The following is a 70899-nucleotide window of genomic DNA, read 5'->3' as shown; positions in this document are numbered from 1 at the left end:
GACTTGTCTATGCCCAACCCCACAGGTAAGGCCTGTGACCGGGCAGCAAGGTGCTTAGCCATCTGCTGAGCCTCTGGAAAGGGAGGGAAGGTCCCCATCCCCAGGGTCTGAGGCCCCATCCAGGGCCCCCCCTCCCCCTGAGGACCCGTGCAAACCACACAGACGATGACCTCTGCACGCCCCACCCTCAGCAAACTTGGGGATGCCCAAGCCTCACTCAGGCAACACCTCCGGCCTCTGAGTGGTGCTCTGGGGGGTTGTTAGTGGGGCTGGGGCGGCCAGGCCATCATGGGGGCTGGGCTGGACTCCAGTGAGGCTGAGTCCTTGGCCCTCAGGGTCCCCAGGGGCAGGGCAGGTCAGCCACCCACCCTCCTCCCAAATGTCTCTCCTTCCTGGGGGAAGAGTCTAAAGTCGCCCGACCGGTGGGGACTTAGAACCCACGACTCACGAGTTCTTGGCCCCCGAGAGTCCCTCTGGGACACTCTGCATAAGACGGGCCCATGCGGGAGATTGGGGGGGGCATCCGTGTAGACCAGTGGAAGAGAGCCACCAGGAGATGACCCTGGGGATACCCCAGAGAGGAGGAGTGTGAAGTCACTATGAGTAACCAAGGCCATCTACAGGCTGCTGAGTTCTTGCTAATTCACCTGCCGCTGCTCACCCTCTTCAGCTAAAACAATATCATTCATGCAAAAATTTCCAAAGTGTGGTGACACTGAGCAACCCCCATGGGAAGGTGAGTGGTTCCCTGTGCTCCCACAAAGTCATGGGCACAGCAGCCCCCCATCCATCATCTGTGCTTGGACTGCAGCCTTCTCTCGAGGGTTAATGAGGCCCCCTCCTGAGAGAGGATGAGAGGGTCCAGTTGTCCCGGAACAGAGGGTCCTATAGAATACAACCCCAGCCCGACTGGGACTCCTGGGGGCCCTGGTCTGGGCTGTCAGGCTGAGACCCCACACTCCCCCTCACTTTGTCAGTGAACTTTCAGAGTCAGAGGCTTGGTCTTTGTGGCCCAGTCTCAGGTAGGCAGAGGGAGGGGCCCACGTCCTCTGGAGACTTGAGGTGAGGACCAGAGGAGGCTGAGGGTCCCCAGGGCATGCATGTGCGGCCCTCCCGACAGCCCTGGGGGACCATGGGGCATGGCATCCAGATGTAATGTCACTGATCCCGATGGGAGTGAAGGGAGGGCCTGGGTCAGGTGTCCGGGTTCAGGTCAGCACAGTGAAAGAACCCAGCTGTTCTAGGAGTCAAGGTAGTGGGGCTCTAGGGCCCCAAGACATCCAGGTCATCACTGCTCTCAGCCCTGGGAGACCCTGGCAGGGTTGTAGGAATGAGCCCCCTACTCCCGCTTGCCTCTCAGGGATCCTAGCTGGGGATGGCCTGGTTCTAAGGGGAGCAAGGTCAGGGACAGAGGGTGGTGCTCAGACCTGCTCAGAGTCAAAGTGAAGAGCAGAAGGAGGGTTGAGGAACACCCAGGGCATCATCTCAGCTCTGGGAAGCCCTGGGCTTGGAGCCCTGGTGTTATGTCCACAGACTTCCCTTTGGGGTCTCAGTGAAGTGATGGCCTTGGTGTGAGGGCCCTGCTTCCGGTCAACACAAGGGGCATCACTGGACCTGCCAGGGCTCAAGATGAGAACCTTGAGTGAGGTAACAGGGAATCCCACCGGTCTTGGCATCTGTTGTCAGCCAGGGGAGACTCTCATGGGGACATGAGCATCGGGTCTCAGAAACACTGGAGACTTGATATAAGGGACAGGGCCTCAGAGATTGGAGGGGAGATTCCTAGATTTTGAAGGAGTTTAGGTGAGGGCCCTGAGGGAGGACTGAGAGGACCCTGGATCCCAAACAGAGGAGACTTAAGAGAAGTCGGTCCCTGCTGTTGGTCCCTGGCACCGCTGGCGTAGGATGAGTGCAGCAGACATGGTCAGACTTCCTGAAATACGGGTCTCAGACTAGGGACCCAGTATGGGGGAGGAGTTCCTGATATCTGGGTCTCAGATTGAGACCTCATCTATGGAGTGGGAACTCAGGGGGGCAACTTCCCAGGTCCTGTGGGGCGTCAAGTTGAGGACCCTGAGGAGGGACTAGGGGATCGTGGACCCCAATCAGAGCAGACCTCAGAGGAGCCCGTCTCTGTTGTCAGTCCAGGGCAACAGTGCAGTAGAATGAATGAAACAGGCATGGTCTGACTTCCTGACATCCGCGTCTTTGAGGGACTGGGGCCCTGGTATAAGGGGCGGGGCTTCAGTTGGGGAGAGGCGAGAATCCAGGTCCTGCCCGGGGGCAAGGTGAGGTACCTAAGGAGAACTGAGGTAACCCCAAAGGAGGATTGACAGAACCCTACAGATCCCTGTCCCTGAAGTTGGCCGTGGGAACCCTTGGGGTGAGAAGACCACACTAGGCCTGTGTGCCTTCCTCACGTGCGGGTCTCAGAGAGACTGGGGGCCTCATGAGAGTGGCAGGGCCACAAAATGGAGGACAGGATAATCCTGGGTCCTGCCTGGAGTCCAGGTTCCATGAGAGGAAGGAATGAGGTGGTTAGACCCGGACATGGGGAGGGATCCTTCCCTTTGATGGGGGTCTTGGAGTCCACAGAGTGGGGTGAACAGGGTGAACAGTTTCTTGACCTCTGGCTTAGGGGCCTCGAGACCTGAGGTGATCAGGCGGGGGGTGGGGGGGAGGGTGCTGAGACTTCAGGTCCACAGAGAGTGGACTTCCCGGACCCCGAGGGAGGACTGAGCAGACCCCCGCCCCTGTGGTCAGTGCTGGGAGGCCAGGCAGGATGTGAGGAGGAGCTGAGGACCCGTGGGAGGCCCTGGGCAGGTGCGGCCACATGTGGGGCCCCTTAGCACTTTCTGTTCAGGCTCGCATCTTTTTCTGAGTTTCCATGCAGGCCCCCAGAGGGGAGGGGCCAGGTTGTGCCAGGAGAAAGGTGAACACTACAAGGGAACCCTGAGGGGACCTCCCACTGCACAACTGGGGTGACCTCACAGGGTCCACCCCTCGTACCATCCCAGAAGGCTCAGGGCTGTGCCACAGGATAACCCCGAGGTGCTCCCTCCATTTCTCTCACAGGAACTCCAGGAATCAGGAGGTGAAGGCAGAAGTCTGAGGCCCATGTCCTGAAGTCAGAGAGCAGAGGAGGTCCAGGCAGTGCTAGGAGTCAAGGTGAGGAGGGTGGCCTGAGTGTGCACCAGGGGCTCCCCACCCCAGAACAGAGGGGACCCCACAAGGGCCTAATTCCCACACCTTGTCAGCCCTGGAAATCTCGGACTGTGCTGACTGCACCCTGGGGAGCCACCCTACTTCCTCCTTCAGGTAGCCAGGGGACTGCCCGCCCCAGAGGCATGCCCCTGTGAGGTCTGAGAGCACACCTCAAGGGGAGACCTGTAAGTGGCCTGTGTCAGAAATCCCAGGGTGTGTTGCTCAGCTGAGGCCGCTGACACCCCCTTTCTCCCCCAGAGGCATGGTCCCCATCTGTTCCCCTGCCTCACTCCTGGCTGTGGTTTGACCCCAGGCATTGCACTCATGATCAGGATGACTGAGCTGAGCAAGCCCGAGGAAGACCTTCAGGACCCAGGCAAGGCCCAGGGCCTGGAGGAGGCGCAGCTCTTGGGGGCTGAGGCAGGGGAGGCTGCATCCACCTCGGCCTTCTCCCCCAAGTCTCCTGCTCCACCCTTGCAGAGGCCTTGCCCCAGGAAGCTTTGAATGAGATGGTGGCTAACCTGATGAAGTTCCTGCTGTTCGAGTATCGGGCCAAGGAGATGGCCTCCGAGGCGGAAATGCTGAAGAAGGTCCTCAGGGATAACAAGGAGCACTTTTCGGTGGTCTTCAGCCAAGCCTCGGAGTGCCTGCAGCTGGTCTGTGGTGTGGAGGTGAAGAAGGTAGACCCCAGGGAGCACATCTACATCATGGTCCCCACCCTGGGCCTCACCTGTGATGCGATGCTGAGCAGTGGGAAGAGCATGCCCAAGGCCTGCCTCCTGGTGCTGGTCCTCAGCCTGATCATGCAGAATGGAGACTGCACTCCTAGGGAGGATGTCTGGGGAGCACTCAGCAAGTGGGGATGTTTGTCAGGAGGGAGCACTGTGTCTTAGGGGAGCCCAGGGAGCTGCTGACCCAAGTGTGGGTGCAGGAGGGGTACCTGGAGTACCGGCAGGTGTCTGACAATGACCCTGCTCGCTTCGAGTTCCTGTAGGGTCCCCAGGCCTGTATGGAGACCAGCGAGTCGGAAGTCATGGAGGACCTGCTGAGAGTCAACCAGTGGTTTTCCAGGGCCTTCCCACCCCCATCTGCAGAGGCTGTGAAGGAGGAGGAAGAGGAGTCCTGACACAGAGAAGCAGACAAGCTGATCTTCCCCTCTGTGATTGAAGAGGGAGCAGTCAGCCTTCTCAGTAGTGATGGCCTGGGACACTTGGGGGAACCCGGGGTGTAGCATCTTTGTGTTCCTTTTCTCTGAGATGACATGGAAATTCATCTCTCTTTTTTTTTTTTAGGAATTTTTCAAATGTGTTTTTTCAGCTTAAGCCTTAATAAACTTCAGTATCTAACTTTGTGAATGACATTGTTCACACATGTATTTGTACTTAACCAGTTTAAGGACCAGACTTTTGCTGTTTTGTAAAAGAGATTGGGAACTCTTGCATTTTATTTTGTGACCTGGAGCAAGAATACATGGAATTGGAATTACAAGTATTTTGGATATGTGAACTTACTTAGCAGTATATAGTTGGTGGAAGAATTGGAAAATAAAAAACGATTGTAGTGAATTCTTGCTTCTTATAGGTTTTGACTGTCCTTTTCTACAGCTAATCCACCACATCTGTTTACTTGGATTTTGCCAGGTTATTATTTAAGAAAGTAGGAAAAAATTGATGAGATTAATAAGCCCCCTTCTCACTGGTTCATTTATTCCACAGAACTTCACGGATCCTCTGCTCTGTGGAAGGCCCTGTGTTAGCAGTGGGGACACTAGGAGAAGCAGGACACCCCCACACCTAGAGCTATGGTCTAGGAGCCACAGTCACAGGACGAAGGTGGAGAGATGTACCACTGTCCCACAGAACAGGCAATATGGGGCACAGTGGTGGGGATCCAGGAGGAGCACTCAAGTGTTGGTGTCTGAGCCAGGGCAGTTTGAGGCTTTGGGAAGCTGGACTCCTTCTGTGGGAGATGATGGTAATGAACCTGAGTGGTGTCAACAGCCAGACTTTAGAAGGTGTCTTATGGGTGAGAGGAAAGTCTGAAATCAGGCATGCATGTTAGAAGTTGATCTTCTCTCCAATAAATCTCCTGGGTCTCAAAAACAACGTGCAGTTTGGTCAGAACAGGTAGACACCTGGTTTTTCTGCCTGAGTCTAAATACACTTGAAAGTTTCCAAATGGGAAATGAGTGAATTTGGTTTGGCACACAGTCTACTCAGTCTCAGGGAATACAGTTGAAGACATTTCAATTACCACCCTCAGTCTTCTGGTAAGATTTTAATAGGGTTCTTCTTTGAAACTGGCAATCTGACACTTCAACTGGTGGGTCAGCTTTCCTGAGTGGTCAGACCCCAAAGCCATAGTGAAGGAGGAAACAGAACAGGCTCTGTCTTGAAAGTAGGACTCCATCTTGGGCGGGACCGTGGACTTTGAGCTATAGGCCCAGTATCTATGGAGACGACATACCAACTGGAAAACCAGGACCCTGGAAGGAAGAGCCCCAGGGCTCTCCATCCCCTAAAAGAATACCTTAATTATCTGTGTAGCTGAATAGAATCATACATTCTATTATGCTTACTGGGGTATGGCCACAGGCTTATTGATAATTGTCCACTGTTAACTACCTAGGCTTAAGGCATATGATCACAGGTTAACTTTGTTTGGATCTTACTTTTTCCTTTGTTCAGACTAGTTTCAGGGAAACTTATACACTTAGGGTATATAAGATTTTCACAAAAACTGGTCGGGGTCCTTGGCTAAGAGGAGACTCTGTCTTGGGCCCACCGGTGTAATAAGCTGCACTCCACTATCTGCATTCTCCTTCTGAGGGAGTTTGTTTCCCGGAACGCGTGGTTACAATAATAAAAATTGCACTGAACTTGAATTCACACACCTCAGAATCCTCCCGGAGAAGGCAATGGCACCCCACTCCAGTACTCTTGCCTGGAAAATCCCATGGATGGAGGAGCCTGGTAGGCTGCAGTCCATGGGGTCGCACAGAGTCGGACACAACTGAAGCGACTTAGCAGCAGCAGCAGCAGCAGAATCCTTCTTGAAGTTGAAGAGTGGTGCATTGTGCTTATCCTTGCTGGATTTTGTAAAGAAAACTCCCACTGTCCTTTTTCTCCCACTGTCACTTGTCTGATACCTGCCCCTCATGAAGGTCATGGCTGTTGGGGAGCCTACGGGCACCTGTGCTCAGACATGTTCTATCCTGTGGAGGCAGCCGAGTCTCCCAGGCTACACTCCCTGGCATTAGGAGGTAGGGCCACATATTCACTGCTGAGACTGTGGCTGGGCACTGCTGCAGAGGGTAGGGCAGAAAGAGAACTGGAGGGAGTGGGGGGAGGGGGATCCCCTCCCTGACATTCCCAAGAGCCTTGGAAACTAAATCAGATCTTGCATTGGAAAGTGCCCCCCCCCCAAAAGAAAAGAAAGAAAGAAAGAAAGTGCCAGTAGAGAGTAGTGACTAGAAACAGTTGAAAATTCAAGGCGTCTTTGGCTTCCTCAGAAACTCCTCAACACGTGAAGGGAATTGTCTTCATCACAAGCTTTACCTACCGGCTGCTGTCTGTTGAGCACCAGCACCGAGTACACTGCAGGTCAGGGGAGAGACTCCAGGTCTTTGTTCACATCTCTTCTCCATGTGCTTCCTGGAAGCTGCCTGAAGGGAACAGGGGATCCTTATGTAAACCTACAACAAGTTGGAAATAAATACAAGGTTAATTCACCGATTTTAATACAAAGAAAAAAAACAGTTCATCTAAATAACAATAGAATGTACTTTAGGGAAAAAGCATCCCATGTGTCTTGATGCCTGGGGTGGGATGGAAAGGTATTTTGGATGCAGGTGGTGCCACATCCATGGGGTTGAGATCCCAAGAAGCAGGAAACACTTTTGCCTGCCTGACTGATGGAAGATCTGTCCAGGTGCTGTCCATTCAGGGCCAAGGGTAAGGACCTGGGCTCTTCTCAGTGGCACAGTCAGAAGGTAGGTGTTTTTAGGAGAACTACTCTCTTCCTAGAGCCCTCCAGGACAGTTGTGATGTAGACAGGGTGGAAGAGGAAGGAGCATTTTGGATTCTGGGCACTGCAGATAGTATCCTGGGGGTGGTACAGCCAGAGGGACTGAGGAGGGTGGAGAGCCCTGGGAGCAAGGGGCAGGGATGCAGCCTAGGAGTCTGGAGCTGAGCTTCAAGCCAGAATCACATGAGGACCACACAGCCCTCCTTCTGAGGTCCATCCTTCTCTCCCTTTCCCTTCGTCACATGGCAGAGCTGGGTCAGGAGAAGAGGAGACATGTGGATGGGGAACTGGTGCCTGAACCTCTGCGGAGAGGAGTGCAAAGTACCAGGTGGGAACCATGGCTCATAGGTCAGTAGGACTGTTATGATACCTCCTGGTGGAACCAACTTCCTTTGGGAAGAGCATGTCCTGTCACCCCCATTAATAGAGTGACCAGTAGCCACATGAGGCTGGGTAGTGTGAACTCCAATGTACTTAGTGTGTCCCAGGGCCTGGCCTTCTGCCTTAACATAATGTGAAGTCAAATGTAAATAGCTAGAAGTGGCTAACGGCTAGATAGCCCCGCTGAGGAACTTCAGAACCTACACGGGGGCCAAGAAGCACAACCTCCCCTGTGGGTCACTGGGAGTGGTGGTAGGTGGGGTCACTGTACCCTCTGGTTCCAGGGCCATGTATCTTACTTGGTGGGGGAACTAATGATGACAGATGTGAAATTTGTCCAGTCCCTGGAGGGTGAAACCCCAGTACCACGGACTCTCATATCCCAGTGTGCACCTCACATGTGCTTCGTAGAAGCCATTCTGCTGCTCCAGGAGACCAGCAGCACTGGAAGCTGTGGTCTCAGGGCAATGAGGGCTTTGGTGTGAGGGTCCAGGCTTGGGTCAACTCGGGGACATCCTGTAGCTTGCAGAGCTCAAGATGAGGACCCTGAGGAGGACACAAGGACCCCATGGATCCCACCCCTAATGTCATCCCTAGGCATCCCTTATGGCGGCATGAGCACTTGGCAGCATGTCCCGAAATTTGGCATCCCTGTCTCTGACAGAATGGAGACCTAATATAAGGGGCGGGCCTTAGAAGGAGAAGGGGAGGATCTTAGGTTCTGAAGAAGTCTGGGTAAGGACCCTGAGGAAGGACTGAGGGGATTCTGGACCCCATCACAGAGTGGACTCAGGGAGCACATAGGGTGGAATGAGCACATGCTGCATTTCCTGACATCCGGGTCTCAGAGAGACTGGGGACCTGCTATAGGTGGCAGGGCCTCAGGTGGGAAGAGAGGAGAATTCCAGGACTTGTGGGGTAACAAGTTGAGGTCCCTGACGGAGGACTAAGGGACCCTTGGCCTCAAAGAAAGCTGTCTCTGTTGTCGGTCCTTGGCGACCCTGAGGTAGGATGAGAATCACAGGCATGGTTTGACTTCCTGACATCCGGGTCTCAGAGAGACTGGGAGCCTCGTATAAGGGGCGGGGCCTCAGGTGGGGAGAGGAGAGAATCTGAAGTTCTACCCGAAGACAAGGTAAGGCCCTGAGGGAAGATTGAGGGGACCCCCGGGGAGGACTGATGGAGCCCCACAGATCCCCGCCCCTGTCATCAGCCCTGGGAGACCCTGGGGTGAGAAGAGCACACTACACCTGTCCTCACTTTCTGACATCTGGGTCTCAAGAGAGACTGGGGACCTGTTGTGAGGAACCGGGCCTCAAACTGGGGGAGGACAGAGCCCCGGTCCTACCGGGAGTCAAGGTAAGGACCCTGAGGGAGGAGTGAGGGGATCCGGACCCCAGAACAGAGGGGACCCTGGTATTCCCCAGGCAGGACGACCTCGTGCTGCATTTCCTGACATCGGGTCTCAGAGAGACTGGGGACCTGTTGAGAGCGGCGCGGCCTCAAAATGGAGGACGGGCCAATTCCAGGTCCTGCCTGGAATCTAGGCTCCAGGCGGGGAAGGACTGAGGCAGTTAGACCCCAACACAGAGAGGGATCCTTGCCTTTGATGGGGGTCTTAGAGGTCCCAGAGCAGGTTGAACAGGATGAGCAGTTTGTCGACCTCTGGCTTAGGGGCCTCGGGAGATGAGGTGTTCAGTCGGAGGGTGGAGGCTTCAGATCCACAGAGGGTGGACTCCATGGACAGAGCTGAACCCACTCTTGTGGTCAGTGCTGGGAGTCTAGGCTGGACGTGAGGTGAGGACCGAGCATCTCCCCAGCCTAAGTAGGACTCGCAGGAGGCCCTGGGCAGGTGCGACCACATGTGGGGCACTTTCTCTTCAGACTGGGGTCTTGTTCTGAGTTACTCTGCAGGCCCCCAAAGGGCAGGGTCCAGGCCATGGCAGGGGAAAGGTGGGCACTACAAGGGAGCGACAAGGGGACCACTTCCCCCACAGCAAGGGGGGGGGACCTCAGAGTCCAGGGCTGTGCAGAATCTACCCCCGAGGGGCCCCCTCCATTTTTCTCACTCCAGGAACCAGGAGGCAAGAGCAGAGGTCTGAGGCCTGTGTCCAGAGGTCTGAGAGCAGAGGAGGTCCAGGCAGTACCAGGAGTCAAGGTGAGGAGGGTGCCCTGAATGAGCACCAGAGGTTCCCCATCCCAGAACAGAGGGAACCCCACAAAGCCCTAATTCCCCCACTGTGTCAGCCCCAGAACCTCTGGCTGTGCTGGCTGCATGCAGGGGAGCCACTGCCCTCCTCCTTCAGGTAGCCAGGAGTCAGACTGCCCAGGAGGACAGCCCCTGTGAGGCCGAGAGCACCTCGCAAGAGGAGACCTGTTAGTGGCCTGTGTTGACCACCCAGGGTGTATTTCTTAGCTGAGGCCCATGGTCCACAATGTCCCCTGCCTCACTCCTGTCTGTGGTTTGATCCCAGGCATCGTGCTCGTGGTCGAGATGAGTGAGCTGAGCAAGCCCAAGGAAGACCTTCAGGACCCAGGCGAGGCCCAGGGCCTGGAGGAGGCACAGCTCTTGGGGGCTGAGGGGGGGGAGGCTGCACCCCCCTCGGCCTCCTCCCCACCAGTCTCCTCGTCTGCTGCTGAGGAGGCCTTGCCCCAGGAAGCTCTGAATAAAATGGTGGCTAACATGGTGAAGTTCCTGCTCCGCAAGTATCGAACCAAGGAGCCAACCTCTGATGCCGAATTGCTGAATACGGTCCTCAGGGATAACCAGCAGCACTACCCAGTGGTCTTCCGCCAAGCAGTTGAGTGCGTTCTGCTGGTCTTTGGCGTGGATGTGAAGGAGGTAGATCCCAGGAAGCACGTCTACATCATGGTTCCCTGCCTGGGCCTCACCTGTGATGCAATGCAGAGAGGTGGGCAGGGCCTGCCCAAGGCCGGCCTCCTGGTGGTGGTCCTCAGCCTGATCCTCCAGAATAGGGATCACGGCCCTGAGGAGGAGATCTGGGGAGCACTCACCAAGATGGGGGTGTATGTTGGGAGGGAGCACTCCATCTTTGGGGAGCCCAGGAAGCTGCTGACCCAAGTGTGGGTGCGGGAGGGGTACCTGGAGTACCAGCAGGTGCCTGACAGCGCCCCTGCTCGCTACGAGTTCCTGTGGGGTCCCCGGGCCTTTGCGGAGACCAGCAAGGAGAAATTCACGGAGTATCTGCTCAGGGTCAACCAAAGGGCTTTTAGGTCCTTCCCACTCCCTTCTGCAGAGGATGTGAGGGAGGAGGTAGGGGGACCCTGAGCCAGAGCAGCAGCCGGGCTGATACGTCTCTCTGTGATTGAAGAGGGAGTAGTCAGCCTTCTCAGGAGTGATGGCCTGAGCCACTTGGGGAACCAGGTGTAGCATTTTTAGGTTCCTGCTCTCTGCGATGACATGCAGATTGATCTCTGTTTTCTTTAGGAATTTTTCAAATGTGTATTTCAGCTTAAGGCTTAATAAACTTCAGTATCTAACTTTGTGAATGACATTGATCACACATGTATTTGTGCTTACCCAGTTTAAGGAAAAGAGTCTTGCTGGTTTTTAAAAGAGTTTGGGAACTTTCCCATTTATTTTGTGACCCTGAACATGGTAACATGAGAATGGAATTATAACTATTTTGGAAATGTGAACTTACTTAGCAGTAATGTACTTGGTGAAAGAATTAGAAAATAAAATGTGATTAAAGCGAAGTCTTGCTTCTTATACTTTTTGTCTGTCATTTTATACTGTTAAGCTATCTCAGTTTATTTGAATTTTCCCAGGTTATTATTTAAGAAAGTAGGAGAAAACTAATCTGACTAAATAAGGCCCTGCTCCCTGGTTCATTTATTCCACAGAACTTCACAGAGCCTGATTTCTGTGACAGGTCATGTTAGCAGTGGGAAAAGCAGGGCACCCCCACACCTGGAATGATGATCTAAGAGTTGCAGTCACATGAGGAAGGTGGAACGATGTCCCCTAGCCCCACAGAACAAGGCAAAACATGGCGGGGCGGTGGGGATCCAGGAGGAGCCCCCGAGTGTCGGTGCCTGAGCCAGGGTGGTTTGGGGCTTTGGGAAGCTTGGTTCCTTCTGTGGGAGGTGATCGTGATGAGGCTGGGTGGTGGCAGCAACCAGACCTCTCGACAATGTCTTGTGGGTGAGAAGGAAATTTGAAATAGGACATATACATTAGAAGTTCCTCTTCATTTGGAGATGAATCTCCTGGGTCCAAAAGACAAAGTGCACTGTGATCAGGATCAAGTAGATGCCTGGTTTTTCTGCCTGAGTGTAAATACACTCGAAAGGTTCCAAATGAGACATGAGTGAATTGGGGTTGGCACACAATCTTCTCAGTCTCAGGGTTTATAGCTGAAGACATTTAGTTACAATGTTGCAGAAACTAGTACTGGGAAACCAAGCATGACACTTGGAGAGTTGGAGAAGTCAGGTTTATTAAGCCAGCGGGCCCAGAGGAGTTAACACTCCAAGCTCTGAGCCCCAAACAAAGGGATTACAGAGGTTTTATAGACAGACTGTAGTGGACAACACTAGCTGTTAATAGGCTGGTTTAAACTAAGGGGTTTTGCGTGCCTGAGAACAGTGATGGGGATGACTGACCTGGACAGGCATGATTAAGCAGGTTTGCAGGGGCTGGGTGATTGCAAAGAGCAGGACAAGGGTGAGCGAAATAAACTCCACTTCCTAGTGTTGCATGTCCCCACTTTCTGAGACTATGTGACCTACATGATCTAGACTTTGCAAGGGCCAAGCTGAGTTACTGAGGCAGAAGGAGAAGGAGGTCATGTAAAATTTTAACTTTTCCTCTTCAACCACTCTCAGCCTTCCTGTAGGATTTTAATGGGGAACTTTTTTGAAACTGGCAGTTGGACTCTTAAACTGATGGAGTGGCTCTCCTAGGTGGTGAGACCCCAAGGCCATAAAAATTGCTCTGAAGCTGAATTCACACAGCTCAGAATCCTCCTTGAAGGTGAAGGGTGGTGCACTGTGCATATCTTAGCTAGATTTTATAAAGAAAACTCCTACCGTCCTTGTCCTCCCACTGTCTCTTGTCTGATACTTGCCCCTCACAAAGGTCACGGCCATCAGGGAGCCCAAGGGCACCTGTGCAGGTGTTCAGGCAAGTTCCATCATGTTGCTGGCCAAAATCTTGGCCTTCTCTGCCCACCGAAGGTAAACAAAAAATACAAAGATAGAGTGGGCAGGCAGTAGAAAGGTGGCTTTAATTCTCAGCCAGCAGAGAGGGGAACAAAGTAGGCTCATGCCTCAAAAACAGCCCCCTGTCTATGAGGAATCTAGGGGCTGATATAATCTGAGGGCTCCCAGTCAGGAGTCAGTGATGAGGAACAAAGGTGTTAGGATCTTGATTCCTTTCTCTTGCATTGCTTCAAAGTCAGTCATAGACTGGCTCAGTAACCCATCCATTGAGCCTGGCGGTTCAGTGACTCAGTGCCTTACTTTCTGATATGTAACTACAAGGGGAAGGGTGTTGTAAGGGTAATCACCAGATACAGGGTGTATTTAGCATAGAATCGAAGAAAAATAGGTGTGAAGTGTAGCTCCTATAGAGTTAAGAGACAGAAAAGCAAACAGTTACAGACATGCAGAGTTCAGAGCAGTTAAAGTAAAAAGAAACTAGGAATGTCCAGGCCTGCTCACTGTGCTCTTTTATCTTATTTGTTCTCAGGAAAGGGATAGAGAAAAACTCATTTTTCTTTTTTTCCTTTTCATTGCAACAAATGCCTGCCTGTCAGTTTATCTCCTCCTTATTGATGGATGAGGGAAATTGTTGTCATTCTTGTCTGGCTGAGGAACGAAGTTCAGTTTTCCTCCATGTGACAATCACCAGCTGTTCAGCCCAGGGGCCCATCTATCTCCTACTTCAAATTTTCCTTGAGAGATGAACCTCACAAATCTTTATTGGGGTTCTGAGGGGTAGATTGTCAGTCTTCCGTAACTTCTTTAGTGCTGACACAGGACTCGTAGATGCTACCTAGTTGGGGTCATGGAGCTCTTGCCTAGTTTTAAAAAGGGGCCCTCAGGTGACTTTCTGGTTATTCCTACATGATCTGTTCTAAGGAGTGGCTGTAATCTCTCTGGGGGGTATGGGTTTTTGCTCCACATCATCATTTTCTTGATGTAAGTATGTTGTCATCTGGAGGAGACAAAACTTAGCAGATTTTTTGTTTTGTCTTTTTTTTTAAAAACAGAGGCCATAGATCAGTAAAAGAGTTATTGTAAATGGGGGTCAATGAAAGAGTAAGAACCAAGTTATATTTGATGACAATTTTGGTTCTGGTCCAGGTAGGGTCAGTGCTTGGGTCATCCTGTTCAAAGGAATGGAGCTATTTGGACTCAGAAGTACTTGGAGGAATGGCAACCTGGACATTAACAGACAAGATAGAAAAAGCTAAGCCTGAAATTAAGCCTGAATCCTAATTTAGATTTAACACTTGTAGCCAGGTAGCCTGGCTCGTTGTCTGTTGTTGTTCAGCCATGTCCAGCTCCTTCTGATCCCATGAACTGCAGCACACCAGACTTCCGTGTCCTTCACTATCTCCCAAAGTTTGCTCAAACTCATGTCCATTGAGATGGTGATGCCATCCAACCATCTCATTCTGTGTCATTGAAGGAGTCTTTTGAGCCTAGAAAAAAGAACAACAGTCTCAAAGGCCCCTTGCTGAATCATGTAACTTCGCAGAAAACAAAACAGAACTTTAGTTCCACCTTGATCCTCCAGGCCAGTTGCATCTATCTGGGACTTATCAACCCCTATCCAGAAACCTTCCATCCCCTACACCTGCCCAGAAGACTTATCGCCCCCTGTCCGGAAACTTTCCACCCCCTACACCTGCCCAAAAGACTTATCACCCCCTGCCCAACTACAAATGTCATCTCAACAAAAGAATACTCAAAATATCCCGCCTGATTAACGTTTCCCTTATTGCTTCCACAAACCTCCCTATAAGTATGAAGCCTCCCTGATCCCTCTCGGCGCTCAGCCTGGTCGTTAGGCTGACTGTCGCCCCTCCTTGCCTGAATAAAGGTAACCTACTTCTGTTGAGGTCGTCTTTCATTTTCTGCCTCGCCCGAACTGTACCTTACAGTCATGCCCTTCTCCTCCTGCCTTCAACCTTTCCCAGCTTCAGGGGCTTTTCTACTGAGTTGGCTCTTTGCATCAGGTAGCCAAAGTATTGGAGCTTCAGCTTCATTTAGTTGTCTAGGTTTATCTAAGTAGACTTTAACATTTCATGTGGCTATTGGTCATTACACATGCTTTTTTTTTTTTCCCCAACATATGGTCCAGAGAAATTTCATTGTCTAAACATAAAACAGTTACAACAGAAGACTTTTAAAAATATGATTGCTGCTGAATGGCTGATGGCATTCTAAGTCTGGCACAGCTCAGAAGACTCACGTTCTTAACAATACAAGGACTTGTCTGAAATCACACCATAGCATCACCTAGGTATTTCCATAGCTGCTTTATTTTGTTTGTGCCAGAAGTCCTCTTGGAGGAGGTCGCCATTAACCCCACTATAGGGCTGCCAGGCGGGCGATCCACAAACTGGAGAGCAATTACACCGAAGAAGTTCTGGCACTCCTGAGAAAGCTCTAAGCCCCACAATAGACTTCCCAACTTGGGAATCTGACAAAGGGATTGAGAATCTCCAGAGAAACTGACTTTGAAGGTCAGTGAGATCTGATTACAGAACTTCCACAGGACTGGGGAAACAGAGACACTCAGAGGACAGAAACAAAACCTTGTATGCACCAGGACCCAGGAGAAAGGAGCAGTGGTCCCACAAGAGACTGAGCCAGACTTGCCTGTGAGTGTTCCGGAGTCTCCGGTGGAGGCCTGGGTCAACAGTGACATGCCGTGGGGTTAGGGTCACTGACAGCAGCAGTCCTGGGAGGCACAGCATGCTGGCACAAGTCCTCTTGAAGGAGGTTGCCATTATCCCAATCATAATTCGGTCCCAGTTTAAAATACAGGGCAGGAACACAGCCCCACTCATCAGCAGAAAATTGCATTAAAGATTTACTGAGCATGTCCTTGCCCACCAGAGCAAGACCCAGTTTTCCCCATGGCCAGTCCCATCCACCAGGAAGCTTGCACACGCCTCTTATCCTCATCCATCAGAGGGCAGAGAGAATGAAAACCACAATCGTGCAAAACTAAGCTAACTGATCACATGGATCACAGCTTTGTGTGACTTAATGAAACTATGAGCCATGCCATGTAGTGTCACCCAAGAGGAATGAGTCATGGTGGAGAGTTCTGACAAAATGCAGTCCACTGGAGAAGGGAATGGAAAATCACTTCATCATTCATGCCCTGAGAACCCCATGAACAGTGAAAAGGCAAAAAGATATGACACTGAAAGATGGACTCCCCAGGTTGGTAGGTGCCCAATATGCTTCTGAAAAGAGTGGAGAAATAGCTCCAGAAAGAATGAAGAGGCTGAGCCAAAGCAGAAACACCAGGCAGTGTGGCTGTGTCTGGTGGTGAAAGTAAAGTTTGATGCTGTAATATTATTGTATAGGAACCTGGAATGTTAGGTTCATGAATCAAGGTAAATTGGAAGTGGTCAAACAGGAGAGGTCTAGAGTGAACATCAACATTTTATGTATCAGTGAATTAAAGTGGATGGGAATGGGCGAACTTAGTTCAGATGACTATGATATCTATTACAGTGGGCAAGTATCTCTTAGAAGTGGAGTAGCCCTTAGAGGTGCCATTAGAGTCTGAAATGCAGTACTTGGGTGCAATCTCAAAAGTGACTTAATGATCTTGGTTCATTTCCAAGGTAAACCATTTGCTATCACAGTAATCCAAGTCTGTGCCCCAGCAACTGATGCCAAAGAAGCTGAAGTTGAACAGTTCTATGAAGACCTACAAGACCTTCTAGAAAAAGTGAAAGTGAAGTCGCTCAGTCATGTCCGACTCTTTGCGACCCCATGGACTGTAGCCTACCAGGCTCTTCCATCCATGGGATTTTCCAGGCAAGAATACTGGAGTGGGTTGCCATTTCCTTCTCCAGGAGATCTTCCCGACCCAGGGATTGAACCCAGGTCTCCTGCATTGTAGGCAGACGCTTTACCCTCTGAGCCATCAGGGAAATCTAGAACTAACACCAAAAAAAAAAAAAAGATGTCCTTTTCATCATAGGAAATTGGAATGCAAAAGTAGGAAGTCAAGTGATACCTGGAGTAACAGGCAAGTTTGGCCTTGGAGTATAAAATGAAGCAAGGCAAAGGCTAACAGAGTTTTGCTAAGAGAATGCATGGGTCATAGCAAACACCCTCTTCCAACAACACAAGACATGACTCTGCACACGGACATCACGAGATGGTCAATACCAAAATCAGATTGATTATATTCTTTCCAGCCGAAGATGGAGAAACTCTATACAGTCAGCAAAAACAAGACCAGGAGCTGACTGTGGCTGAGATCATGAACTTCTTATTGCAAAATTCAGACTTAAGTTGAAGAAAGTAGGGAAAACCACTAGACCATTCAAGTATGACCCAAATCAAATCCCTAATGGTTATACAGTGGAAGTGACAAATAGACTCATGGGATTAGATCTGATAAACAGAGTGCCTGAAGAACTACCATCAGAGATTTGCAACACTGTACAGGAGACAGTGACCAAAACCATCCCCAAGAGAAATAAATGCAAGAAGGCAAACAGGTGTCTGAGGAGTCCTTACAAATAGCTGAAAAAAGAAAAGACGAGAAAGGCAAAGGAGAAAAGGAAAGATATATCTATCTGAATGCAGAATTCCAAAGAACAGCAAGGAGAAATAAGAAGACTTTCTTAAGGGAACAGTGCAAAGAAATAGAGGAAAACAATAGAATGGGAAAGACTAGAGATCTCTTCAAGAAAATTAGAGATACCAAGGGAACAATTCATGCAAAGATGGGCACAATAAAGGACAGAAATGGTATGGACCTAACAGAAGCAGAAGAGATTAAGAAGAGATGGCAAGAATACACAAAAGAACTGTACAAAAAAGGTCTTTATGACCCAGATAACCATGATGGTGTGCTCACTCACCTAGAGTCAGATGTTCTGGAGTGTGAGGTTAAGTGGGCCTTAGGAAGCTTTACTATGAACAAGGCTAGTGGAGGTGATGGAATTCCAGCAGAACTATTTCAAATCCTATAAGATGGTGCCGTGAAAGTGTTGCACTCAATATGCCAGCAAATTGGGAAAACTCAGCAGTGGCCACAGGACTGGAAAAGGTCACTTTTCATTCCACTCCCATAGAAGGGCAATGCTAAAGAATATTCAAACTGCCGCACAATTGCACTCATTTCATATGCTAGCAAGATCATGCTCAAAATTCTCCAACCTCAGCTTCAACAGTATGTGAACTGAGAACTTCCCGATGTACAAGCTGGATTTAGAAAAGGCAGAGGAACCAGAGATCAAATTGCCTGCCTCCGTTGGGGCCTAGAAAAAGCAAGAGAGTTCCTGAAAAACATCTACTTCTGTTTCATTGACTACACTAAAGCCTTTGACTGTGTGGATCACAACGAACTGTGGAAAATTCTGAAAGAGATGAGAATACCAGACCACCAAACTTGCCTCTTGAGAAACCTTTATGCAGATCAAAAAGCAACAGTTAAAACCAGACGTGGAACAATGAACTGGTTCCAAATTGGGAAAGGAGTACATCAAGGCTGTATATTGTCACCCTGCTTGTTTAACATATGCAGAGTACATCACACAAAGTGCTGGGCTGGATGAAATTCAGGCTGGAATCAAGATTGCTGGGAGAAATATCAATAACCTCAGATATGCAAATGACAGGCTTCCATGGTGGCTCGGACTGTAAAGATTCCGCCTGCAATGAGGCAGACATGGGCTCGATTCCTGGTTGGGAAGGTCCCCAGGAGGAGGGCATGGCAACCCACTCTGGTGTTCTTGCCTGGAGAATCCCCATGGCCAGAGGAGCCTGGTAGGCTGCAGTCCATAGGGTCGCAAAGAGTCAGAGATGACTGAGTGACTAAGCACAGCACAGCATGGAAATGACACCACTCCAAGGGCAGAAAGCCAGGAGAATCTAAAGAGCCACTTGATGAAGGTGCAAGAGGAGAGTGAACAAGCTGACCTAAAACTCAACATTCAAAAAACTAAGATCATGGCATCCAGTCCCATCACTTCATGGCAAATAGATGGGGAAACAATGTAGGCAGTGACAGACTTTGTTTTCTTGGACTCCAAAATCACTGTGGACAGTGACTGCAGCCATGAAATTACAAGACGCTTGCTCCTTGAAAGAGAGCTATGACAAATCTAGACAGCATAGTAAAAAGGAGAGATATCAGTTTGCTGACAGAGGTCCTTCTAGTCAAAGCTACGGTTTTCCCAGTTGTCATGTACAGCTGCGAGAAGTGGAGTGAAGTGACGTGAAGTCACTCAGTCGTGTCCGACTCTTTGCTTCCCCATGGACTGTAGCCTGCCAGGCTCCTCTGTCCATGGCATTTCCCATGCAAGAGTACTAGAGTGGGTTGCCATTTCCTTCTCCAGGGGATCTTCCTGACTCAGGGATCGAACCTGGGTCTCTGGTGTTGTAGGCAGATGCTTTACTGTCTGAGCCACCACAGACGTCTACAGCTATGAGAGTTGGACCATAAAGAAGGCTGAGCACCGATGAATTGATGCTTTTGAACTGTGGTGCTGGAGAAGATTCTTGAGAGTCCCCTGGACTGCAAGGAGATCAAACCAGTCAATCCTAAAGGAAATCAACCCTGAATATTCATTAGAAAAACTGATGCTGAAGCTGAAGCTTCACTACTTTGGCCACCTGATTCGAAGAGCCTGCTCATTGGAAAAGACCTTGATGCTTGGAAAGATTGAAGGCAGGAGGAAAATGGGGGCGACGGGAATAGATGGTTGGATGGCATCATCAACTCAATGGATATGAGTTTGAGCCAACTTCAGGAGAGCATGAAGGACAGGGAAAGCCTGACATGCTGCAGTCCATGGGGTCACAAAGAGTCAGACACGACTGAGCCACTGAACAACAACAGTAACTCTATTTTGACTTTGATTATAATTTTCCCTTAATAGCCTAAGTGACTGTCACCATCAATGATGTTAGTATTTCTCTAGGTATGAGGAGACGCAAGAATCAGGGCTCATAAAAATCTCCTCCTGAAGGTGTCTAACTATCTGAAGGCCTCTTCTGCCAGTTTTTCCAGAGCACAGAGTGCCTCATTCCTAATTTCCACACTGAATTCATTTCAGGGGGTTTTGAAGATAGACGGCAAGTTCCAGTTTCCAACTGGCAGAGTCCCTTCAGGGTCATGAATCTGACCATGGTTTGGGGGCATTACATGACCATTTTGCCCCATGGTGCTAGGAATGCTCATTCCCAGGTCTTGTGAAAATTTTCTTAACAGGCCACTCAGTGTGTTGTTACTGAATTAGGCACAGTTCAAAACAGTATTCAAAATTCAAAACAGTACAAAACAGTATTTAAATTTCACTGGACAACCTGTACTTACTAGCCTCTTGGTCCACAATACTATCCCCTCCCCCATTTCCCCCCATATCTAGAGTTACACTTTGTAATTATTGATTTCAGGCAAAAACGTATACTATCATTTTATCAGTGGTTCAGTCACACATTTGGTAATGTAAGGGACAACAATTTTTTAAACTGTCAATATAGAAAAACAATATAGCTAACAGTAATAGTAAGGTCATGGGCTTTCCTTGTGGCTCAGATGGTAAAGAATCTGCCTGCAATGCATGAGGCCTCGGTTCAATCCCTGGGTTGGGAAGATCCCCTGGAGAAGGGAATGGCTACCCACTCCAGTATTCTTGCCTGGAGAGTTCCACAGACAAAGGAGCCCGGTGGGCTATAGTGCATGGGAACCGAAAGAGCCAGACACAACTGAGCAACTAACACTTTCAATTTTCAATAGTAAGGTCGTACGTAAGAACTTAAGTGAAGAACTTCCATTAGTTGTAGCCCAGTATATACCTAAGTCATCTGACTTTTACTGTTCTGTACCAATCCTTATTTCTTAGGGAAACCATATATTGGCATTGTCCATAAGGCACCCAGCCTATTTTCTAGTGTTGCTAGACTGATTATCCTTAGCATGATTTAGTTGTTCCCAGCATAGAAGAGAGTTTAAATTACCATAGCCTGATGTTAACTACATAAATCCATCCCATAGTTGTGAGAGGTTTTATTCCTTGGTTGAAATTTTGTTTGTTGCTCTGATTGAACTTGAGTAATAGAAGAAAATTCATATTTATGGCCAAGGTCAGAGCTGGCATTATTAACTGATAAGGTGAGGGAATCTTATCTCATAATATCAATAGTGGCCTGAACATGACTATATTTGTTTTTCATTTGAGATAGATTTCTCAAGAGTCAACCAATTAAATCCTTGGAGAGGGGAAACCCACCAAAGTAACCCAGAAGTGCTAGACACAGATAACTGACACAAACCCAATACTTGGATTGATTTTTAAAACTAGCAATAGCTCAATTAAACTTTTTAGCAATGTAACACAACAGCAAGGAACTAACTGGGAAATGAGCCTTGATAAACACAGACCTTGATTAGCAAAGCTAGAATTTAATATCTAGTGAAACAAACTTTTTTTTCTTCACTGTAAGGGCACAAACCTCAAAATCAGAGAAGGCTTTATACCATCAAATAAAAATGAGGTTCGTCAGGGGGCTAGGAAAAGCCAAGCAGCCATCTTGGATGCCCCATAGACCTGACTGGTTGATTTAAACAATAGTTATTCACTTAGCCAAATGACAATGGAAGATTTCAAAGGCATTTCAACATCTTGAGAAAACTTGTTGCTGATGTTGCTGTTCCATCACTAGGACATGTCTGACTCTTTGTGACCCTGTGGGCTGCAACACGCCCAGCCTCCCTGTCCCTCAGCATCTCCCGGAGTTTGCCCAAGTGCATGTCCATTGACTTAGTGATGCCATCCAACCATCTCATCCTCTGTTGCCCTCTTCTCCTTCCGCCTTCAATCTTTCCCAGCATCAAGGTATTTTCCAATGAGTCAGCTCTTCGCATCAGGTGGCCAAAGTATTGGACCTTCAGCTTCAGCATCAGTTCTTCCAACAGTATTCAGAGTTGATTTCTTCTAGGATTGACTGGTTTGATCTCCTTGCAGTCCAAGACACTCTCAAGAATCTTCTCCATCCCCTCAGTTTTAAGGCATCAATTCCTCGGCACTCTGTCTTTTTTATGGTCCAACATTCACACCCGTACCTGACTACTGGAAAGACCATAGCTTTGATTATATGGGCCATTGTCAGCAAATTAGTGCCTTTGCTTTTTAATACACTGTCTAGGTTTGTCATAACTTTCCTTCCAAGAAGCAGTCACCTTCTAATTTCATGGCTGTAGTCACCATCCCAGTGATTTTAGAGTTCAAGAAGAGGAAATTTGTCACTGCTTCTACCTTTTCACCTTTATTGCTTGAAGTGATGGGACCGGTTACTATGATATTAGTTTGTTTGGTTTGTTTGTTTGTTTTGAATTTTGAATTTTAAGCCCACTTTTTCACTGTCCTCTTTCACCTTCCTCAAGAGGCTCTTTAGTTCCTCTTCACTTTCTGCCATTAGAGTGGTATCATCTGCAAAACTGAGGTTGTTGGTATTTCTCCCGACAATCCTGAATCCAGCCTGTGACTCATCCAGGCTGGAATGTCATATGATGATTCTCTATATACGGTAAATGAACAGGGTGAACATACACAGCCTTGTGGTAATCATTTCTCAATTCTGAATCAGTCAGTTGTTCATTACAAGGTTCTAATTGTTACTTCTTGACAGGCATACAGGTTTCTCAGGAGACAGGTAAAATAGTCTGAGATTCCTATCTCCTTAAGGATTTTCCACAGTTTGTTATTATCTACACATTTGGGATTCCCTGGTAGCTCAGCTGGTAAAGAATCTGCCTGCAATGCAGGAGACCCCAGTTCAATTCCTGGGTTGGGAAGATCCCCTAGAGAAGGGATAGACTACCCACTCCAGTATTCTTGGGCTTCCCTGGTGGATCAGCTGGTAAAGAATCCACCTGCAATTCTGGAGACCTGGGTTCGATCCCTGGGTTGGGAATATCCTCCAGAGAAGGGATAGACTACCCACTCCAGTATTCTTGGGTTTCTCTGGTGGCTCAGCTGGTAAAGAATCCGCCTGTATTCTGGAGACCTGGTTTTGATCCCTGGGTTGGGAAGATCCCCTGGAGAAGGGAAAAGCTACCCACTCCAGTATTCTGACCTGGAGAATTCCATGGACTCTATAGTCCATGGGTTTGCAAAGCATGGGACATGACTGAGTGACTTTCACTTCACACAGTCAATGGCTTTAGAGTAGTCAATGCAACAGAGGTAGATGTCCCTCTGAAATTCCCTTACTTTCTCTATGCTTGAACGAATGTTAGCACTTTGATCTCTCGTTCCTCTGCACAGATACTCTAGGATGTCTGGCTCTAAGTGAGTGACTCCACCACTGTTGATATCCAGGTCATTAAGATCTTTTTTGCACAGTTCTTCTGTGTATTTTTGCCATCTCTTCTTGAATTGCCAGGGGAAAAATGAGCACTACAAGTGAGCCCAGAAAGGACCACACACCCCAGAACTGGGGGGGGGGGGGCTCACAGAGTTCACCCCACCTTCCAGCACAGAAGGCCTAGGGCTCTGCTACAGCTGACACTGGATATGAGCCTTTGTTACCTCTCACAAGGACTCCAGGAACCTAGAGATGAAGACCTAGGCCTGAGAATGTGTCCTGAGGTCACAGGGTTCAAGGTCCAGGCAGTGTGAGGAGTCAAGGTGAGGCAGGCACCCTTAGTGTGCACCAAGAGCTCCCCATCCCCGAATACATGGGACCCAATATGTCACAGATCACTTCTCCCTTCATCCCATGAAATACTGGCTATGCTGGCTGCACCCTTGGGTGCCTTCTCACTTCCTCACTTGACAGGGGAAAGTCGACCAAGGAGGAGCGCCCTTGTGAGGCCCAAGAGCAGCCCTCAGGAGGGGATCTGTAAGTGGCCTGAGTCAGAGCAGGCCAGGGCATGTCTCTCAACTGACCATTTACCACCCGCCCCCCAACCAGGCCCGAGGTCCCCAGCTGTCCCCCTGGATCACTCCTGTCTACAGTTCGATCCATCATCATGTTCATGGTTGAGATGAGTGAACTCAGCAAGCCCAAGGAAGACCTTCAGGACCAAAACCAGGCCCAGGGCCCAGTGGAGGCGCAGATCATGGGGGCTGAGGCAGAGGAGGCCTCAACCCCTCTGGCCTCCTCCTGCCCAGTCTCCTCTTCCTCTGCTGTCACCCATATGGAGTCCTTGCTCAAGAAGGCTCTGAATGTGATGACAGCTAACCTAACGGGGTTCCTGCTGCTCAAAGATGGCATCAAGGAGCCAATCTCCCAGGCCAAAATGCTGAATATGGTCCTCAGGGATAACCAGGCCCACTTCCCGGTGGTCTTATGTGAAGCCACACAGTGCCTGCCGCTGGTCTTTGGTGTGTATATGAAGGAGGTAGACCCCAGGGAGCACATCTACTTCCTGGTCCCCACCCTGGGCCTCACCCTCAATGAGATGCAGAGGGGTGGGCAGAACATGCCCAAGGCTGGCTTCCTGGTGTTAGACCTCAGCCTGATCCTTCTAGCAGGGGACCTGACCCCGAGGAGGAGGTCTGGGGAGCACTTAGCAGGATGGTGAGGGGGGTGTCTGGAGTGAGCACTGCATCTTTGGGGTGCCCAGGAAGCTGCTGACCCAAGTGTAGGTGGGGAGGAGTACCTGGAGTGCCAGCAGGTGCCTGACAGTGACCCTGCTCACTTCGAGATCCTGTGGGGTCCCCGGGCCTATGTGGAGACCAGCAAGTGGCAAGTCAGGGCATTTCTGCTCAGGGTCAAACAAAGGGCTTTGAGGGCCTTCCGACTCCTGTCTGCAGAGGCTGAGGGGGAGGAGGAAGAGGGGGCCTGAGCCAGAGCAGCAGCCAGGTGATCCTTCCCTCTGTGATTGAAGAGGGAGTAGTCAGCCTTCTCAGAAGTGAGGGCCCGGGCCAGTTGGGGGAACCAGTGTGAAGCATCTTTGTGTTCCTCTTCTCTATGATGACATGCAGATTCATCTCTCTTTTCTTTAGGAATTTTTCAAACTTTGGCTGTTTTAATAGAAGGCTAAATAAACTTCAGTGTCTTAGCTTTGTGAATGATGCTGATCACAGTGTGTTTGTGCTTACACAGTTCAAGAACAAGAGTTTTGCTCTTGTTTTAAAGTGATTGGGAACTCTTCCATTTTGTTTTGTGACCCTGAACAAGATGAAATGGAATTGGAATAGAACTATTTTGGAAATGTGAAAATACTTAACAGTAATATCATTGGGGAGGAATTATGACTTAAAATGTAACTGAGGTGAGTTCTTGCTTCTTATATTTCTCGTCTGTCATTTTATACAGTTAAGCTATCCCCGTTCAGTTGGACTTTTGGGGTTATTATTTAAGAAAGTAAAAAAAAATAAAATAAAATCTGATCCTTAATAAGTTCCCTGCTCACTGGCTCATTTATTCCACATTTATTACTTCATGGAGCCTCTGCTCTATGGAAGGCCCTGTGTTAGCAGTGGGGACACTAGGAGAAGCAGGACACCCCCACACCTAGAGTGATGATCTAAGAGCTGCAGTCACATGAGGAAGGTGGAGAGACGTCCCCTAGTCCTACAGAAAAAGGCAAAATGGAGGGGGGGGTGTTGGGTCTCCAAAGAGCACTCAAATGTCAGTGCCTGAGCCTGGGTGGTTTGGAGCTTTGGGAAGCTGGGTTCCTTCTGTGGAAAGTGATTGTAATGAGGGTGGGTGGTGACAGCAGCCAGAATTATAAATAGTGTCTCATGAGTGAGAAGAATATCTGAAATGGGGCATACACATTAGGAGATCCTCTTCTGTCCTAGATGAATTTCCTGGGGCAGGAAAGGAAGGGACACTTTGGTCAGAAACAGTTAGACACTTGCTTATGCTGCCTGATCTAAGTACACCAAAACTTTCAAAATGGGGAGGAGTGAGTGGACTTTTATTTGCTGCACAATCTACTCAGTCTTGGGGAATATAGTTGAAAAAGTCTTAATAAGCACCCTTAAACTTTTGTCTGATTTTAATGGAGTACCATCTTTGAAACTAGAGGCTGGGCACTTCAACTGATGGATCAGCTTTTCTAGGTGGTCAGACCATAAAGCCATAGATGAGGAGGGGTTATGGAAACCACAGTGGCAAAACCTGCACTGAACTTGAATTCATACACCTCAGAATCATCCTTGAAGGTGAAGGGAGGTGCATATCCTACCATAATTTTATAAAGAAAACTCCCACTGTCCTTGTCCTCCCACTCTTGCTTGTCTGATACCTGCCCCTCATGAAGCTCATGACTGTCGGGGAGCCTAAGGGCACCTGTGCAGTTGCTCAGGCAAGTTCTATCATGTGGAGGCAGCCAGAACTCCTGGGGACTCCCGGGGGGAGACTATGTCCTGGCATCAGGAGGCAGGGGCACATCCTGAGATTGTGGCCGGGCATCACTGCAGAGGGAAGGGCAGAAAGAGCACTGGAGGGAGCTGGGGGGACCCCTCCCTGCCATTCACAAGAGCCTTGGAAACTAAATCAGATCTTGCATTTGAAAGTGCTGATGATACAGAGTGGCGACTAGAAACAGTTGAAGAGTCAACGCACGTTGGGCTTTCTCAGAAACTCCACAACACACAACAGGAATTGTCTTCATCACAACCTATACCAACCAGCTGCTGTCTGTCAAGCACCGAGTATACTGCAGGGCAGGGGAGAGACTCCAGGTCCTTGTTCACATCCCTTCTCCCTCTGCTTCCTGGAAGCTGCCTGCAGGAAACATGGGGCCTTTATGAAATCCTACCACAATTTGGAAACAGAGATGTGATTAATTCAATGTTTTTTAATTAATTCATTGGAAGGACTGATGCTGAAGCTGCAGCTCCAATATGTTGTCCAGATGATGTGAAGAGCTGACTCACTGGAAAAGACCCTCATGCTGGGAAAGATTAAGGGCAGGAGAAGAAGGGTGACAAAGGAAGGGATGGTTGAATGGCATCATAGACTCAGTGGACATGAATTTGGGCAAATTCCGGGAGAAAGTGAAGGACTGGGAAGCCTGGCGTGCTGCAGTCCATAGGATGGCAACGAATGGGATGTGACTGAATGACAGCAAATTCAGTGTTTTAAATACAGACAAAGGTTTTATCTAAATAACAATAGCACGTTGTTTGGGGAAAAAGCATACCATTTGCACTTTGCCTGGGGTGGGGTGGAAATGTATTTTGGAGGCAGGTGGTGCCATATCCATGGGCCTGAGCTCCCCAGAAGCAGGAAAGGCTCCTGCCTGACTGACTGATGGAAGATCTTTCCAGGCGCCATCCGTTCAGGACCAAGGGTGAGGACCTGGGCTCCTCCAAGTGGCACAGTCAGAAGGCAGGTGTTTTTCCAAGGACTACTGTCGTCCTAGAGCCCTCCAGGACAGTAGTGATGTAGACAGGGTGGAAGAGGAAGGAAAATTTTGGATTCTGGGCACTGCAGATGGTATCCTGGGGGTGGTACAGCCAGAGGGACTGAGGATGGTGGAGAGCCCTGGGAGCAAGGGGCAGGAATTGAGAGTCAATTCCTAGGCAGGTTGATAACAAGTCCGGGTTCCCCGAGGAGGAGAAAGGGGTTTGCAGCTCTCAAAGAGGAGATAGGGGTCTGGAATTCTCAAGGAGGAGGAAAGGACAATTTTTGTTCCCTCTACTTTTCTTACTCTTAGTCACATAAAATGTTTTTTTCCTTTAAGCCTCAAACTGATGATTACACAACAAACAATTCAGCTTAAACTCTGTACTAGGGATTATACAGCAACAGTGTATCCTGCTTGAGGACAGCTTCTCCTTCCAGAAAACCTTCTGACTAATCCTGATATTTTACAATGTATACTATGGGAGTGGGTCTGGTAGAATCTACTGTTAAGTTCTTGTCCTGTTATCCTAAAATGTAAATTGTGGGAGTGGGTCTGGTAAAATTTTTACAACCTTGAGACATTCTTTTGATTAACTGTAATAACCAATTATTAAAAACTATATGACTCCCTTGCTAACACCAGCAATGGCGGACTCTCTGTCCCCCTTCTGATGTCTATATCAGAAGCTTTATCTGTCCCTTTTCTTACTTTAAGAAAACTCCACTACACAAAAGCTCTTGAGTGATCAAACCTGGTCCCTGGTCCCGAAGCTAAATCTTCTTTGGAGATCACGAATCCAACATCATTCACCATAGGCTATCAGGATGCAGCCTAGGAGTCTGGAGCTGAGCTTCAAGCCAGAACCACATGAGGACCACACAGTCCTCCCCCTCTGCCCTCCTTCTGGGGTCCATTCTTCTCTCCCCTTCCCTTCCCCACGTGGCAGGGCCAGGCCTGGAGAAGAGGAGACACATAGATGGGGAACTGGCTCAAGAGCCTCTGGGGATGCTGAGAAAGAAGCTGGGGGTACACGAGACTATGAAGGCCATTTATACAAAAGCAGCCTCCGGAATCTTGGTTTCCTTCTCTAACCAGCACAGTCGTGAAACAAACCACTCTGTTTGCACACCAGGAGGAGCTGGAGTCCTGTGTATTTGTTCCTTTTTCATGAAATGTCACACTCTGCACCTCCCCTGATGTGAGCAGGGGTGGTGGACTTCATACAAGGGGCCACCCTTCAGGAAGCAAAGTCCAGGAATTCCTTCCTGCCACCTGATCACTTTAGCTCTCAGAGCAGCACCCTTCCATTGTCTCAGAGCTCTTCGGTACTCTTGACAGTGCGCTGGAGGCAGCAGCCCAAGTGGACCTGTAGGATGATTGTATCCTGTCCCTGGCTTCCAGCCCAGAGCTCCCATAACCCCTACTGTGGACCCCTTGCCCCCACTGTCTCCAACCTGGCCTCACTCTCTGCATCTCGGGGCTCTACTCTTCCTGTCCCTGTCCAGACAACCTCCCAGCCCAAGATGGGCACAGTGTTGGCATTCCCCGGCAGGTCGGTATGTAAAGGTCCCCAGATAATAGTCCCCTGCCACAATTGTGATTCACATAAATGGACAGTTGAGGTCACTTTTGGTGAGTGTCATGATGGCTAGTAAATAACAACCCTGTGTGATCTGAATAATGACAAAAGGCTATGATTATGTATGACTATTCAAATGATTCCTTAATTCCTAATCTTTGATAAAAGTGATCAGCAAGGCTGGGTGGTAGAAGGCTGTCCTTTCTGAGCTTTAGCCAGAAGAGGGTTGCCAGGATGGTGTGTCAGCCACCCACAGAGCCAGAAAGGACCTCAGTGTCCACAAATAGGCAGTTGGAGCAGAAGAAAGGCTGTAGCAGATGACAGGTGCAGTCACCAGCCTGCTCCCCAGACCCCATCATCCCCAGACTCAAATGAGGATTGGAAATAGCTGGCTTCATCACACCGTGTTGTTCGTCCACGTGTGGGTCACGGGCATTTCCTCACTGGAGCGGTAAGGGAACCCTGGCATTGAAATACAGAGTGTAGTGCTTGTTCATACTCCTCTGCATTACTGTGTGATACACAAATATTCTAATCATAATAGCAGTGGTAAATACTTACTAGTTCTGTTCCATTTATCCACTGGGACAAGAAGACGATCTGACTTGCCACAATAACCATCAGGGCACAGAAGCCTTGAGATATAGCTTTGTGATTGAGTCCAACAAAATACTTGGAAGTCATACTCCTTGAACTTTGGTCAGGGCACAGCGATCCCCCCTGCCCATGACTTCAACATCCAAAGGCTAAGTCTCTGGGTCTAACTTGCACTTCATTCTGTTGTTCACTTCTGGTGCCATTTCAGAGCACGATGGTCATAGTAATTTTCAGAAGGCAGACATCAAAAAGGAAAACCCTGCAGAGATCAACCTAATCAAGGTGAGGGGGTCAGGCCACTGTATCATTTCCACATTGATCCTCCCTGATGCCCCAGGGAGGCAGCCCATTCAGTGAAGGGTAATTCCTGAGAAGACTTTTGGTCTGAGTCCTCATCCACCAACACCGGTGGCCCTGGGCAAATGAGTGGGCTAGTGACAAAGAGGAGATCTGGGTGGCACCACAGAATCCACTATAATCCACCCCTCCCAACACTGACATACACTCCCTTCATCTGGAGAGTTTGCCTGATCTGAGGACAGCTCCTTGAGGATTCTGGTTGGTCTCCTCTCCTCCTAAAGAAGCTCAGAGAGAAAGACTGGACAAATGCTGGGCCCTCACAGTTGCAGCAGCTGCTGCATCACAACTGATGGTCACTCTCTCTTGCCTGAGATCCCTTCTAAATCCCCTGTTCTCTCAGCCAGGACCTCAGCCATTTCCAGTGGCTTTCCTGGTGAGGTAATACAGACTTTGGCCCTCAGGGTTCTGAAGCCCTGGGCCCGATGCCCTTCTCAGACCCTTGCTCTTGGACTTGTCAATTCACCACTGAAATGGGGCAGGAACCCAAGACACATCACCTGGCTGTTAGAGATGTTTCCTCGCTGTTCTCCCTGTGCCAGAGTAACCCACACACTCCTTAGGATCAAGGTCATCTCCGTCTGCCAGGATGGGGACAGTTCTCTGTGTGTGCTGGTCCCTAGCAGGAGGAGCCCAAAGTGCCCAGATGGGAACCATGGCTCATGGGTCAGTAGGACTGTTATCGTGTCTCCTGGGGGAACCTTCTGGCTTTGGGAATAGCCTGTCGTGTGTCACCACCGGCAAGAGGGTAGGTAACCAGTAGCCACATGAGGCTGGGTATTGTGAACTCAAATGGGCTTAGTGTGTTCCCAGGGCCTGGCCTTCTAATGTGAAGTCAAATGTAAATAGCTAGATGTGGCTAATGTGGACAGCCCTGCTGTGGAATTTTAGAATCCACTCTTGGGAGACCGGAAGTAGAAGTTCCCTGTGGGTCACTGGGAGTGATTGTAGGTGGGGTCATGGGTCAGTGGGAGTGGTGATCAGTGGGGTCACTCTACCCTCTAGTTCAAGGACCATGTATCTTACCTCGTGGGGGAAATAAGGATGGCAGATGTGGAGCATGTCTGGTCCCTGGAGGGTGACACCCCAGCATGACGGGCTCTCATATCCCAGTGTGCACCCCACGTGTGCTTTGTAGAGGCCATTCCCCTGCTCTAGAAGACCAGCAGATTCTGGATGGTGGGGGCTGAGATAGCGACTTTGGATCCCATGGCCACTTGCCCTCTGAGCCTCTGGCGTCCTATTAGAGGGTCTCTTGGTCCTGGATGGTTTTGTGAAATATTCTGTGTCACTCAGTCCTGCATTCTGTGAGACCTCAAATAGTGGCATCAGACAAGGTGCTGCAAGCAGGAAAGCGAAACCCACATCTAGAATGTGTACCTATCAATTTCAGCAAAGATAGACCTCTCCTCCCTCAAGGATGGAAGTGAGAAATTGTGATCAATTCACCATTAGTAGCTCAACGGTCTTCTTGAGGAACAGTACGACACCGAGGATTCAGCAGTAGTCTGTGATGAAGATAACATAATTTTATATATGAAATATATATATATATTATTTAATATTTATAGAATTATATATTTACATACATACACACATTTATATATATATATATTTATAGTATAGAAAGGCAACCACATCAGGATGGGTAAGCTGGGCAGACTCATGATATAATCAAGAGCCATACCCTGGGTGGGCAATGCACAAACGGTAGGATAATCACCACTGCAGATATTCTTCCCAGGAAGTGAGGGGTCCAAGCCCCACACTGGGCACCTATCCTGTATGTCATGCACCAGGACAACATGCCCACAAAACATTTGCGTCTGAAGGGAAGTGGGTCTTACCCTTAAGAGAGCCAGACAGCTTTAGCAGCTAGAGACTCCGCTCTTCAAGTACATACAGGAAATCTCACGCAGTCCAAGACTCTGTGTGGAAGCAGTAATTTGAAAGAGCCTGCGTGAGATCCACCTGCTCATCTCTGAGAGCTCCTGGAGAGGCAGTAGGTAAATGGAGCTCACCCTGGGGCAGAGCTACTGGTGGCAGCCACTTGAGGGCGCTCGTTCTTCCAAAGGACATGGGTGCTGGCAAGTGCCATTTTGAAATCCTCCCTCTCACTTATTAGCAAGACGTCTCAGCCTCACCAGGCAGCTTGTTGGCATGAGTACTGGGAAGACTCAGACCAACAGATAGGTGAGCATGGCCACAGCCCCACCCACCAGCAGGCCATTTGCATTAGGACCCTCAGAGTCCCCCACCTATGCAGGACCCGGCCCTGACACCAGGGTGCCCAGGATGGTGCTCCACCCACCAGTGTGCCCGCACAAGCCCGGGGACCCTCAGCTCTGCAGCCAGAGGTCCAAGCCCTGCCCCATCCACCAGTGGGCTGGCACCAACTTCAGCAAACCCAAGGCTGGCAGTCAGAAACCCTGGGACCAGCTCTGCTTACCAGATGACTGGCACCCATTCCAGGAACACATGCTCTGTAGCCAGGGTCACCAGGATTGGGCTGCAGCCAACAGTGAGAAGGAAGCAGCCCCAGATCCACTGTAGCCCTACAGCCTGCCATGTCAGGTCCTAGCCCACCCACTAGCAGGCCACCAGCAGACCTGTAACCCCACAGGAGCTGGATTTCCAGACGAGAAGTAGGAGTCTTGATTCAGGACACCCTGGACCCTGAAACCAGCTGTGTCAGGAGTGAGCCCCACACAGCAGCAGGCTAGCACTAGATCTAGGAACTCTTGGCTGTGTAACCATCCACCCCAGAACACTGCTCCACCCACCAGTGGGCCGGGACTAGACCTGGGACCACCCAGGTCTCAGCAGCCAGACACCTCATGACCCAACCACACCCACCGGTGATCATCAGCCTCTGCACAAGGCAAGCCCTGGCAACCAAACAGACCAGGGGTCAGCAATGCCTACCCAGGCTGCCCACACCAGTCAGCCTGCCTCAGGAGAGGGGACCACGCAGTTTCCACGGCGGCAACACTAGAGCATATATCTCTGGTGACAAGAAGACAGGGGACTGCTGGCATACATAGATTGTCTCCTTCCAAAGGCCATTACTCCAAGATCAAGAAAAAAAACCAACCTGCCAAAGATATAGAAATAAAAAGAGCCAATTAGGAAAAATGAGGGAACAGAAGACTATGTTCCAATTGAAGGAATGAGATCAAACCCCAGGAGAAAAACTAAGTGAAATGGAGAAAACAATTTACCAAATAAAGTGTTCAAGGTAATGATCATAAAGATGCTGAAAGAATTTGAGAGAAGAATAGATGTACATAGTGAAAAGTTACATAGTTAAAGTAGGGAAAACCACCAGACCATTCATGTATGACCTAAATCAAATCACTTGTGATTATACAGTGGCAGTGACAAATAGATTCAAGGGATTAGATCTGATAGACAGAGTGCCTGAAGAACTATGGATGGAGGTTTGTGAAAAGAAGCAGTGATCAAGACCATCCCCAAGAAAAAGAAATGCAAAAAGGCAAAATGGTTGCCTGAGGAGGCCTTACAAATAGCTGAGAAAAGAAGTGAAAGGCAAAGGACGAAAGAAAAGATATGCCCATTTGAATGCAGAGTTCCAAAGAATAGCAAGGAGAGATAAGAAAGCCTTCCTCAGCGATCAACGCCAAGAAATAGAGGAAAACAATAGAATGGGAAAGACTAGAGATCACTTCAAGAAAATTAGAGATACCAAGGGAACATTTCATGCAAAGATGGGCACAACAAAAGACAGAAACAGAATGGACCTAGCAGAAGCAGAAGAGATTAAGAAGAGGTGGCAGGAATACACAGAAGAACTATACAAAAAAGACCTTCAAGACCCAGATAAGCAGGATGGTGTGATCACTCACCTAGAGCCAGACATCCTGTAATGCAAAGTCAAGTGGGCCTTAGGACACATCACTATGAACAAAGCTAGTGGAGGTGATGGAATTCCAGTTGAGCTATTTCAAATCCTAAAAGATGATGCTGTGAAAGTGCTGCACTCAATATGCCAGCAAATTTGGAAAACAGCAGTGGCCACAAGACTGGAAAATGTCAGTTTTCATTCCAATCCCAAAGAGAGGCAATGCCAAAGAATGTTCAAACTACACCACATTTGCACTCATCTCACATGCTGGCAAAGTAATGCTCAAAATTCTCCAAGCCAGGCTCCAATGGTACATGAACCGTGAACTTCCAGATGTTCAATCTGGATTTAGAAAAGGCAGAGAACCAAAGATCAAACTGCCAACACCCATAGGATCATTGACAAAGCAGGAGAAATCCAGAAAAACATCTACTTTGTTGATGACACTAAAGCCTTTGATTGTGTGGATCACAACAAACTGTGGAAAATTCTTCAAGAGATGGGAATGCCAGACCACCTGACCTGCCTCCTGAGAAATCTGTATACAGGCCAAGAAGCAACAGTTAGAACTGGACATGGAACCACAGACTGGTTCCAAATCAGAAAAGGAGTACATTAAGGCTACATATTGTCACTCTGCTTATTTAATTTATATGCAGAGAACATCATGAGAAATGCTGGACTGGATGAAGCACAAGCCTGAATCAAGATTGCCAGGAGAAATATCAATAACCTCAGATTTGCAGATGCCACCACCCTTATGGCAGAAAGTGAAGAAGAACTAAAGAGCCTCTTGATATGGGTGAAAGAGGAGAGTGAAAATGTTGGCTTAAAACTCAACATTCAGAAAACTAATATCATGGAAGCTGGTCCCATCACTTCATGGCAAACAGATGGGGAAACAGTGGAAACAGTGACAGATGTATTTTTCTGGGCTCTAAAATCACTGCAGATGGTGACTGCAGCCATGAAATTAAAAGACACTTACTCCTTGGAAGGAAAGCTATGATCAACCTAGACAAGATATTACAAAGCAGAGACATTACTTTGCCAACAAAAATCTAGTCAAAGCTAAGGTTCTTTCAGCAGTACGTATGGATGTGAGAGCTGGACTATAAAGAAAGCTGAGCACCGAAGAACTGATGCTTTTGAACTGTGGTGTTGGAGAAGATTCTTGAGAGTCCCTTGGACTACAAGGAGATCCTACCAGTCTATCCTAAAAGAAATCTGTCCTGAATATTCATTGGAAGGACTGATGCTGAAGCTCAAATTCCAAAACTTTGGCCACCTGATGCAAAGAACTGACTCACTGGAAAAGACCCTGATGCTGGGAAAGATTGAAGGTGGGAGAAGAAGGGGACTTCAGAGGATGAGATGGTTGGATGGCATCACTGACTCGATGGACGTGAGTTTTAGTATGCCCCGGAAGATGGTGAGGGACTGGGAGGGCTGGCATGCTGCAGTCCGTGGGGTCCAAATAGTTGGACATGACTGAGCGACTGAACTGAACTGAAGTGAGAAGTTTAACGAAACAGAAAACAAAACAAAGAACCAAACAGAGCTGAAGAATGCCACAGCTGAAATTAAAGGTACACTAATAAGTGTCAAGAGTAGATTAGATGATACTGAGGAACAGGTCAGAAAACTTGAAGAGTGAGTAGTGGAAATCACTCAAGCGGAACAGATAAAAAGCTTTAAAAATGAGGACAGTTTAAGAGACCTCTGAGACAACATCACACACTCTCACCTTTGCATTATACGGGTCCCAGAAAGAGAAGAGAGAGAGAGGATGGTTAGATATTATAACGGGACACGCAATGCATGAAAAGTTACCTATCCTGGGAAAGGAAACAGACCTCCAGTTTCAGGAAACACCTAGAGTCCCAAACAGGATCAACTCCCAGAGGATCACCTCAACACACATTGTAATTAAAATGTCCAAAATAAAAGATAAGAAGGGAATACTACAGCAGCAAGAGAAACGCAGTAAGTTTCCTACAAGAGAAATTCAATTAGGCTATCAGCTGACTTCTCAGCAGACATGCTACAGGCCACAGGGAGGGGCACCTTGCTTTTAAAATGCTGAAAGGACAAAAAACGACATTCAAAAGTGTTCTACCCAGAAAGTCTATTGTTCAGATTTGAAGGAGAGTTCAAAAGAATCAACCACGTGCTCGCTTCAGCAGCACATATACTAAAATTGGAACGATACAGAGAAGATTAGCATGGCCCCTGCACAAGGATGGCACATAAATTTGTGAAGCGTTCCATATTTTTAATGGAAAAAAAATAAAATAATAAATTAAATAAAAAAAATAAAAGTAATGAGACTTGTTTTCTAGTCTGGCACACAATCTTTTTTTTGGTGTACTATCCACATCCACTTTAACAGAATGTGTTTAAAATTTTCAGATGCAATATTGCATAAATCAAGATAACTTCTATTGCTATTCAAAAAAAAAAAAAAGAATCAACCACATATAAGCATGGAGGAAGGACAAGTGATAAAAGGAAAATCATCTATATCTACAAAAAGTAGATGAGGGATAGAAAAAGCAAAAGGACATATGATGCCCAACCCGATAAACAAGGGGCAGAGAGTACAATGCAGTGTTGTTAAAATGCATTTGAATTTAATACGTCAGCAATTTAAAATAACTATAAAAACATAACCGTAAATACACATATATGTGTGTGCACACACATATATAAACATGCAGCATGCATAAATCATGTATATGTATACATGTATACACATATATAAACATACAGCAAAGTGAATGTTAGAAGCATTCTTACTAGGGACAAGTCCTAGAAGTATGTTATCTATCCTATTTAATTTTTGAAGCTGCCCTGAAACAGAAAACCAGAGCTATATAAATATAATATCTTTATATTTTGCAATATAAATGCATACTGAAAAATTAATATTTCATATTACAGTGTGATCATCTATCTAGCAAATTCAAAGGAATGAGCCCTTGGAATAGTCAAATGAATAAGAGACTTCAGAAAAATAGGGGATGGAATATTACCACAGCCAAATCAAGTGCTTTGCCCTGCAAGAGCAAGAGCTATGTAGAATATGTAATAGAAAATGCCTCATTTTAAAACTGCAAAAAATTGCAAAATTTATCTAAAAAGAATAGCATTGAAACAAGTATACTATCAAGGGTGAAACAGACCAGCAGCCCAGGTTGGATGCATGAGACAAGTGCTCAGGGCTGGTGCACTGGGAAGACCCAGAGGGATGGGATGGGGAGGGAGGCAGGAGGGGGGATTGGGAGGGAACACATGTAAATCCATGGCTGATTCATGTCAATGTATGGCAAAAACCACTACAATATTGTAAAGTAATTAGCCTCCAACTAATAAAAATAAATGAAAAAATAAAATAAAAATAAAAAAATATAAATAATTTAAAAAAAAATGAACATGCTACCCAAGTTAATCTCCAGATTCTGTACAAACCTTATCAAAACATCAGTGGAGTTTTTCACAGAACTATAATAATTCTAAATTTGTAAGAAAACACTAAAGGTTCTGAATAGCCAAAAGTATCTTGAGAAAAAAGAACAAAGCTGGAGGTATCATACTCCCTGGTTTCAAACTGTACTACTAAAAAAGCTATAGTCATCAAAACAGTATGGTATGGGCACAAAACGGACACATGGATCAATGGAGCATAATAGAGAACCCAGAAAGGAAGCCACACTTAAATGGGCAATTAGTATATGACAAAGGAGGCAAGAATATGCAATGTGGAAAAGACAGCCACTTCAATGAATGGTATTGCAAAAGCTAAATATTCACACACAAAACTGGACTATTGTTCACACCATGCACAAAAGTAAATTTGAAATGGATTAAAGATTTAAATCAAAGACCCGAAACCATTAAACTTCTCTAAGAAAACATAAGCATTAAAAAAAAAAAATTGTAACAAATACGTAGACAAGATCTTTATGGAGGCATTACACAAGCTTACTGGTAGACTCAAATTCAAGAGTTCCCACATAAATAGAGCAGTAGAGCAGATCCAATGATGGGAAACAGAATTCAGTGACAATACCAATTCTCCTTTTTTAAAAATAGATTTACAGGATTAGTGCTATAAATTTATCTACCAAAAGGACAGTCAATCTTGAGCTTCTGTCTTCTGTTCCCAAAGGAAATCCTGAGAAACTAAGAAGGGAGAGTGAATGAAATTAAGTGTATTTATATCTCAACAGCTGTAGCCTGCATAAAAGCAGGTGACAGGATGGGTAACAGGAAAGTTTAAGCTTCTGCCCATATTTCATTGTGTAAATTGAAAGACAGTGTCTCAGGCCACAGATGCCAGAAGACACAGGGTAAGATCAGGGCAGCACAAAGAATGGGATGATTGAGCCAGTAGGGCTGCAGTGTCTGTGCTAATGACCACTTGAAATCACCTCACCTTAGGGTGAGGACTGGCCTTTCCGAAATGTACACTTTAAATAGCAGATGAAGATTGGACTAGAAATAAGAGAATAGCATTGAGCATCAGAGTGAATCAAGCAGCGTAAGAGTAGATGTTCTTTCTTGAAATTTGGCAAGATGTGAAACATATTTCTGACTCTGAATGTGGCTCAAGAGAGTGAAAATCAGTGCTCTGAACTATGAAAAGTTAGAAAACTTGATTCAAAAGACCTCCCCAGACCCCGCTGCTCAACCTCTTCCATGCAGAGAAGGAATCTTAGAACAAACTAAGTCTGGCTGCAGGCAGAGAGGCAACACTGGAAGGTGTGCTTCCTCTGGGACCCTCCTCCGCAGTCAGGGGTGCTGTGGCCCCACCCAGCTTCCAGTCTGGGATGCAGAGTCACTCTGTGCTCAGGGTGCAGCTGGACAGAGGCGCAGACCTGACCCGGAGGGAGTCCATTGCAGCAGCATTTCCTCAAGGACTCCCAAGTGAGGACCCTCAGGAGTGGGTTCTGGGGAGGGGGCATCTTCCCAGGGGGTCCAGAGAATCCAGCTCCACTCCCAGCTCAGCCCTGGGAGTCCCTAAGCCATGGATCCCAATGTGATGTCACCCGACTTCTGTCTGCCTCAGAGGTCTGAGAAAGTGCGGGCCTGGGTCTGGGAGGAGGGTCCAGTCCGACAGAGAGGAAGCTGGCCCTATGCGGGGTCAGGGGAGGAGCCTGAGAGAGGACTAACAGCCCCACAGGATCTGCGTCCTCCCTGGGAGACCCTGAGTGGGCTTGTTGGAATGGGGACCGGAGGGGGAGGGCCTGGGTCTCAGGGCAGAAAATTCAAGTGGGCAGAGGGAGGAGCCCAGGTCCTGAAGGGAGCCAACATGAGGAGCAGAGGGAGGAGTGTAGGGCTCTTGGAGCCCTGAAAAGTGGGGCAGTAGGAAAGTTGGGTGTCCAGAGAAGTCCACTCTTGCTGTCAGGCCTGGGAGGCCCCAGGCGGATGAGCACGTGGCAGGGTGTCCTGACATTCGCATTAGGTCTCAGCCAGACTGGGACTTGGTGCAATGGCGGTGGGAGTAGGGGCTCAGGTGGGCAGATGAGAAGCCTAGGAACTACTGGGAGAGAAAGTGAGGACCCTGAGGGTGCACTGAGGGGACCCTGGACTCCAGAATGTGGGTGAGGGTGGAGTGTCCCAGAGAAACTGGCCCTGCCCTCAGCTGTGGGAGGCCTCAGGGTGAGATAAGCAGCCTGTGCTGACTTCCTCATCTGGGTCCCAGAGAGACTGGGAGCCTGGGATAGGGGTGGGCACTCAGGTGGGCAGAGGGGAGGGTTACATGGGACCAAAGTGAAAGTGAAGATGCTGAGGGAGGATTTAGGGGGCTCCGGGTCCCAGAACAGAGGTGACCCCAACAAGCCCACCCCTGCCCCCAGGCCTGGGAGACCCACAGGTGAGAGGAGCAAATGTTGTATGTCCCAACTTCTGCATCTGGGTCTTAGAGAGGCTGGGGTCCTGGTGTGAGGATTGGGCTATCTGCATGAAGACGGGCCACCCAGGACCTGCAGGGACGTTAGGTGGAGACCCTGAGGGTGAGTCGGGCCCTGGACCCCAGAACCCAGCGTCCCCCTCTCCATCTCTGCTGTCACCCTGGAGCCCGTGTGGCTCCAGGTGCTGCCCCCTGAGGGCAGCCTCTCCATTTAGACCAGCTGAAGGTCTGGGTCAGGGGGTCAGGAGGCTGCAGGTGGGCAGAGGGAGGGGCCCAGGCTCCATCAGACAGTGAGGGAGGACCCGGAGGAGGTCACCTAGGAAGGTCCCTAGGAAACATCCCCCTCCCAACTGCAGCACCTCAGGGTTCGCAGGGATAGGGCTGAGTTCGAGGGGCCCCAGGGTGAGCCTGGGCAGGAAAAGCCTGAGGCTATCATTTGGGTGGACTGCTGGGTCCCCTGCTCAGAAAGAAGGGAACCCACCTGCAGGGTGGTCCACTGTACCGCCACGAGAGCCCAGCATGGAGACCAGGGTGATGCACTCTTCCTGTCAAGGTGCTTGGTGGGGAGCTTGGTGGGGGCGGAGGGGAGGAGGAGGACTCTGGAGGGCTAAGGCTTTGGAGGGAATCGGTCAGCATGGGTCAGGCCAGGCTGCAAGGCAGTCAGAGCGAAGGTGCTGAGGACAGACTGAGGAGGCGGCCTCCCCCATGACAGCGGAGACCCTGCGTGGTAGGGATAGAAGAGTGCCTGCTGTGGAGGCAGACCCAGAGTGGGAGGACTGCGCCAGGGCGGCCATCTGGGGAGCATGTCTGCTCAGCAGCAGGAGGAGTCCCAGAGTCACCAGGAGTCAAGGTGAGGACCCTGTGGAGGAGTGAGGAACCCCAACTCCCACCACAAAGAAGGGGCCACAGAGATCCCTCCTGCCAGCCCTAGAAACCATCAGAGCCCTGAGGTCCACCTCCTCAGCCAGATGGTTGGTCAAGGCCAGGGGCCCTTCCTCTGAGGGTCTGGCCTCAGGCCCTCACAGAGGTCAGGGGGAACACTGGGGAGACACCTCCTCACACACAGTACTTGGAGCCCAGCCTGCCTTGCCCCTTTGGTCACCCTGGGGTGGCCCAGAAGAGGTGGGTGCATTGGTGCTCTCACTTCCGTTGTCATGAATGTTAAGGCCGTTGCTTAAGGAGATGGGTCACAGTCAACAGAGGGCACTGACCTAGGCCTTCCAGGATGTCAAGGTGGAGACTGAGCCGACTGCCCATCATCCCAGCACAGAGGGAATCAATAGAGTTAGGTCACCCCTTGTTGTCCCTTGTGAGCCCTGTTAGCCCCTGAGCAGGCATGACCAGTATTCAAGGCCCCTCTCTTTCTTCCTTTCAGTACAGGGAATGTGTCTTGAGAATTTTGCCTCTGCACAACAGACAGGAGGGCCCAGACCCTGCCAGGAGGAAGTGGAGGGCCCTTTGTGAGCACAGGGGGGACCACTCACCTCAGGACAGGGGGAACCTCGCCGAGTACAGCCCAGTCCTCCTGTCAGCACCGAGGGGCCCAGTGCCATGCCACAGTCTACAAGCCAAGGTGCCCCCTTGTTTCCTCTCACAGGGGCTCCAAGAACCCAGAGATGAAAGCACAGGTCTGAAGCTCGTGTCTGCAGGTTGCAGAGCAGAGGAGGTCCAGGCAGTGCCAGGAGTCTAGGTGAGGTGGGTTCCCTGAGTGTGCATCAGGGGCTCCCCAATCCAGAACAGATGGGACCCCACAAGGCCCAATTCCCCCTAGCGCATCAGCCCTGGAATCTCGGGCTGTGCTGACTGCACCCTCGGGAGGCACCCCTCACCCTCCTTCGGGTTAGCAGAAGACAGCCTGCCCAGGAGGAGCATCCCTGTGAGGCCCAAGAACACCCCTCAAGAGGAGACCTGTCAATGGCCTGTGTCAGACCAACCAGGGTGGGTTTCTCAGCCAAAGCAGCTCAAACCCCCTCTCTCCCGTAGGCCTGTGGTCCCCATCTGTCCCCCTGCCTCACTTCTGTCTGTGTTTTGATCCCAGTCATCATGCCTGGGATGAGCGAGCTCCATGAGGAGAGTGAGGCCAACCTTCAGGACCCAAGGAAGGCTGACAGCCCAGTGGAGGCACAGTTCATTCAGGGGGAGGAGGAGGAGGAGGTGGAGGTGGAGGAGGAGGAGGAGGTTGCATACGTTTCCCCCTCCTCCTCTGTCCTGTTCCTGGGCACCCTGGAGGAGCTGGAGCTGGCTGACGCTGAAGCACCCATACCCCCACCACCTCGAGCCCTCAAGGTGCTTTTTTCTCCCCCCTGCCATGGCTGCCACTCCATGGAGCCAATCCAAAGATGAGGCCTCCAGCAGCCAAGACTAGGAGGGGCCGAGAGCACCCAGTGGGACCAGGAAGGTGCCAAGTCCACGCACCTAGACCCACTGCATCTGCTGGTGGTGGAGCTGGTGCACTTCCTGGTCCTCAAGTATCACACCAAGGAGCCAACCACGAAGGATGAAATCCGGAACATGGTCCTCAGAGAGGATGGGCACCACTTCCCTGAGGCCTTCTGCCAAGCCCCGGAGTGCCTGTAGATGGTTTTCGGCGTGGATGTCAGGGAGGTGGACCACACGAAACACACCTACATGCTAGTGAGCGATGGACACAGTGTGCCCAAGGCCGGCCTCCTGGTGGTGGTTCTAGGCATGATCCTCCTGGAGGGCCACTGTGCCCATGAGGAGGAGATCTGGGAAACCCTGAAAAACATGGGTGTATACGCTGGAAGGGAGCACTACATCTATGGGGAGCCCAGGGAGTGCTGACCCAAGTGGGTTCAGGAGGGGTAACTGGAATATCAGTAGGTGCCCCACAGTGACCCTGCTCGCTACGAGTTCCTGTGGGGTCCCCAGGCCTATGCAGAGACCAGCGAGTGGCACATCCTAGAGCATCTGCTCAAAAGCAGTCAAGGGGCTCCCAGGTCCTTCCCACTCCCATCTGCTCAAAAGCAATCAAGGGGCTCCCAGGTCCTTCCCACTCCCATCTGCTCAAAAGCAATCAAGGGGCTTCCAGGTCCTTCCCACTCCCATCTGCAGAGGCTGAGAGGGAGGAGGAAGAGGGGCCCTGAGCCAGAGCAGCAGCCAGGCTCCTTCCAGTCCCACATCCAACAGCGTGTCCTGGGGGCAAGAAGGGAGGCTGATCCTTCCCTCTGTGATTGAAGAGGGAGCAGTCAGCCTTCTCAGTAGTGAGGGCCTGGGCCAGTTGAGGGGACACGATGCATAGCATCTTTGGGTTGCTTCTTTCCACAGTGACATGGAGATTCATCTCTGTTTTCTTTAGGAATTTTTCATATGTTGCTTTTTTTCAGCTGAAGACTTAATAAACTTCAATATCTAACTTTGTGAATGACAATGATCACACATGTATTGATACCTATGATACTTACCCAGTTTAAGGATAGGAGTTTTGCTCTTTCGTAAAACAGCCTGGGAACTCTCTTATTTTATTTTGTGACCCTGAAGAAGCTAACATTTCATTGGAATAGGAATTTTCCTGGAAATGGGAAAGAAAAATAAAATTGATGGAGTCAAGCAATAGAGAAATTGGGAATTCTCTGACAGTGCAGTGGTTAGGACTCAGCACTTTCACTGCTGGGTCCCAGGTTCAATCCATGGTTGGGGAACTAAGCTCCCCAAAACCACTGGGCATGGGGAATAAATAAAAGGAAATAGAGAATAAAAAATAAAAGTTAATTCTAAATCCTTTTGTCATCAGTTAATCTATAAAACTAAAATATCTATGTTTAGTTGGATTTGCATTATTTATTAAAGAAATTAGGGTAAAATCGTTCTGAATCATTAAGTACCTTGCTCACTGGCTTATTCTCACCCAGAGTCTCATGGAGCCTCTGCTCTGTGGAAGGCCGTGTTAGCAGTGGGGACAGTAGGAGAAGCAGAACACCCCCACACCTAGAGCGATGGTCTAGGAGCTGCAGTCACATGAGGAAGGTGGAGAGATGTCCCCTAGTCCCACACAACAAGGCAACACAATGTGAGGTGGTGGGGCTTCAGAAGGAGCACTCAGTGCCTGAGGTAGGTTGGTTTGGGGCTTTGGGAAGCTGGGTTCCTTCTGTGGAAGGTGATTTTGATGAGGCTGGGTGGTAGTGTTGCAGTGAAAATGAAAGCAAGAAGAATGAGTTGTTGTTGTTGTTGTTTTTTTCCCCCTTTCCTGAGAAGAAAGAATGTAAAGAGAACAGTGAGCAGGCCTGAACATTCCTAGTTTTTTTTTGTTTTTTTTTAATTTAACTGCTCCTTTCCCAGCCCACTCCCATGCAGTCATTGCTCTTCTTCCCATCTCTACTGATTTGCCTTTCCTGGAAACTGCATAGAAAAGGAGTCACATGACTTATTTCCTTGATCCATGCTATACCAAAAAATTGTCATTCTTTTATTTTTATTCCTAACTAGAATTCCATTGCAAGGATATGTAAAAACAGTTTTAATTTTCGGTTAATTACACTGTATTGATTTTTTTTTTCCTTTCATGCATTGGGCTTTAGTGTTCTATTTGGGAAAATATCATCTAAAGGTAAAGTCATGAACATTTTCTCAGATGAATTAGTTTTTGTGCATGTTCTGAGGAAGTGGTGTAAACTCACATTTTTTGCAGGTGGATTCCCCATTTTTGAAAAGTGGATTTATCCTTTCCACGTGGATTTAGCACCTTGAAAAATAATCCATGAACCATAAATATATGAGCTTATTTATGAACTCTCAATTCTGTCCCATTGAACTCTACAATTACAACACAACTGTATTGTCATGATGCCTCTATTATAATGCTGGGTTTTGAAATCACGAAGGGCAAGTAAGTCTTCCATTGTCCCCCCACTTCCCACCACATTTTGCATCTATTCTGGATCTTTTGCATCGTCATTTTTGAATCAGCTTCTCCATTTTTACAGAAAAGTCTCTGGGCATTTGGGGAGGGACTGAAGAGAATCCACACATCACACTGGCGGGAACCACCATCTGACAGCATCACACATCCTGACTCATGAACAGAGAGACCCTCTCTCTTATAGATGTTTGTAAACTCCACTCAGCAAAGTTTTGTACTTTTCAGTGTGGAAGTCACACACATTATTTGTTTGTCTATTAGTCTTCTTCTGAAGTATTTCCTTTCTTTGGATGCTATGGTGAATGGAAGTGTTCTCTTAATTTCACTTTGGGATGATTCGTTGCTACTATACAGAAATGTAATTGTTTTTTTTTTTTTAAACATTGATCTCATATCCCGCGTACTGGCTGAACTCATTAACTGGTTCTTATATGTTTTGTTTATTTATTTATTTTTGGTGGGTTCGCTAGAATTTTTGCTATGCAAGTTCACATTGTCTCTCAGTAATACCAGTTTTCCTGTTTCCTTCAGAATAGTGTAAAGAGTAAAAGTTAAATTTCACCAGTTGCTCTCACCCTTCCCTGATAAGGAATCGCCATCCTCTTAATGTCATGACAGGGTTCATTGGTTGAAATTCCCAAGCTGCCTCATGTGTGTTCACAACTAGTGCTCGAGTGACATTTGGTTTGTCAGACCCTGAAAAGCCATAGGAGGATGGTGCCCACAGCAGCCCCTGTGGGCAGAAAATTCTGGCATTATTCATGTGCAGGTGTCAACTCCAGAGACACTGTTTCTTGTAATTAAAAAAAAAAAAACAAAAACCTGGAAGATTTTATCACATCCCCTTCAATTCAGCAGGTGGCACTTAAATTTCAAAAGGAATGTGATCTCTATTATTGTAAAAGCAGCAAAACTGATGTGGCACCCAGAGGCTCTGATCTGCAGAGAGGTGTAGAACTTGCTAACAGGACAGTGTTCTTAGGGTCAAGAGAGATGAGCCATCCACAAATCTGTGACTTAATTAGTATAAGTGAAAATGTTCATCGCTCAGTTGTGTCTGACTCTTTGTGACCCCATGAACTGTAGCCCGCCATGCTCCTCTGTCCATGGAATTCTCCAGGCAAGAATACTGGAGTGGGTTGCCACTCCCTTCTCCAGAGGATCTTGCCCACCCAGGGATCAAACCCAGGTCTCCTGCATTGCAGGCAGATTCCTTACTGTCTGATAGACAACAAAGATGAGTGAGCAGGAGGATGCAGGAGAGTGCTCCAAGAGAGTCATGACATCTTCCCCAGTTCGCACACCTGAGTCAATTGTCAGACACAGAATCCATTGACCAAAGGGCAGGAGGGATCCTTATGAGTAAAGACTCTGCAACACCCTGACAGATGTATGCAGCCATCGTTCCCCAAGTCTGTCCCACAAAGAGACCCGCATCGTTTACCTTGGTGACTGATAGCGGGCGAGAGAGGAAAAACGCAAACATTGTAAGGACATCTAGAAATGGGATGCTGTGGACAGTGATACTCAGGCCTTCACTCTGTCAATGTCTCCAAGGAGTGGGAGCATGTGTGCACCAGGAACATACGGAGTTTTGGCCTAGATCTGACCCAGAGAGCTCCTGCCTGCCACCTCCAGATGTGTGATTAGAACAGATGGGCTTGATAATGGGCACAAGGCCCATTGGGCAAGGCCATTAGTATAGAAGCTATCAGAGCGGGGGAAATCAAGTGCACTCCCTGCACCTTGACCGTGAGAGTAAATACAAACCAAGATTCCCTCTGGTCTGGGAGATGAGGAACATGAATGACACCCTTAACACCAAAAGGATGCAGGGAGGTGGTCCCCACCATACCTCCTCAGCGGTCTGGACCCTACTCAAACCTATAGGCTCCCAAGGAGGACTGTGGCCCACCACTCCCTCGACAGCAACTGCTTTGCCAGGTTTGTTATCTTTGCTGGAACACGTGGCCACCTCCTCGGCATACAGCATGCAGTCAGTGGTCCTCATGAGCTAGGTTCTGTCAGACCCACAGAGGGAGGGGACTGCAACAGTAATCCATCACAAAACAGAAGTGGCGTCTCTGAGGAGATCACACCCAAGCAGGGCCATAGATTACAAGAAGGTGAGCTAAACCCCAATATGATCTGCAAATGTGTCACAAGCACCTCTGCTGCAGTTTATTCCTGGAGATTAATGGACCAGGAAGTTCTTTCCAGACCAGCTGCTGGGGGTGTAGAAATGCTGAGCGTAGACGAGGGGTGGGTTGGCTGAATTGCAACTGCAGGTGGAAATGAACTCCTGCTGCAATACCACCTCCACCACACATGGCCATAGAGACAGTGGTGAGCAGAAATCCCCTCCCAGTGGATGCAACTTCAGATGGTGCCTCTAGGGATCCACTATATATGGATAAAAGAAATGACCTGAGCCAAGAATAGACATGGGCTTAAGGATGATGGAAAATGGATTGGACAGCCGGTCAGGTACTTAGAATGAGAAATTTTGGTAGATTGCCACATGTAGGTTTGGAGAAGGGGTACATCAACGAACCTATAGGAAGGGATACCAAAAGGGAAGATATTTGCATTGCCTCTTACTACTCACAAAAGCATGCAGCATACAAGAGGCAAGAAACATCTATGAAGACCCAATGCCTGAAGAATTGAGAGCACCCAGCCTCTGTCAGTGGTCCCTGAGGGCTGCACAGTGCTCTCATGCGTGGAGGAGCCATGGGGCCAAGGATGATGCTGCATCTGGGCTCAGCAGCACAGGTGCCACCAGCAGGCCAGATGAGCTATGGCACCTACCAGGTGTTTGCCCTACCATGGACAGAGTCATGCTGACACCTCAGTGGCACCCTCGCTCTAGAAGATCATTGAGCCACTAATGGTGAGTTGATAACAACATCTCACTTCCATCCTTGAAGGAGGAGAGGTTCATCTTTACTGAAATCAATAGGTACACATTCTAGATGTGGGTTTTGCTTTTCCTGCTTGCAGCACCTTGTCTGGTGCCACTATTTGAGGGCTCATAGAAAACAGAACTGACTGACACAGGGTATTTCACAAAACCTTCCAAGACCAAGAAATCCTTTAACAGCACACTGGGGGCTCGGAGGGCAAGTGGCCATGGGATCCAAAGTCACTGTCTCAGCCCCCACCATCCAGAAGCTGCTGGTCTTCTGGAACAGTGGGATGACCTCTACAAAGCACAAGTGGGGTGCACACTGGGATATGAGAGCCCGTGGCACCCGGGTGTCACCCTCCAGGGACCAGACATGCTCCACATCTGTCATCCTTAGTTCCCCATGAGGTAAGATGCATGGTCCTTGAACCAGAGGGTAGAGTGACCCCACTGATCACCACTTCCACTAACTTATGAAAGCACCTACAACCACTCCCAGAGATCTATGACTCCCCGTACGACCACTCCCAGGGACTCATGACCCCACCTGCCACCACTCTCAGTGACCCACAAGGGAAGTTGTGCTTCCAGTTCTTAAGAGTAAGTTCTGTAGTTCCATACAGGGCTGTCCACATTAGCCACATCTAGCTATTTACATTTGACTTCACATTATGTTAAGGTAGAAGGCCAGGCCCTGGGAACACACTAAGCCCATTTGAGTTCACAATACCCAGCCTCATGTGGCTACTGGTTACCTACCCTCTTGCCGGTGGTGACACACGACAGGCTATTCCCAAAGCCAGAAGGTTCCCCCAGGAGACACGATAACAGTCCTACTGACCCATGAGCCATGGTTCCCATCTGGGCACTTTGGGCTCCTCCTGCTAGGGACCAGCACACACAGAGAACTGTCCCCATCCTGGCAGATGGAGATGACCTTGATCCTAAGGAGTGTGTGGGTTACTCTGGCACAGGGAGAACAGCGAGGAAACATCTCTAACAGCCAGGTGATGTGTCTTGGGTTCCTGCCCCATTTCAGTGGTGAATTGACAAGTCCAAGAGCAAGGGTCTGAGAAGGGCATCGGGCCCAGGGCTTCAGAGCCCTGAGGGACATGTCTGTATTACCTCACCAGGAAAGCCACTGGAAATGGCTGAGGTCCTGGCTGAGAGAACAGGGGATTTAGAAGGGATCTCAGGCAAGAGAGAGTGACCATCAGTTGTGAGGCAGCAGTCCAGTCTTTCTCTCTGAGCTTCTTTAGGAGGAGAGGAGACCAACCAGAATCCTCAAGGAGCTGTCCTCAGATCAGGCAAACTCTCCAGATGAAGGGAGTGTATGTCAGTGTTGGGAGGGGTGGATTATAGTGGATTCTGTGGTGCCACCCAGATCTCCTCTTTGTCACTAGCCCACTCATTTGCCCAGGGCCACCGGTGTTGGTGGATGAGGACTCAGACCAAAAGTCTTCTCAGGAATTACCCTTCACTGAAGGGGCTGCTTCCCTGGGGGCAGCTCTTTGTGAGAGACTACTCACAGGATCAATGTGGAAATGATACAGTGGCCTGACGCCCTCACCTTGATTAGGTTGATCTCTGCAGGGTCTTCCCTTTTGATGTCTGCCTTCTGAAAATTACTATGACCATCGTGCTCTGAAATGGCACCAGAAGTGAACAACAGAATGAAGTGCAAGTTAGACCCAGAGACTTAGCCTTTGGATGTTGAAGTCATGGGCAGGGGTGATCCCTGTGCCCTGACCAAAGTTCAAGGACTATGACTTCCAAGTACTTGTGTTGGACTCAATCACAAAGCTATATCTCAAGGCTTCTGTGCCCTGATGGTTATTTTAGCAAGTCAGATCATCTTCTTGTCCCAGAGACTATACGAACAGAATCAGTAGGCATTTACCACTACTATCATGATGAAAGTATTTGTGCATCACACAGTAAGGGAGAGGAGTATGGATGAATGGACTCCAAGTTAGATATTTTCAACTGGCCTCCTGTTTGCATTTCATGGGGCACAAAGAAGTGGGCTTTAGGCTGGATACTTAACAAATGTTAGTGTTCCCTGTGACAAGGGACAGTTTGGGTACAGTTGAGGCATTTACAATCAGCCTCCTGTTTGCTCCCTGAAATGAATAGAACAATAGAGACAGCATAAATAGCCTGTGTTTGTCTCTTATAAATACCTAAAGGAAACAGTCATGGCAAGGACAGAGGGGTAAAACCCTGTTTGAGTAAAGGATAAAAGGATCTCCACTCCCCCATCTTTTGGGACAAGGGAGACATCAGACATGTGAAAAAAAGCTCCTTGTGGCGCCAAAGTCAAGGGATAATACCAGACCATAGTGAGTCTTGCTCCTCACAGAAACCTTCACTTTGAGATCCATCTTGGCTGAGGGGTGTGTGTATGAATGCAGGGGAGTGCCCCAGGGTAGGTCACATGTGGAAAAAGAAACCAGATAATTGGCCTGAAGGAAGACAAAATTCCAGAAGTACTGCCTTATATAAATGACTTTACTGCCTCTTGACTGCTCCTGCTCACCAGGTGTGACATCTATACTCTTTCTCTCCAGGAGTGCATCTCTGCCTTGCTTCTGTCTCAACTAAACTATTTCTTTATGTGATCTCCCACTTGTGCTATGTTTCTAATGATAAATTTTGTATCTGCATTTACAGTTTCTGCCTCTGTGATAAATGCATTTTTCACTGGAGGCAATGATCCATGAAAAAACAGCTTGCAGCCTCTAGCCCTTGCTAGTCTCCTGGCTAGAATTCCTCACTGTCATCCAGGCTACCCAGGTTCAATTCCTGGGCAGAGAATTAAGATGCTGCTTCACACAACCACTCACTGCTGACTCACGAGACCAGTGCCACTGGGAAGAGCCCAGGTCCTCACCCTTGGCCCTGAATGGACGGCACCTGGACAGAGCTTCCATCAGTCAGGCAGGCAGGAGCCTTTCCTGCTTCTTGGGACCTCAGCCCCATGGATGTGGCACCACCTTCATCCAGAATATCTTTCCCACAGCACCCCAGATATCAGCACAATTGGGATGCTTTTTCCCCAAACAACGTGCTATTGCTATTTGTATGAAAAGTTTTTTTTCTGTCTTTGTATTTGAACTGGTGAATTGATCATGCATTTATTCCCAAACTGTTGGAGATTTACCTAGGATCCCATGTTCCTTGCAGACAGCTTCCAGGAAGCAGAGGGAGAAGAGATGTGAACAAGGACCTGGAGTCTCTCCCCTGCCCTGCAGTGTATTCGGTGCTCAACAGACAGCAGCCAGTAGGTATAGCTTGTGATGAAGACAATTCCCGTCGTGCGTTGAGGAGTTTTTGAGAAAGCCAAAGGTGCCTTGAATCTCCAACTGTTTCTAGTCATCCCTCTGTGCTGGCACTTCCAAATGCAAGATCTGATTTAGTTTCTAAGGCTCTTGGGAATGTCAGGGAGGGGTCCTCCTGGCTCCCTCCAGTGCTCTTTCTGCCCTTCCCTTTGCAGTGATGCCTGCCCACAGTCTCAGCGGGCTGAGGATGTGCCCCTGCCCCCTGATACTAGACACAGTCTGCCCCACTGGGAGTCCCGACTGCCTCCACATGCTGGAACTTGCCTAAGTACCTGCACAGGTGCCCTTAGGCTCCCCGACAGCCATGAGCTTCATGAGGGGCAGGTATCAGACAAGCGGCAGTGAGAGGACAAGGACAGCGGGAGTTTTCTTTATAAAATCTAGCTAGGATATGCACAAAGCAGCACTTTTCACCTCAAAGGAGAATTCTGACGTGTGTGAATTCAAGTTCAGTACAGATTTTGCCACTGTGGTTTCCATAACCCCTCCTCATCTACTGCTTTAGGGCCTGACCACCTGGATAAGCTGATCCTTTAGGTTAAGTGCACAACCACCAGTTTCAAAGAAGACACTACATTAAAATCCTACCAAAAGTTTGGGGGTGCTTAACAAGATGTCTTCAATTATATTCTCTAAGACTGAGTAGATTGTGCAGCAAACCAAAGTCCACTCACCCCTCCCCATTTTGAAAATTTTTGGTGTACCTTGATCAAGCAGCATAAACAGGTGTCTAACTGTTCCTGACCATAGTGTAACTTCCCTTCCAGCCCCAGGAAATTTATCTAGGACAGAAGAGGATCTTCTAATGTATATGTCCCATTTCAGATATTCTTCTCACTCATAAGACACTGTGTATAACTGGCTGCTGCCACCATCCACCCTCATCACAATCACCTCTCGCAGAATGAACCCCGCTTCCCAAAGCCCCAAACCACCCTGGCTCAGGCACCGACACTCAAGTGCTCCTCCTGGACCCTGCCCCTGGTTGCCCTGTTCTGTGGAACTAGGGGATGTCTCTCCACCTTCCTCATGTGACTGCAGCTCTTAGATCATCACTCGAGGTGTTGGGGAGTCCTGCTTCTCCTAGTGTCCCCACTGCTAACACAGGACCTTCCACAGAGCACAGGCTCCATGAAGGTCTGTGGAATAAATGAGCCAGAGTGGGGCACTTATTAAGTCAGATCAGGCTTTTTGTACTTTCTTAAATAATAACTTGAAAAAATCCAATTGAACAAAGATAGTTTAGCTGTATAAAATGACAGACAAGAAGTATAGAGGAACTCACCTCAAATACATTTTATTTCTTAATTCTTACTAAGTAATATCATATTTCCAAAGTAGTTATATTCCAAGTTCATGTAATCTTGTTCAGGGTCACAAAATAAAGTGAAAGTGTTTGCAATCACTTTTACAAAACAGCAAAACTCTTGTTCTTGAACTGGGTAAGCACAAACACACTGTGATCAACGCTACTGACATAGTTAAGACACTGAAGCTCATTAAGCCTCCTATTAAAAGCAATAACATTTGAAAATTTTCTAAAGGAAACAGAAGTGAGTCTCCATGGCATTGTAGAGAACAGGAAGTCAAAGATGCTACACACCAGTGCCCCAAACTGGCCCAGGCTGTCACGACTGAGAAGGCTGAATGCTCCCTCTTCAAACACAGAGGGAAGGATCAGCCTCCCTTCCTATCCCCAGGACAAGCTGCTGGATGTGGGCCTGAAAGAAGCCTGGCTGCTGCTCTGGCTCAGGGCCCCTCTTCCTCCTCCCTCACATGACTGCAAACTAGGGTGGGAAGAACCTGGGACCCCTTCTATTGACCCTGCGCAGATAGTCCTTGACTTGCTGCTTGCTGGTCTCTGCATAGGCCCGGGGACCCCACAGGAACTCGTAACGAGCAGGGTGGCTGTAAGGCACCTGACGGTACTGCAGGTACCCCGCCTGCACCCACACTTGGGTCAGCAGCTCCTTGGGCTCCCCATAGATGCAGTGCTCTATCCCAGCAAATATCCCCATCCTGCTGAGTACTCCCCAGATCTCCTCACGGATCCGGCCCCCTGCTAGGACAATCTTGCTCAGGGCCGTCAGTAGGAGGCCAGCCTTGGGCATGCTCTGCCCATCCCTCTGCATCTCATTGAGGGTGAGGCCCAGGGTGGGGACCATGACATAGATGTGCTCTCTGTGGTCCACCTCTTTCACATCCAGGCCAAAGACCAGCTGCAGGCACTGTGTGGCTTTACGAAAGACCACTGGGAAGTTGGCCTGGTTATCCCTGAGGACCGAATTCAGCATTTCAGCTTGGAAAACTGGCTCCTTGGTGCGATACTTCAGGAGCAGGAATTCCAGTAATTCAGTCGTCATCACATACAGAGCCTGCTTGAACAAGATCTCCACAACCACGGCTGCAGAGGAAGATGAGACTGGAGGGAAGGAGGCCAGAGGGGTTGAGGCATCCTCTGCCTCAGCCCCCAGGAGCTGCACCTCCACTGGGCCCTGGGCCTGGATTTGGCCCTGAAGGTCTTCCTCAGAAGTGCAGAGCTCATTCGTTGGGACCATGATGACTGGGGTCTTGTGCCCACTAGGGGTGTGGCAGGGGGAAAATGGAGACCCCTGACCTGGGAAAGAGAGAGAGTGTAAATGGTCTCAGTTTTGAAATGTGCCACGGGTGGCTGTGACTGAGGCCACTTACCGGTCTTCCTTGAGGGCTGCTCTAGCGTGTTACAGGGGAGCTCCTCGTCAGTGGTCAGTCCCCTGTCAAGTGAGGAAGAGAAATTCTGGCTCAGGGTGCAGCCAGTACAGCCCGAGGTTCTGGGGCTGACAAGGTGGGGAGATTAGGGCCTTTTGAGGTCCCCTCTGTTCTGGGATGGGGAGCCCCTGTGCACACTCAGGACACCCACCTCACCTTGACTCCTGGCACTCCTGTGATGTCAGGACACACACTCAGACCTCCAACTTCGCCTCCTGGTTCCTGGAGCCCCTGTGAGACAAATGGAGGGGGCACCTGAGGGTAGACTGTGGCACAGACCTAGGCTTTCTGTGCTGATAGGAGGGGTTGACTCTGTGAGGTCCCCCCAGATCTGGGGTGGGTAGTCCCAACGGGGCTAATGTGTAGTGCTCACTTTTCCACTGGAATGGCCTGGACTTTCCCCCTGTGGGTGCCTGCAGGGAAACTCAGAACAAGAGCCAAGTCTGGACAGAAAGTGCTGAGGGGCCCCATATGTGGCCGCACCTGCCTAGGGCCTCCGGCGTGTCCTGGGCCGGGGAGATGCTCCATCCTCACCTCTCCTCACATCCTACCTGGCCTCCCAGCACTGAACAGAGGGGCGGGCGTCTGCTCGGTACCCCCTCGGGGTTCAGGGAATCCAGCCTCTGCAGACCTGAAGCCTCCACCCTCTACCAGAACACCTCACCTTAATGCCCCGAATTAATAATAAACTGCTCACCTCGCTCTGGGCCCTCCAAGCACCACCCCACCTCCCCCGCAAGAGCAAGGATCCCTCCCTGCCTTGGGGTCTAACAGCCTCAGTCCTTCCTCGCATGGAACCTAAGCTCTAGTCAGGACCCACGATTGTCCCGTCTGCCATGTTGAAACCCCACTACTTTCACCAGGTCCCCAGGCTCTCTGAGACCCGGATGTCAGGAAATTCTGCACATGATCATCCCGCCCGGGGACTACCAGGGTGCCCTCTGTTCTGGGGTCGGGCTCCCCTCCTCCCTCAGTGTCCTCACCTTGACTCCCGGTAGGACCTGGGCTCTGTCCTCTCCCTACCTGAGGCCCGGCTCCTCACACCAAGTCTCCAGTCTCTCTGATAACCGCATGTCAGAAAGTCAGACAGACTTAGTGTGCGCTTCTCACCCCAAGGGCTCCCAGGGCCAACTACAGGGGCGGGGATCTGTGAGGTTCCATCAGTCCTCACGCAGGGACCCCTCAATCTTCCTTCATGCACCTCACTTTGCCTCCAGTCAGGATCTTGGATTCTCCCCTCTCCCCAGCTGAAGCCCCCGCCCCTTATACCAGGGCCCCAGTCTCTCCAAGACCCGGATGTCAGGAAGTTAGACCATGCCTGTTTCACTCATTCTACCCCAGGGTCACCCTGGACTGATAACAGAGAGACGGGCTTCTCTGCGGTCTCCTCTGATTGTGGTCCATGGTACCCTAGTCCTCCCTCAGTGTCCTCAACTTAACTCACCACGGGACCTGGGAATTGGCGCACCTGAGTCCACCTGCCATATGTGGAGTCCCCAGGCTGAGACCCGGATGTCAGGAAGTCTGCCCCCTGTTTCAGGACCCCAGGCTGAGACCCAGATATCAGGAAGTGAGACCATGTATGTTGGGCTCATCCTACCCCAGGGCCAGAGTCCCCGCAGTCCTCCCTCAGGGTCCTCACCCAGACTCTTTCAGAACCTAAGATCCTCCCCTTCACCCTCTGAGGCCCCTCACCCTCCGAGGCCCCTCTTCTTAGATCAAGTCTCCAGTGTCTCTGCGACCCGGTGCTCATGCCGCCACCAGGGTCTCCCCGGGCTGACAGCAGGTGCCAGGACCTGTAGGGTTCGCTGTGTCCTCCCTCGAGGTCCTCATCTTGAGCCCTGGCAGGTCCGGGGATGTCCCTATGTTGACCCGAAGCAGGACCCTCACATCAACGGCTTCACTGCCCTGAGACCCCGGGAGGCGACTGTGGACATGACATCAGGGCTCCAAGCCCAGGGCTTCCCAGAGCTGAGATGATCCCGCAGGGGTTCCTCAACCCTCTTTCTCTTTGTCACCTTGACTCCCAGCTCACCTAGGCACCGCCCTCAGCTGCCATCTTTGCTCGCCTTAGAGCCAGCATCTCCCCAAGCCAGGACCCCTGAGAGGAAAGCAGGAGTGAGGGCTCGTTCCCACAAGCCTGTCGGGGTCTCCCAGGGATAAAAGCAGTGACAACCTGTATGTCCTGGGGTCCCAGCGCCCCCGTCAGGATTCTACCTTGACTCCTAGCACAGCTAGGCTCCTTCAGTCTGCTAACCTGAACGCAAGCTCCGTGACCCAGGCCGTCACTTCTCCCCCTCAGCGGGGTCAGTGACGTCATATCTGGACGCCACATCCCATGGTCCCCCACGGCTGTCCGGAGGGCCACACATGCATCCCTTGGGGACCCTCTGTCCTCACCTCGAGTCTCTTCAGGATGTGGGCCCTTCCCTCTGTCCACATGAGACTGTACCCTCAGACCAAGACTCTGACTCCCTGAGTCACTGAGGAAGTGGTGGGGGAGGGGCTCAGCCTGACAGCCCGGACCGGGGTCCCCAGGAGTCCCAGTAGGAGTGGAGTTGTATTCTATGAGAACCTCTGTTCCAGGGTGACTGGATCCCCTCATCCTCATTCAGGAGGGAACTTCCTTAACATTTGAGAGAAGGCTGCAGTCCCAGGACAGATGCTGGATGGGGGCCTGCTGTACCCATGACCATGGGGGAGCATGAGGAACCACACATCTTCCCATGCGGGCCCCTCGGCAGTCACCATACTTGGAAAACATTTTGTATAAAATATTTGGTTTTAGGTGAAGAGGATGAGTAGTGGCAGGTGATTTAGGGGAACCCTTGGTTTGATGATTAGATAATATTACCTGTTGGTTGTTGTTCATTCACTCAATCATGTCCAACTCTTTGCAACTTCATGGACTGCAGCGTGCCAGGCTTCCCTGTCCTTCACTATTTACCAGAGTTAGATCAAACTCATGTCCATTGAGTTTGTGGTGCCATCCAACCATCTCGTGCTCTGTCATCCCCTTGTCCTCCTGCATTCAATTGCTCCCAGCATCAGAGTCTTTTCCAGTGAGTTGGCTCTTCGCATCAAGTGGCCAAAGTATTGGAGCTTCAACTTCAGCATCAGTCCTTCCAATGAAAATTCAGGGTTGATTTCCTTTAGGATTGACTGATTTGATCTCCTTGCTGTCCAAGGGACTCTCAAGAGTCTTCTCCAACAGCACAGTTCAAAAGCATCAAATTCTTCAGCGCTCAGCCATAATAGTTGATCCTGTTGGAGTGCTGTCCTTTTCACTGTCTAATTCTCATTCATATTGATGAATACATTTCACATGTCTATGAGGTGTCTGTCAGATTTGTATGTATATGTGTGTGTAGATTATATGTTTCCCTCATAGCTCAGTTGGTAAAGAATCTGCTTGCAATGCAGGAGACCTGGTTCAATTCCTGGATTGGGAAGATCTGCTGGAGAAGGGATAGGCTACCAACACCAGTGTTCTTGGGCTTCCCTTGTGGCTCAGCTGGTGAAGAACCCACCTGCAATGTGGGAGACCTGGGTTTGATCCCTGGGTTGGAAAGATCTCCTGGAGAAGGGAAAGGCTACCCACTCCAGTATTCTGGTCTGGAGAATTCCATGGACTCTATAGTCCATGGTTTTGCAAAGACTCGGACATGACTGAACCACAATGTCTGTACTAAACATGTATATGTGGGTGTACATTTGGATTTTTAGCTATATATTAATTTTTGGACTACACTGCTGCTGCTCAATTGCATCAGTCGTGTCCAACTCTTTGCAGCCCAGACTGTAGCACAACAGCTACTCTGTCCATGGGATTCTCTAGGCAGGAATACTGGAGTGGTTTGCTATTTCCTTCTCCAGGGGATCTTCTTGACCCAGGGATTGAACTCCAGTCTCTTGCATCTCCTGCATTGCAGACAGATTCTTTTCCCACTGAGCCACCATATATATACTTAAATTGTTAAAGAGTATCTGCTATTACTATGTTTCGATCTATCTCATACTCCAGTCCTATATTTAGTCTCTTCTTTGTATCTGTTGAGATAGTACTTTTTTAAGAAAGGTCAGGCTGTTTCTGACTGGTGTGTCAGGTGGATATTTGCACAGACTCAGGAATCAGTTTGGTTCAGGTCAATCAGTCATATCCGACTCTGCGACCACATGGACTGCAGCACGCCAGGCCTCCCAGTCCATCACCAACTCCCAGAGCTTACCCAAACTCATGTCCATCGAGTTGGTGATGCCACTCAACCATCTCATGCTCTGTTGTCCCCTTCCCCTCCTGCCTTCAATCTTTCCCAGCATCAGGGTCTTTTCCAATGAGTCAGTACTTCATATTAGGTGGCCAAAGTATTGGAGTTTCAGCTTCAGCATCAGTCCTTCCAATGAATATTTAGGACTGAATTCCTATAGGATGGATGGGTTGGATCTCCTTGCAGTCCAAGGGACTCTCAAGAGTCTTCTCCAACACCACAGTTCAAAAGCATCAATTCACCAGGGAAGCCCGAAGCTCAGCAAATGTCAAGGCTGCAGTGATGCCCAGTCCTTCTTCTGCGCCCTCATGTTCCACTGGGTTTTACTTCAGCAGTATCAGGTTCTGGTTGTAATTCAATTCATTTTCACTCCCTCCAGGAGTCCCCAGCTAGAAATCAGGCTGTGTGTGTGCGCTAAGTTGCTATAGTCCTGTCTGACACTTTGTGACCCCATGGACTGTGGCCCACCAGGTTTCTCTGTTCATGGGATTCTCCAGGCAAGAATACTAGAGTGAATTGCCATTTCCTATGATGGGGTATCTTCCTGACCCAGGGATCAAACCTGTGTCTCTCATATCTCCTTCATTGGCACGTGGGTTCTTCACCACTAACGCCACCTGGGGAGCTGCAGAAAGCAGGATAGTCCTGCTGTATCATCCACCTCCTGGCACCCCAGATCCAGATCCGTGCACCAGCCACTCCCCAGGCAGTGAGAGACCCATCTAGCATATCCTGAGACAGTCACTGCCTGGAATGGGGCCCTCGGTGCCCAGCACTTGTGGTAGCAATTGCAGTCCACATCAGGCTCCTCAGATTCAGTTCACATGCCCAGAGACAAGGGTGCTGCCTGCTGCTCTGTGCAGGGTGAGAGCCCTCACTGGCAGCACGCTGAGCACAACCTGGGCTGCTCTGCCTTCTCACTCAAGTACTTCTGATTGTGCTGCTCATCCCAGTGATTCCTCGAAATCCAACAAATTGTGCCAGCCCTGTGCATACAGCAGTGAATGGAAGGGGCAGAGGGTGACTTGAAGGAGTGCCCATCTGAGGATCCCAGATCGGATTGAAACAAGGCTTGAATTCTCCCTGAATCCTCATCCTTCTGCTGTGGCAGGATATTTGGGGATGTTGACCAACAGACCCATGTGTTATGCCCTCACCCCAGGAGTTAGGGTCATTGGTGGGAGGATGATAGAAATCCCAGGTCAGAGGAACTTGTGGTCCCTCACTGGACTGTACCCTGGGCAGTGCTCAGTCTTAGAACTCCCCTCCCATGAGCACGGCTCTGCTGTGGAATTGCCGGAGGCAGCCCCCTGTGCTTCCTGTGGCACTAACGTAGCATAGGAAAGCAGCTGAATTTACCTGTGCCCTCAAGAAGAAGTTGTGTTTGTGGAAGAGAAAGAAAAAGCCACCCTCCAAAGGATGTTGCTGTGGACGGTGTAGCTAGGAACCAGGCTGGGATGATGACACCTCATTGGAAGCCAGCATGAAGATGTGCTGTCTTTGAGGGCCACATGGGATGTACTGCTACATTACAATACAGTGGATGCTGGCGTGTACAGTGGCCAAGGACAGGGGCCAGATTCTCTTTTTCTCCAGATGCCATGAAACTAAACCTCACAAAATTTAGGTGGTAGTCTGCTAGGAGGAGAAAATCCCAAGATGCTGGATAGCAATAATTAGTCATTAGTAAGAAGTAACTGGAGAAATGTGGAACTAAAATGTCTGTTCTCTAGTGGAGTCGAGGTTCGAGATAGGGCTCGTTTGCGGTAGGTTGAATTCTATATGGCCTCCAAGGTTTCTACCCCCCAGTATATATGTCCATGTATAATCCTTTCTCCTTGACATTGCATGGGCAGAATGAACTACTTGTTTGTCAACAATAGTGTGTGGGGAAGGTGAAGGAATTTTTGCAGATATAATTAAGGTCCCTAGTCAGATGACTTTCACTTAATCAAACGGGAGATTACCCTGGGTGATTCTGACCTCATCAGGTGAACCTTACAAAAAAGGGCCAGGCTTTCTCTGCAGGTAGAGAGATCCCCCTGCTGGCCTTTGATGAAGTAGACTACCATGTGAGAGAACCTGTAAGAGGGCCATGTGGCAAGGAACTGTAAGGGGTCTCTAGGAGCTGAGAGTGATCCTTGGCTGATGGCCAGCAAGAAAACAGGGACCTCGGTCCTATACCCCAAGAAACTGAACTCTGTCAACAATGTGACTAAGTTGGAAGAGAACCCAGGGCCTCAGATGAGAACATAGCCCTGGCTAGCACATCAGCTGCAGCTTTGTGGAACCCTGAGCAGAAGACCCAGTTAAGCTGCACCCAGACATCTGACCCAAAGAAACTATGAGGTACAGCCACCGAGATTGTGGTTACACAGCACTTATTGGTCCTTCTTCATTCATCGAATACTCAGGCACCTGGCTCATTGGTGACCTTGGCATCGTGAGTCCTGCCATCATCCTGGCTGACTTTTGTGTCTACCTGGGCAGCCCATGCTACTCATAGCTCCTTGACTTCTTCCTTGCCTCTGACGATCTCTCTTCTCTGCACCTCAGCTCCCCACCTGCACGGTCACATTCTAGACTTTTCATTCTCAGGATCTGCTCCACCTCAAACATCTTAAACTTTGGGATCCCACTCTGACTAAAATCAGTTATCTCATGCCCTCACTCTTAACCACTGTCACCTAAACTGCTCTCTCATGAGCCCCCTGCATTTGCTCTCACTTTTGTCCTGTTGCTGCTACTTCCCAACAAAATGATAACAAAACCAACAGAATTATGCCAATTGGTGCATGCAATTTTCTATTTTAGCTTACCTTCAGCATAGCTCATCAATCTCATTGCATTTTGAAATGTTTTTAAGTTGTATTCCTTTTCTATGGTTGCTGTGACTAAGCACCACAAACTAGTTGGCTTAGAACAACAAAAATGTATTCTCTTACTATTCTGGAAACAGGAAGTCTGAAATCAAGGTATTTGCAGAACTTTGCACCTTCTAAAACCAGTAAGAGAAGGATCTTTTCTTACCCCATCCAGCTGCTGGTGGTTTACTGGCAATTTTTGTTATTCATTGGCTTGTTGATGCATCATTCCAATCCTCCATCTTCATGTGGACATTTTCATTCTATATGTGCCTGCTTTCAGTGTGCAAATTTCCCCCTTTTTACAAGGACGTGAATCACATTAGATTACATCCCACCTTACTGACCTGATTTTGCCTTGATTACCTCTGTAAAGACCCTATTTCCAGATAAGATCACATGTTGAAGTATTAGAGATGAGGACTTCAACAAATCTTTATTGGGGCAGCTGGTTGTGGGCAGACACAATTCAACTCGGAATGAAAGTCAGAGAACAAAAGGCGCATAATACAAATCAAAGGTCCCATGTCCTTCCCATCAGCCTCCCTTTCTCATTTTCAATGTTTCTAGTTTCAGTTTGTCTTATAGTTTGCCTCAACCTTTGTAAATACTGTGCTTATATCTATATTAACTTTTTAATGTAGTTCTCAACTTTAGACATTCTCCGCTGACTTCCTACTGTGCTAGATGACATTATAGTTCACTCATCCTTTTGTCATTTTAAGTCTATATTTTAAAGTTTTGATTGTGGTAATTGATCAAGCATACACAAAAGTAAAGAAAAGAGTATAATAAAACTCACATGCTCATCACTGAAGTTCATCAGTTATTAACTCATGACCCATTTCTTTTCATCTCTCTCCCTCCCTACCATTTTCCCTTTTCCTCTTTTTTTTTTCTTTTTGAAAAATATTTGAGTGCATCAAGTGTCAGTTGCGGCACATGGGATCTTTGTTGTGGGTGTGGGATCTCTCGTTGTGGCACGCAGGCTTAGCTGCTCTATAGCTTGTGGGATCTCACTTCCCTGACCAGGGATCAAACCCATGTCCCCTGCATTGGAAGGCAAGTTCCTAACCACTGGATCAAAAGGGAAGTCTCACATTTCTGAGTTTTACAGATACTGTAACTGCCCCCAGAGGGAAAAGGCGAACTGCCTGATGACCTGACTGCAGCCAAGCCATAAAATGCTTCATCTTGAGCCAGTACTGAAAGGTTGTCACTATGAGCCATGAACGCCACCAGGATTCTTGGCCTGTGGAGAGGAATTTGACCCAGGGTCAGTGCCAAGGCTTGATCGCTCAGAGCTTTTGTGTAGTAAAGTTTTATTAAAGTATGAAAGAGATGGAGAAAGCTTCTGACATAGACATCAGAAGGCGGCTGAAAGAGTGCACCCTTGTTAGTTTATAGCAAGAAGTTATATACCTATTGAAAACTGAAAGTGAAGTTGCTTCGTCGTGTCCAACTCTTTGTGACCCCATGGACTGTGGCTCACAGAATCTTCCAGGCAAGAGTACTGGAGTGGGTTGGCATTTCCGTCTCCAGGGAATCTTCCTGACCCAGGGATCAAACCCGGGTCTCCTGCATTGCAGGCAGAGGCTTTGCCTCTGAGCCACCAGGGAAGCTCTACCAGCAAGCTGCTCATTAGAGAAAGGAATGCCTCAAAACTGAGAGAGTGGCACCAGGCCCCTCACCCACAACATGCATTTTGAGATGGCATTGGCACAAGGTGAGTCATCCTGGGCCATAAAACAATTGACATGAATCTTGAAGAAAGGCAGGTTTCCAAGCAAATACATAGTTTCATTACCATAGCTTAAGAGAACATTTCCATGAATAAAACATACTGGTTTGTTGAGCCATTATCCCCTCTGAGTCTTGGGTGGAACCTACTTGAAGAAAGACAGAGTTTAAAGTAAATAATGAAATAAGTTCAATAACACTGCTTAAGAGAAATATTTCAATAGGAAAAACACATTGGTTAGCTAAAGGTGAGAAAAATTAAGTTCAGGTGATAACAAGTATCATCATGGAAATGCAGAATTGGAGGATTCAAGTCAATGTATGGCAAAACCAATACAATATTGTGAAGTAAAACAAATAATTTAATTAATTAAAAAAATAAAAAATAAAAGAAACCTCCTTTTACTTTTGTATAGAGAAGGAAAAAAATGTCTGACACTTGTAGTTTGTTTCCTCCTGCCGCTTAAGAGAGGGAAAGAAAAATTCTGACACTTGCTGCCTATTTCCTCTGCTTGGGGACCCCCTTAGCCCTCCTGCCTGTTACCCTTTCAGCCCCAAGTCTAAGCCTAGCATACTTCCAAGAACTGGCCTTAAGAGAACTGATTAACACTATCAAACATAATAAACTATATTTTTATCTCTCTGTGTGTGTGTTAGTCGCTCAGTCGTGTCCGACTCTTTGCAACCCCACCAACTATAGCCCATGAGGCTTCTTGTCCATGGAATTCTCCAGGCAAGAATACTGGAGTGGATTGCCATTCCCTTCTCCAGAGGATGTTCCCAACCCAGGGATCGAATCCTGGTCTCCTGCATTGCAGGCAGATTCTTTACCGATTGAGCTATAAGGAAGGCCTTGGAGGCATCAAAGTAATTGTATCTTGTTCTGCTTGTGTATGTAGATGGAAAAGTATCAGCTCAGTTCAGCTCAGTCATGTTTGACTCTTTGTGACCCCATGGACTACAGCACACCAGCACACTTCCCTGTTCATCACCAACTCCTGGATCTTGCTCAAACTCACAACCATTGAGTCGGTAATGCCGTCCAGCCATCTCACCCTGTGTTGTCCCCTTCTCCTCCTGTTTTCAATCTTTCCCAGCATCAGGATCTTTCCCAAGGAGTCAGTTCTTCACATCAGGTGGCCAAAATATTGGAGTTTCAGCTTCAGCATTAGTACTTCCAATGAATATTCAGAACTGATTTCCTTTAGGATGGATGAGTTTGATCTCCTTGCAGTCCAAGGGATTCTCAAGAGTCTTTTCCAACACCACAGTTCAAAAGCATCAGTTCTTTGGTGCTCAGCTTTCTTTATGGTCCAGCTTTCACATCCATGCATGACTATGGGAAAAACCATAGCTTTGACTAGATGGACCTTTGTTGGCAAAGTAATGTCTCTGCTTTTCAATATGCTGTCTAGGTTGGTCATAGCTTTTCTTCCAAGGGGCCAACATCTTTTCATTTCATGGCTGCAGTCACCATCTGCAGTGATTTTGGCGCCCAAAAAAATAAAGTATCTCACTGTATCCATTGTTTCCCCATCTATTTGCCATGAAGTGATGGGACCATGTGTCATGATCTTACTTTTTGGAATGTTGAGTTTTAAGCCAACTTTTCCACTGTGCTCTTTCACTTGAAGTTAAAAGGCACTTGCTTCTTGGATGAAAAACTATGACAAACCTAGATAGTGAATTAAAAAGCAGAGACATTACTTTGCTGACAAAGATCCATATAGTCAAGCTATGGTTTTTCCAGTAGTCATGTAGGGATGTGAGATCTGTACAATAAAAATGCCTGAGCACTGAAGAATTGATGCCTTCGAACGGTGGTGTTGAAGAACACTCTGGAGAATCCCTTGGACACAAAGAGATCAAACCAGTCAATCCTAAAGGATATCAACCCTGAATACTCACTGGAAGGACTGATGCAGAAGCTGAAGTTCCAGTTCTTTGGCCACCTGTTGCAAAGAACTGACTCATTGGAAAAGACTCCAATGCAGGGAAAAATTGACACTTGTAGTTTGTTTCCTCCTGCCACTTACGAACAACCAAGACAGCATAATAAAAAGCAAAGACATTACTTTGCCCCAAAAGGTCAATCTAGTCAAAGCTATGGTTTTTCCAGTAGTCATGCATGGGTGTGAGAGCTGGACCTTAAAGAAAGTTTACATATGTGAGTGTGTGCATGGGAAGTGCATCCTGTTTTTTCCCTACTCTTTTGTCCCCTCGTTGACACTAAGTCTGTTTGCTAACTCTGTGTTTATTTCTCCTTTTTAAATGAGTCTGTCTGTTTCTGGTGGTCGATTTCACCTCTGCATGATACTGTGCGGTCTGCAGTTTTTGTCTTGCTCTGTCTGATTTCCTTCACTTAGCAGGACACATCCCTGTAGCTGCAGATGGTTTTATTTCATTCTGACCTATGGCTGAGCTACACCCACTTGTCTGAGCTACACCCACTTGTAACTGGGCATCGCATCTCCTGGATACAATCATCTGTTGGAGACATTATGGTTGACTCACAGCTTGCCTCTTTTAAAAAGGGCGGCAGGGACCATTGGGGTTCACATGCCTTTTGTACCAGAGGTGTCTTCAAGCATACACATAGTGGGGAGGGGTGCTGCATCAAAGGCTACCTCAAGTTATTCAGGCATTAGGTCTCCCCATGCTGTTCCCCACTGTGGCTGATTCCAGTTTCCCACCTAAGAGTGTGCTAGGAGCAGTCCCTCTATTTTATTCCTCCCCAACATGAAATATGTGCAGAGTGTTTGATGTAGGCCGCCTTGGCTGGCAGCAGGTGATTCCTCCTTGGAACGTTCTTTTGCATTCGTGGAGAGACAAGTGTTGGGCTCTGGTTGCCCTGATTCCCTGTGATTTTATATTTTCCCTTTTATACCTAGAGTGAGTAAAATTTCCCAGCTGAAAAGTGCTTCGCGAAAGCCTGTCCCTCCTGGAGTTTGTGGTTGGTATCCAGCACAAGTGCCATGCTTGAGGACAGGTGTCATTTACAACCCCTTAAGCCTTCTGAGTATTCAGTTCCTAGAAGCTCCAGGTTGCGTGGTGTTGTTGTGAGAAACGGGCACAAGGTGGCAGCACTTCCTGCTTTTCCACCCTCTATTTGGGGAAGGAGAGCCTTCCTGAAAGTCGGCTTGCTGGGTTGTAAATGTGAGTGAAAAGTGACAGAGCACACTGCCAGTGGGTTGTGTCTTCTTTGTAGTATCCTCATTACCGTTCAGCCCCTCCAATTCATCCCCACTTCGAGACCAATCCTCACCCCTCTATTTGCTCCTCCGAAGGTGCTGCCATCCAGAGGTAAGGCGACTCTAAGGTCGAGGCCAGAGGTGGGAACCCCCACAATGGGAGAAGTGCAGACCAGTCAGCTTTGCAAAGCTCTTGCATCCCAATAGGTCCTCCATTCTCTGGGTGCCCTAGGATTATTCGAATCCTGCGGGGACAAACTGGGTCTGGAGATCGTGCTTTGCTCCGGAAGGGGGTACAGACAGGTCTAAGGTGAGAGGATCATGGGTGCACATCGTCCTCAGCCCCAGGAGTGTCCAACTGAGGGAGGCGAGGCTGCTCAGGCTCCAGCAATGTGACCCAAGTCTGATTGCCCAGTCCTGAGGGGACTAGAGTAGTCATTTTGTACAGTGGTTAAATAATGTCTGTTCACGTTGGAGTATAGTTGATGGACAATGATGTGTTTGTTGCATTTGTACAACACCTTGATTCAGGTATAGGTGGAGGTGTATCCGGTCTTTTCTAGATCCTTGCACAGATGGGGTATTACAGTGTCGTGGACCACAGTTCTCTATGATACACAGTAAGTGAGTTTTCTTTGGTGACCTAGTTTACATATGTGAGTGTGTATAGGGTAAGTGCATCCTCCTGTTTTATGGCCCCTCTTTTGTCCCCTTGGTAACACTAGGTCTGTTTGCTAACTCTCTGTCTGTTCCTCCTTTTTAAATAAGTCCATCTGTTTCAGGTGGTCGAGTTCAACTATGAATGGTTCTGTGGTGAGGTCTTTGTCTCCCACTGTGTTCATTCCTTCATTTAGTTGGACCCATCCCTGTAGCTCAAAGATTCATTCTGATCTATGGCTGAGAAACATGCGCTTGTAACTGGGCATCGCATCTCCTGGATGCAGTCACGTCCAGGACATAATGGGTGCCTCCGTGTTTTGCCTCTATTAAACAGTGCGGCAGGGACTGTTGGGATGCACATCTTTTTCAGTGGAGGTGTCTCCAGGTGTACACCCCGTGGGGAGAGTGTGGCATCATATGCTAAGTCTGGTCCTTTTGGCGTTATGTCCTCTTGTGCTGTCCCCACTGTGGCTGATTCCAGTTACACCCATGCCAGTGGGCTAGAATGTTCCCCTTGCTGTCCGCCCTCCCAAGTATACCTGTGTGCAGACTCAATGATGATGGCCAACTTGCCTGGGAACAGGTGGTTCCTCCTGTGACCTTTCGTTTGCATTTGTCAGGAAAGGGATGCTGGGTGGGATGATTTCCTGTGATTCTACACTTTTCCTCTTATAATGTGGGTGAGTAAACTTTCCTGGCTGAAATAGGCTTCCTGACAACCTGTCCCTTTTGTCGTTTTCCTTGAGTATACTTCTCAAGGCCCATTTTTGAGAGCAGGTGTCATTTACAGCCGCTAAGGCCTTGGGAGTATTCAGTTCCCAGAAGCCTGGATTTGAATTGTGGTGTTGGGAGAAAGGCCCACAAGGAGACAACACTTCTTGATTTTCTTTTCCTTTTATTCAGGTGCATTTTTTAAAAAATTTTTATTAGAGTACAATTGATTTACAATGTTGTGTTAGTTTCAGATGTACAACAATGTGAATCAGTTATACATATGCACATATCCTCTTTTTTAGGTTATTTTCCCATACAGAGAATATTACAGAGTATTGAGTAGAGTTCTGTGTGCTGTACAATAGATCCATATTAGTTATATATTCTATAATTGTGAAAGTGAAGGTATCAGTTTCTCAGTCAAATCTGACTCTTTCTTTTTCCTTGTTTGATATGAAATTTTAATTACATGCCACAAAAAAGTTCTTTGACCAGATTTGGGGCAATTTTTCTTTCTCATGCTCAATATTTGTACTTGATTCTTTTACTATAACAACTTACTCAGGTTTCATGTTTCAAAAATTCTTATCATACTGAGGATGTATAATAAACATACTTTAAATTCTTATTCTTTTTTTTTGTACGTACACTTTTTTTTTCATTTATTTTTATTAGTTGGAGGCTTATTCTGTATGGTTCTTTAATTTGGCCTTCTTCAGTATAGTTCATTCAGTGTGATTTTCTTAAAGAGTGCTTATATTCCTTAAATGTTGGGTTAGTTTATTTATTTATTTAATTGGAGGCTAATTAATTTACAATATTGTAGTGGTTTGTGCCATACATGAATCAGCCATGGGTGTACATGTGTTCCCCATCCTGACCCTCCCTCCCACCTCCCTCCCCATCCCATCCCTCAGTGTCATTCCAGTGCACTGGCCCTGAGTGCCCTGTCTCATGCATCAAACCTGGACTGGCAATCTATTTCACATATGGTACTATACATGTTTCAATGCTATTCTCTCAAATCATCCCACCCTCACCTTCTCCCATTAAGTCCAAAAGTCTGTTCTTTACATCTGTGTCTCTTTTGCTGTCTCACATATAGGGTCATCATTACCATCTTTCTAAATTCCCTATATATGCATTAATATGCTGTATTGTTTTTTTTCTTTCTGACTTACTTCACTCTGTATAATAGGCTCCAGTTTCATCCACCTCATTAGAACTGATTCAAATGCATTCCTTTTAATAGCTGAGTAATATTCCATTGTGTATATGTACCACAGCTTTCTTATCCATTCATCTGCCAATGAACATCTAGGTTGCTTCCATGTCCTAGCTATTGTAGACAGTGCTGTGGTGAACATTGGGGTACACGTGTCTTTTGGGGAATGAGAACCTTCATGAAAGTTGCCTTCCATGGCTGTAAATGAGAGTGCAAAGGGCCAGAACAAACTGCCTAGGGGCTGTGTCTCCTCCCTTCTTTTCCCAGTATCCTCTGTCCCAGCAAGCAATCCCCACCCCTCTTTTCAGCTGGTCTGAAGATGCTGTGGTCTAAAGGTAAGGCAACTCTAAAGACAGAGGCTGGAGGTGGGAAACCCCCCACGGGGAGAGGTGCAGACCAGGTGACTCTTCAAACCTCTTCCAGCCCAATCTGTCCCCCATTCCTGGGTGCACTAGTCAAGGCCTGCTTGGTGTGGAGATTGTCATTTCCTAAAGAGATTTCAAATAATACAGTTGGAGAGTGCAGGTGGCCTTATTGCTGGCACGTTTTTCTCACTTTTGCCTCACAGATATTCATGGTATCATATGATGTTTGGTTTTCTGACTTCACTTTTTGTTTTAATTAATATTCATCCATTTTTCTCCAAATCCTATTAATCAATATCATGTATATCCCATTGTATATATGTACCACATCTTCTTTATGCATCCGTTTTTTATTGTTAAATTTATGTTTTTTCTATTTCTTGTGTGTTGGGACTACTGCTACTATTAACATAGTGGTGAACATATTTTTCTCAATTATATTTTCATCCTCCTTTTGCCCAGGAGTAAAACTTGTGGGTCATATGGCAACTCAGTAAATGAAAATTGTAGTTGATATTTCCATAGTACTGTTGAATTTACTAATTGTAATTTAATGCATTATTTTGTTGTTGATCCTGGAGATGTGTAGAATTATTACCACTATCCTAATAGGCATTGTTTGGATTTGGAAACAAAGTGGACCCAGGTCACATTTCACCTGTTGTAATCTGTGTGACCTTGGACGATTGGTTTCTCACTCTTACGCTTTCTCAGTTGGTGTCCTTAGACTGTAGATGGCATTCATTCATGAAAGCTGGTTGCCACCGACATGTTCAGTTACATCATATAAGAGCATCTGGAAGGAGAGAGTGTAGCGGGTAAGCAATTAGGGATCAGTAACAGAAATCGAGGCCAAGTTCAGACTCCACAAGATGGATCAAAAAGGAAATCAAATCCTGTAACCTGAATCAAATACGAAAGGAAGAGTCTGAGTGTGGGAGGCAAAAACTACAGCAACCCCCAGATCACACCATTGTATACCCCTTCCCTTTCAGTGCAGGTGGCACCTGTGTCCTGCTTCCAATCAATGGAAGGTGTTAGAGGCTATGATGTCACTCCCTTGGCTGGGTTAGAGTATGTGCGAAAGTGATAGATGTTAGCAGGTAACTTAGGTAACTTAGAAGACTGGAGAAAGAGACTCTCTTTGTGACTTTGAAATAGTAAGCTGCCACGATGTGAGATGACCACATGGCGGGGCAGTGTGTGACCCCTAGGAGCTGAGTGTGGCTCCCAGCAATAGCCCAGAGCCCTGAGTCCTACAGCCACCAGGGTTGGTGCTGCTAACAACTCCAGTTAAACTCAGAAGCAGGTTTTCTCAAGTCCGCAGATGAGAACCCAGCCCAACTCACAGCCTGGTTGTATCCTCTGGACCCTGAGCAGAAGATCCAACCAAACCGTGCCTAGACTCCTGACCCACAGAAACTGAGAGGTGATAAATTGCTGACGCCCCAAGTTTGTGGTAACTTGGTGACTTGTGCTGACTTGTAGCAGCAGAGATCTAACACACGGAAGTTTAGGCAAGACTTCCCCTAGCTGCCTGAAGAGAGGCATTGAGATGTAGCTACTCAAGACCCCACGTTATGGCAACCTGGAAGCCCAGTCCAGCCCCCCACTCGCACCTCCATTCCCACCTCTACTACCCACTCGCTGGCCATGGAGATGGCCAGGTGCCCATTAGGAGAAGCACAAGGCCCTAGACAGGAAGCCACTTCTTGGGGTCATGGTGGGGGTGAAGTGAGTTGAGGTATGTACAGCCCTGTTGTCAGGCCTGGAGGGCTCGGGTGTACATTCTCCTCCTGCCATGAGAGATGGGGATACCAAGAGGCTTGCTGGACAGTCACAGGCAGGTACCAGGGAACTGATCTTACGTCCAGATATGATAGCTTGTTTGAAGCCTTTGTGACTAGTGGTTTACTGTCAGGAGAGCATTCTCATTTGGATTCAGATCCACAATTACAAGCTGTCTGTCATCCCCTGGGGCAAAAGTTCAGACAGCTACTGGTTTGGGACTTAGTCCCTGCATTGAGCTGTTGGGCAGAGGCATTCAGAGCTGACTAGCCAGGTTTAGGGGTGCCCAGATGCTGTACGAAGCTGACTTAAGGCCCGGAGAAAGGGACAGTGATGCTAATTCTCTCATCCCCAAAGTCTCAGGAACCTCTGAGCCTCAAAGCATAAACATTTCCAAAGTGTATTGAGTCTATTAAAAGTATTCCCACCTAGATGGTGTCTGTCTGAGCACCTGGTTTTTGAGGTTCATGGGCTTTCGCCTTGACCCACTCCCTCTTTTTTTGGTAAGTAGCCTGTTCATCCCCTGACTATTTTTTTAGAGTAGTTATCATTTCCAATTATTCTTATCATTAATCTGCAAACATTTTATATTAATCAAAAGTTGGTGTTTCCCTTGGGCACTAACTGAAAAGTCAGGGACAGTCTCCTCTTACAACAGCTAACACCAACACCTTAGTGAGGTAAAATATCTGCCTTCAGATTAAAAAAAAATGTAACCCTGCCTTGTGGGAAGCTA

General features: G+C 48.3%; 2 protein-coding genes, 1 non-coding gene and 2 pseudogenes across 4 annotated transcripts; 4 read left to right on the top strand and 1 right to left on the bottom strand.

The window, feature by feature from the left end:
- Positions 1-4714, top strand: part of LOC122436022 — an 8314-nt pseudogene extending 3600 nt beyond the window's left edge.
- Positions 4715-8695: 3981 nt separating this feature from the next.
- On the top strand, positions 8696-11348 carry LOC122436023 (melanoma-associated antigen 8-like). 2 transcript variants are annotated; one of them, XM_043460150.1, is made up of 3 exons: positions 8696-8746; positions 9686-9769; positions 10086-11348. In XM_043460150.1, exon 3 carries the CDS (start codon positions 10106-10108, stop codon positions 10898-10900), a length of 795 nt encoding a protein of 264 aa, XP_043316085.1. In that variant the 5' UTR covers positions 8696-8746; positions 9686-9769; positions 10086-10105; the 3' UTR covers positions 10901-11348. The 2 variants fall into 2 exon arrangements, with proteins under 2 accessions (XP_043316085.1, XP_043316086.1); XM_043460151.1 differs by lacking the exon at positions 8696-8746 and having other exon boundaries at positions 9638-9769.
- A 12476-nt stretch (positions 11349-23824) lies between these two features.
- On the top strand, positions 23825-24643 carry LOC122435669 (annotated as a pseudogene).
- Positions 24644-35728: 11085 nt separating this feature from the next.
- On the top strand, positions 35729-35835 carry LOC122436047. The gene has a single exon (XR_006267820.1). It is a non-coding gene; the product is annotated as a U6 spliceosomal RNA (small nuclear RNA).
- A 16505-nt stretch (positions 35836-52340) lies between these two features.
- Positions 52341-54186, bottom strand: LOC122435668 (melanoma-associated antigen 9-like). Its single transcript, XM_043459808.1, has 4 exons — positions 54169-54186; positions 53500-53579; positions 53292-53353; positions 52341-53217 (listed from the first exon to the last, which is right to left on the bottom strand). The coding sequence occupies exons 1-4, from the start codon at positions 54184-54186 to the stop codon at positions 52388-52390; spliced, it is 990 nt and encodes a 329-aa protein (XP_043315743.1). The 3' UTR covers positions 52341-52387.
- Between the last annotated feature and the right edge of the window lie 16713 nt (positions 54187-70899).

This window comes from Cervus canadensis, chromosome X (assembly GCF_019320065.1).
Source record: "Cervus canadensis isolate Bull #8, Minnesota chromosome X, ASM1932006v1, whole genome shotgun sequence".
Lineage (NCBI taxonomy): Eukaryota > Metazoa > Chordata > Mammalia > Artiodactyla > Cervidae > Cervus > Cervus canadensis.
The sequence above is the reverse complement of the archived record's forward strand: the minus strand, read 5'-3'. Positions and strand labels throughout refer to the sequence as shown.

Bases quoted from the DNA above. Each gene is read 5' to 3' on its own strand.
- LOC122436023 (XM_043460150.1), top strand. From the start codon at position 10,106: ATGAGTGAGCTGAGCAAGCCCAAGGAAGACCTTCAGGACCCAGGCGAG.
- LOC122435668 (XM_043459808.1), bottom strand. The intron at 53,354-53,499 runs GTGGGTGTCCTG...CTCACTTGACAG, and splicing joins GTGCCAGGAGTCAAGGTGAG to GGGACTGACCACTGACGAGG. The intron at 53,218-53,291 runs GTAAGTGGCCTC...TCTCTTTCCCAG, and splicing joins GCAGCCCTCAAGGAAGACCG to GTCAGGGGTCTCCATTTTCC.